The sequence below is a fragment of the Macaca mulatta genome, chromosome 1, assembly GCF_049350105.2.
Source record: "Macaca mulatta isolate MMU2019108-1 chromosome 1, T2T-MMU8v2.0, whole genome shotgun sequence".
In the NCBI taxonomy this organism is placed as follows: Eukaryota; Metazoa; Chordata; class Mammalia; order Primates; family Cercopithecidae; genus Macaca; species Macaca mulatta.
The window spans coordinates 236,733,894-236,805,447 of record NC_133406.1 but is presented as its reverse complement, the minus strand read 5'-3'; the positions used below and the strand labels follow the sequence as shown (position 1 = coordinate 236,805,447).

General features: G+C 51.5%; 1 long non-coding RNA gene across 1 annotated transcript; it reads left to right on the top strand.

The window, feature by feature from the left end:
- Positions 1 to 19,300: 19,300 nt before the first annotated feature.
- Positions 19,301 to 60,311, top strand: LOC144336820 (uncharacterized). Its single transcript, XR_013409143.1, has 4 exons — positions 19,301 to 19,411; positions 20,099 to 20,370; positions 57,264 to 57,416; positions 58,408 to 60,311. It is a non-coding gene; the product is annotated as an uncharacterized LOC144336820 (long non-coding RNA).
- Positions 60,312 to 71,554: the final 11,243 nt, after the last annotated feature.

Below are 71,554 nucleotides of genomic sequence, written 5' to 3'. Positions count from 1 at the left end.
ACTAAATGTGAGTGAATGGGTGGATGTTCACGGTCTTGGGCTGCGTGGTGGAAAGGATAGGCCTGTCTGGGAATGAAGTGTAGTTGCAGCAGAGGTCACAGGCTCTTGGGACTGCTCTCCCAGCCTGAGTGCCAGGGTCCTGTGTGAGTGCGGCAGAGGCTGTGGGCTCTTGGGACTGCTCTACCAGCCTGAGTGCCAGGGTCCTGTGTGAGTGCGGCAGAGCCCACGGACTCTTGGGACTGCTCTACCAGCCTGAGTGCCAGGGTCGTATGTGAGTGCGGCAGAGCCCACGGACTCTTGGGACTGCTCTCCCAGCCTGAGTGCCAGGGTCCTGTGTGAGTGCGGCAGAGCCCACGGACTCTTGGGACTGCTCTACCAGCCTGAGTGCCAGGGTCTTGTGTGAGTGCGGCAGAGCCCACGGACTCTTGGGACTGCTCTACCAGCCTGAGTGCCAGGGTCCTGTGTGAGTGCGGCAGAGCCCACGGACTCTTGGGACTGCTCTACCAGCCTGAGTGCCAGGGTCCTGTGTGAGTGCGGCAGAGCCCACGGACTCTTGGGACTGCTCTACCAGCCTGAGTGCCAGGGTCCTGTGTGAGTGCGGCATAGGCTGTGGGCTCTTGGGACTGCTCTACCGGCCTGAGTGCCAGGGTCACACTACCTGGAGTCCAATCAGGCCCTGGCTGTCAGAAAAGCTCTCAGCGAAATCCCAGCTGGAGGGGCTTAGTGGGGCTGAGGAGGAACTTCCTGGTAAGGAAGATCAGAGCTGGGAGTGAGGAATTGGGGAATCCCCTCCTCCAAGGATAACTTCAGGAACTCAAAGGGGACTGGGAGAGAGGTTTAGGGCACATGACATTGAGCTCCTGGCCTCAGTTTGCCCATCTGGAAATCGGTGGTATGACGTTTAAAGGAGGATCTTTCTCCTCACTGACTGCTTCTGGGTCCAGTGTGGCTTGGAAGGGTGTCCCTGGCCACCTCGCTGTTTGTCCTAGTCAGAGTCTGCAGGGTTCCTCGTTTCATTTTCTCCCAATATAACAAAGTAGGGGGCCTGGGACCTTGGACCAGCATGATACAGACTCATTGGATTCTGGAATCCTTGCTCCCTCCATCCCAGGATCTCTGCTCTATCTCCCATGCTGTAGGCATCCATGCTCTGTCCTGCAACGTGGTTTGTATTCAACTTTCCCTGCCTCTTCTCCCCTGACTTGGTCACTTTTGGAGGGCAGGGGCTGTGTGTGAGCTAGGCTCACAATGGCTCAAGACAGAGCCTTGTATTCAGTAGGTGCTCAGTATGCGTGCAGTAGATTCTGTTTGATCAAAACCGCATGTTCAGTCTGTAAGCCAGAACAGTGAGAAGTGGGTCGTGTGCAGGCAGGACGCGCTTATACTGTCAGTAGTGGTTGACCGGGCAGGAGTCTGTGGGGGTGTTTATTGCATCTGAGCTCCTTCTTTCTCCTTAGTTCTTTAGGGGTATAATTTGATACCCAGACACTTAGCAGACACCTCCTGTGGTCACCCTCGCAGTGTGGGGTGTGGAGGGGCTGAAAGGACTCAGCCACGATAATCCATATTCTGTCATCCCCAGCCTCGAGGGGCAGATGCATTACCCACAGTTTGCAGATGAGGAATTGGAGGCTCAGAAAAGCTTTAGAAACTGGCCCAGAGTCACATGGCTAGTGTGTGTTTGGAGCAAGGTTTGAACTCTTCAAGTCCCTGTGCCTGCTTGTGTGTGTGTGCGTTCATGGGTGTGCACCCACACGGACGTGTGTACACGCATGCACGAGCATGAACATGTGTGCCTGCATGTGTGTACCTGGATGTGTCTCTAAACCACACTGCCTGCCACGGTATGTCCCTCCCTGAGTGCCCGGCCTGGCTCTGTGGGCACCAGCGTGGATTAGGATATCCCAGGAAGCCCCTGGATCCAGGGCCATGAGGAAACTCTGGAGGAAATTCTTTCAGACAGGAAGCCCTCGGAGCAGAAGGAGCTTGGCAGGAAGAGGTTGTGCCCTCCTTGCACGTTGAGCCTCCTTTTCCCCCACTGCCCCAGGCCCTGGCATGTGTAAAGTCCCCCTCCCCAGCCCCTAAGTGACCTACAGCTACCGCTGAGCCTCTGACCTGGTGTCCCAGTTCACCACCTCTCAGGAGGCCTAGGTCCTCCCAGTGCCACTCCAGGCATGGAGGCGGTGCAGCCTGGGGTCTGCAGGGGCTCTCTAGGGGTCTCCTCTACCTGGACACCATCCTAACCAAGCCCTTCCTTCCACCCTGTGCTGTTTGTTATTTTGTGTCCTTCAACATGGGACTAAGCTGGCTGAGGAGGACAGAGGTTGGGGGTCACCAATTCCAAGCCCTGAGAAGCTGGCTGGGTGGAAGCAGGTGGCCACCGGCGTGTATCTCACAACACCTCCCTCCCCAGCCCCAGGGTGACCTGATTATTTAGATTTCGGCCCCTCCCACACCCCACACTGTGAGGGTGACCACAGGAGGTGTCTGCTAAGTGTCTGGGTATCAAATTATACCCCTAAAGGACCAAGGAGAAAGAAGGAGCTCAGATGCAATAAAGACCGCCACAGACTCCTGCCCAGTCAACCACTACTGACAGTATAAGTGCATCCTAATAATACAGGGCCTTGTATTATTTGGGTCCAGAACATTCATCCACCCAACCGCTGGGGGCTGAATCCCAGCCTGGAGCCTCCGCTTCTCCAAACTTGGGGGAGAAAGCCTGGTCTTCTCTCTATCCTTTCCCCACCAACCAAACATCTTAAATCACCCTTGTTTATTTGGCTAATTGAGGAGGAGGAACGATAGCAATGAGTCGCGCAGGTTGGTGAGTTCCTCTGAGACGTTAATATTCTGATTCTGAGAGGGATCTGTCTGAATTCCTCAGTTACAGATAATACAATTATATTTCTAAATTCTTCCCCTAAATTAGTACAGATGGTTAAAAATACTCTCGCTTTTTAATTAATCATTGGAACAATAGTCTTATGAATACAAATGACTCATTGTCCCCTTCCACAGATGGCAGGGGAGGGGCGGGGGAAGGGCAGCCGTGGATTTGCCCGTGGTCCTGTCCCTGAAGGTGGAAGGTTGTGGGGCCTCAGCGGGATGGCAGGGCTGGGCCTCAGAGAGATTTGGGAGTTGTAGCCCCCGGGGGTAGAAACAGGGGCCCCCCAGCCCATTCTTTTTAGTCCTGCCTCTCTTTGTTTTTTGAGACGGGGTCTCTGTCACCTAGGCTGGAGTGCAGTGGTGCTATCTCGGCTCACTGCCACCTCTGCCTCCTGGGTTCAAGCGATTCTCGTGCCTCAGCCTCCCAAGTAGCTGGGACCACAGGCACACCCCACCCCACCAGGCTGATTTTTGTATTTTTAGTAGAGATGGGGTTTTACCATGTTGGCCAGGCTGGTCGCGACCTCCTGACCTCAGGTGAATTGCTGAACTCCTGAAGTCTGCCTTGGCCTCTCAAAGTGCTGGGATCACAGGCATGAGCCACCACGTCCCGCCGGTCCTGCCTCTTAAATCCTGTTAGCTTTGGGTTGTGACTTTTGTTTTCCAGGCGGGACTGAGAGAGCTGCCCTTTGCCTGAGGAGCCCTGGGCTGCCCCAGGAGCCCTTTCAGTTGAGGAGAGGAAAGATCTTAGTCTTTCAAGCAGGATGCCATGTCTCTGTCCTCTCCTTCCGGATCTGGTTAGGAACCCCTCGTCCTCCTTCCAGGCTCAGCCCCAGTGTTCCCTCTGTTATGAAGCTGGCGTGACCTCTCAGGCAGCTTTCCTCGCATTTTCCTCTGTGTGTGTGCATGGGTGCGCATGTGCCTGTGTGTGTGGCTGTGCGCTTTCTGGAGGGTGTGTTAGGTGCTGTTACTGAGATGTGACCGTTGTTGTTGTGAGTCAGTCCATCCCACAGGCAGCTCCGCATCTTCTTTTGTGTCCCTAGATTCCAGCGCAGGGCTGGCCTTGGATGAGGCCAAGCACCATTGAAATCACTGTGCTTTAAAATTCAAAGCCAAATTCAATCCTGAACTTCATACAAATTAAAAACTTTTGTGCATCAATGAATACTACCAACAGAATGAAAAGCAGCCCATGGACTGGGAGAAAACACTGGCAAATCATATATCTAATAAAGAGCTAATATCCAGAATATTTAAAGACCTATAGTTCAACAACAAAAACATACAGGCCAATTCAAAAACGAACAAAGGACTTCAACAGACATTTCTTCAAAGAATATATACAAATGGCCAAGAAGCACATGCAAAATGCTCAACATTGCTAGTCATTAGCAAAATGCAAATCAAAACCACAATGTGATACCACTTCACACCCATTAGGATGACTATTTAAAAACAACAAACAGACTGAGCCCTGTGGCTCAGGCCTGTAATCCCAGAACTTGGGAGGCCAAGCTGGGAGGATCACCTGAGGTCAGGAGTTTGAGACCAGCCTGGCCAACATAGTGAAACCCTGTCTCTATTAAAAGTACAAAAATTAGCCGGGCCTGGTGGCAGCACCTGTAGTCCCAGCTACTCAGGAGGCTGAGGAGGAGAATCGCTTGAACCCAGGAGGCAGAGGTTGCAGTGAGTTGAGATCACGCCATTGCACTCCAGCCTGGGCAACAGGGTGAGACTTGGTCTCAAAAATCAACAAATAAAAAATTAAAATACTAAAAACAACAAACAGAAAATAACAAGTGTTGTCAAAGATGTGAAGAAATCAGTACCCTTGTGCGTTGCTGCTGGGAAAGAAAAATGGTTCAGCCGCTGTGGAAGACAGTATGGCAGCTGCTCAAAAATTAAAAACAGAATTACCCTGTTATCCAGCAGTGGCACTTCTGGGTACATGCCTCAAAAGAGCTAAAAGCAGGGGCTGAAATGGGTATCTGCACCCCCATGTTCATAGCAGCCTTGTTCACAAGAGCCAAAAGGTAGGCAACCCATGTGTCCATTGATGGGTGAATGGGTAAACAAAACGTGGTCTACCCACACAGTGGAACGTTACTCAGTCTTAAAAAGGAAGGAGATCCTGACACAAGGGTCAACACAGATGAACCTTGAAGACAATATATCTGCACAATGTAAGCCAGTCACAACAGAACAAATACTGTACAATCCCACTTATATGAGGTCCGTAGAGTCATCAAATTCGGAGAGACAGAAAGCCTCGTGGTGGGTGCCAGGGGCTGAGGGAGGGGGAATGGGGAGTGAGTGTTGGATGGGGAACAACGTTCATCTTGGGAAGAGGAAGGAAGTTCTGCAGATGGGTGGTGGTGTTGGTTGCGTGACTCTGTGAAAGTGCTTAATGCCACTGAAGTGGGCACTTAAAAATGGTTCAGATGGTGTAGGGGAGAAAAAATTCCTCCTCTGCTCTTTTAGGGTCTTTATTTGGGCCTAAGAATTAAACTGACTTAAGACAGATTAACAGCAGAAAAGAAAACAAATTTTATATGTACATGGAAATCCTCAAAAGAAAATGAAGAGGCCGGGCGCGGTGACTCACGCCTGAATCCCAACACTTTGGGAGGCCGAGGCGGGCAGATCACTTGAGGTCAGTTGTTAGAGACCAGCCTGGCCAACATGAAGAAACCCCATATCTACTAAAAATACAACAACTAGCCGGGTGTGGGGGTGGTGCTTGTAATCCCGGCTACTCAGGAGGCTGAGGCAGGAGAATTGCTTGAACCTGGGAGGTGGAGTTTGCAGTGAGTTGAGATTGTGCCACTGCACTCCAGCCTCAGTGACAGAGCGAGACTCCATGTCAAAAAAAAAAAAAAAAAAAAAAAGAGAGAAAGAAGAAAAAGACAATGAAGACCTGAAGTGACCAGAACAGAGAGCTTATCCACCTTTTAGACAAAGAAGTTTGTGAGAAAATGATCCGGCAAAAGAGGTTTGGGCTCGGGGCAGTAAAGTGGGGAAGTGAGAGGAGCTGGGCTGCAGGGGGCTCTGGAAAATAGGGGTTATTTTGGTTTGTAGGTTCATTTCAGCACCGAGCCCCAGTCTCTGGTGATGGGGACGCTCTTCTCTTCCTGGTAACAGGGAGGGCACCTTTCTCAGGGAGACGTTGTGACCTGCTTTTAGGTAGAAAAGGGGAGTCCAGAGAGGCCTTCTTGCACCTGCCGTTTCCCAAGTGTCTTCAGCTCAAAATAACCCATGTGCCAAAGCGGCATATTTTGGGGTGGCGTGTCCTGACCTCTTTCAATGGTAAGTTTTGTGTTTTGCATATTTTACCATAATTTTTTTTAAAAAGCCAAGTTCTCTTGGCCAGATAGCCTAACGCTGGACGTCGGTAAGGTTGGCATCCCCCAGCCTGGAACTCGCTCAGTGGAGGGCGAGAGTAGAGGCTGTCAAAGAAAATGGGAGTCATTAAAGTGCTAAAATAACATTTTTTTTTTTTTGAGACAGAGTCAGGCTGGAGCAGGGGTGCAATCTTGGCTCACTGCAACCTCGGCTCACTGCAACCTCCGCCTCCCGGGTTCAAGGGATTCTCCTGCCTCAGCCTCCTGAACAGCTGTGACTACAGATGCACGCCACCACACCCAGCTAATTTTTGTATTTTTAGTAGCGACGGGGTTTCACCATATTGGTAGGCTGGTCTTGAACTCCTGACCTCGTGATCCACCCACCTCGGCCTCAAAAGTGCTGCGATTACAGACTTGAGCCTCCGTGCCCGGCCTAAAATCGGATTTATTTGGGACCGTTACAATGGGAGAAAGGGAATTTTCGTGTAGAACTGAGCTCTATTTTTTTTTCTTGAGACAGTCTCACTCTGTCGCCTGGGCTGGAGTGCAGTGATGCAATCTCAGCTCATTGTCACCTTTGCCTCCTGGGTTCAAGTGATCTCTATTCTCAGCCTCACGAGTAGCTGGGATTACAGGTGCACCCCACTGCTTGGCTAATTGTTTTTTGTTGTTGTTGTTGTTGTTGTTTTTTTTTGGTATTTTTAGGAGAGATGGGGTTTCACCATGTTGGCCAGGCTGATCTCAAACTCCTGACCTCAGGTGATCTGCCCACGTCAGCCTCCCAAAGTGCTGGGATTACATGTGTGAGCCACTGCGTCTGGCCCCGAGCTTGATTTTGAACACAGGACAGGCAAGTGAGGATTTACAGCTAAGGAGAAGGGTGGGGTCTGTGGATGGAAAATGACTAAGAGGAAACCTCGGGAACCGGGGGGATTCTGGCTCAACCCACCTAATAGGATTCTTGCTGAAGTTAGGCCAGGTGATCAGACTTCGCCTGGGGGATGTGGAGGATGAAGAACCCGATCAGATGTAGACGGTGGGAGCAGTTTCGCTCACCTGGCTTAACAGAGTTTTTGCTGAAACTGGGTGAGCCGATGTAAAGGTGACGGACCGATGTAAAGGTCAGGCCTAGAGGGCTGAGAGGAGCCAGAGCAGAGTCAGGTCCAGGAGAGGACTTGTCAAGGACCAGGAGCTTGAAAACAGGCTTTCCTGCTGCAGCCCAGGTCAACCTAAATGCGCCTACCCGGGAGGAGGTCCCACTGATGCGTTCAGGCTCACAGCTGACACCGCCGTTACTGCCACTTCCCCTTGGTAATTGGTCCCATAAACAAATTCCTCTGGTAAGGCCTGAGTCTTTAGCTGGGGCTCTCAGAGCCTCACGCCCGGCAGTGCCTAGTCCGGCTGTTGTCTGCTCTTCAGGGCCTGTGTGGCCAAGGCCAGCCATGGCTGCATTTTATAGGCCCAGGGCTGAGCTTTGGCCACATGCAGTGAAAGCGTTGGAAAGGTTGAGGATCCAGAAGGTTGAGATTGGCCTCAGCTGGGAGACAGTGCTGTGCTGGTGATGCTCAACAACTGGCTCTCTGATAAAATGCACAGATGTTATTACTGATAGAAAGGATATAAAGCAGCTGGGCGTGGTGGATCACGGCACTTTGGGAGGCCGAGGCGGGCAGATCACGAGGTCAGGAGATCGAGGCCATCCTGGCTCACATGGTGAAACCCCGTCTCCACTAAAAATTCAAAAAATTAGCCGGGTGTGGTGGCGGGTGCCTGTAGTCCCAGCTTCTTGGGAGGCTGAGGCAGGACAATGGCGTGAACCTGGGGGGCGGAGCTTGCAGTGAGCCGAGATCGGGCCACTGCACTCCAGCCTGGGCAACAGAACGAGACCCCATCTCAAAAAAAAAAAAAAAAAAAAAAAAAAAAGGATATAAAGCACACAGTTGACATTAACATCTACAATACTGTGTATTTTAAATTCCATATGATGGATTCTCGAAGGTAGCTTTTGTTGATTTTTTTGTCAAACTCTTGTATCTGTTGTAGTCAAAGCTTGCAACTGATGAACAAGTATAGTTCTGACATGAATGTCAGTTTGTATTTTTGTTTATGTTAATGAATAAGACAGAAATGAAACAACAGAGACATATGTCTAAACATCATTTTGTCAATTATGTGAGTGGTTCTTTGCTGAATTGGATGATAATTTTCAAATACTCAAAGAATATTTCCTCATTTTTTTGTGCTCATCACAGTGCAATGAATGGCCAGAAACACAGCAATGTACTTTAAAGTTTCGTCCTCATTATTAGCAATTTCTCTCTTTTCTAAGACTAGGCGATCTATGGAACAGTAAATCTAACCTTGATTGACAGTGTTTGCCTACTTCCGTGGTGTAAACACTGCAACTATGGCTGATTTGAGCCCAGGACTGTGCCATCACCGAAGGAGGGCTGAGAAGGGACTGGTGGTACCACCACACACTCCCCACCGTGCAGCTGCTGCAGACATGAGCCATCTGGCGTACACGGTATGCAGTCAGATGCAGTCAAATGACGGGGAAGTGATGAATTGTGAGTACTTAATATGTTCATTTTTATAATTTACTTAATTGAAAGTTTATATAGTTTAATTTTTAATAATGGCTGTGTTTAACTACTGGCTCCTAAAATTCCTGAAAATTTAACATGAGCGCTTGCCAGGTGGAGGGCCATGCACACTGCAGAAGGCTGGTGGCCTCTGTAGTGCCCAGGAGATGCATGTACAGCCGGGCCCTGAGATGTGCACAGGCACAGCCCTCCTCTGCTGGGTCCTGAGCTCACCAGGAAGAGCGGCCTGGCCCTGGGCTCCTCAGGCTGAGGGGCTCGGTTCCCAGGTCTGCTCAAAACCACATGTGGTTTCAGGGCCCTGGGCAGCGGAATTACTTTTGCCCAATCCTGCTGCCATCTTTAAACAAGGAATGGGGGAAGGATACTTTCGTACAGATCACATTCTGAATATTTGGGAAACTTGGGTTGGATGCAGCGGCTCATGCCTGTAATCCCAGCACTTTGGGGAGGCGAAGTGGGTCAATCAGTTGAGGCCAAGAGTTCAAGACTAGCCTGGCCAACATGGTGAAACGCTGTGTCTACCAAAAAAGACAAAAATTGGCCAGGTGTCATGGTGCAGGCCTATAATCCCAGCTACTGAGGAGGCTGAGGCAGGAGAATTGCTTGAACCCAGGAGGCAGAGGTTGCAGTGAGCCAAGACCAAGCCACTGCACTCCAGCCTGGGTGACAGAGTGAGATCCTGTCTCAAAAAAAAAAAAAAAAAAGTTGGGAAACTTAACAGACTGTTAATCTGCCTGGGTGGTCTCAGCATGCAACAACCAGCTCTGGGGTTCACAGGGTCCCCCATGAGCACGTCCTAGGCAGTGTCCCTCACTGTCCCTCAGAGCAGGGTGATTTGGGGGAAGTTACTGAAGCTTCCTGGGCCTCAGGCATCAGTGATATTGAGGTAGGAGGTGGGACTCAACTCTGGAGGTGGGGCTTGGACACTGGACCAAATGGAGGACTAGATAAAACAGGGCCGGGGCTGAAGCAGGTTTCCATAAGACATGCCCACCAGTGTGCCATGCCAGTTTACCATTGCCATGGCAACGCCTGGACGTTACTGCCTCTTTCCACAGCAACGACAACCGGGAAGTTGCCAGACTTTTCCTAGAAATTTCTGTATAAACTGCCCCTTAATTTGCATGTAATTAAAAGCCAGTATAAATGTGAGTACAGAAGTGGTTCTGGGCGGCTACCCTGGGCACACTGCCTATGGGGTAGCCCTGGTTCTCAAGGAGCCGTACCTCTGCTGCTGCTGTGCACTGCAACTTCAATAATAGTTGCTGTCTAACACCACTGGCTCACGCTTGAATTCTCTCCTGGGTGAAGCCAAGAACCTTCCTGGGCTAAGCTCCAATTTTGGGGCTTGCCTGTCCTGCATCAATATGGTGTGATAATAACGGGAGGGATGAAGATTGCACTGTGAGCCTATTGTGTCCCCAGTGTCCAGCACGAGGCCTGGCCCGTGGTGCTCCCAAGCTGCCGCAAATGAATAGATGACTGAGGCCATGGCTGCAGTTGGTGCAGGGAAGGGTTCCAGGCAGCCAGCTGGTGCCAGTGTGGCTCCTGCAAAGGGGTTTGAGTGGCCAGTGCTATGGCCCTGGGCTTGGAGTAGTGTCCTGGGGCTGTGGTAGCAAAGCACCGCAGACTGCTGTGGGGGCTCATCACAGCAAGAGCTGGTCCCTGCACCACTCTGCAGGCTGGGAGCCTGGGACCGAGGTGTCTGCATGGCTGCACTCTCTCTGAAGTCTGTAGGGAGGATCCTTCCTGCCTCCTCTGGCTTCTGGTTGATGCCAGGAGGCCTTGGCGTTCCTCAGCTTGCAGGTGCATCCTCCCATGGCTGTCTTTTTCCTGTGCCTCTGTCTTCCCATGGCCGTCTTCTCAGACGGACCCCAGCCATATTGGATTAGGGCCCACCCTACTCCAGCATGAGCTTTTCTGAAGTAATAACATCTGCAATGGCCTTATTTCCAAATAGGGTCACATTCTGAAGTATTCGGGGTTAGGTCTTCAACATATCTTTTTTAGGAGAACGCAGTTCATCCCATACCAGAGTGACAGTGGAGATCCGTCATTCATTCATTCATTTAGTGCATTGACTGAGCACCTTCCTGCTCCTTTGTCTTTGGTGCTGATGTCTGGTGATGCTTGAGACAGGTGCAGTTCCTGCCTGCATGGAGCTCTGGGTCTAACAGACAGGATGGCAGCAAACACCTCATCAGGTGGCCAACTGGTTGTGCCCTGTCGTCAGAGGTATGACAGGGAAAGAACAAGTGGAGGCCTCTCCCATGTGGCCCCTTGCCCGGTGGGCCTTGCCCAGGTGTGGCCACATGGCTCCTGGATACCCACAGTCACCTGTATGTGTGCGGAGTGCCTCGGTGGGACTGGAAAGGAGACATGAGGTCATAGAGGTCACAAGGAGCTACTTCAGGAGGGGTCTTATGAGCCAAAGTAAACTGAGGCAACCTAAGAACTTTATACCCCCAGAAAGTGGGAATGATCAATAGTTATTATGATTTAAATCATGGACAATTAAAGCCAATGCAATGGATAAAAACTGGATATCTCTGGAATCATTCACATATCCATGTCTGGCTCAACCACAGAGTGGGCCACCCAAGGGCTCCTGCCTTTCCTCTACACTGGGCAGAATCTCACACATTGTGAGTGCCCCCTGGCTAAGGTACAAAGCAAAAACATTACCCAATGTTCATGGATGTCCCACTTGCAGTGCCTGAGGCAAGGGCTGCAGCACAGGGAGCTTAACTGAGAGCAGATTCCCAGGAAGCCGGAGAGTAGACTGATGGTAGTGGGACAGGAGGGGAGGGAAGAATCAATCAAGGATCCATTGTTAAGCCAGTTACCACTGTGGACAGCTAGTTCTTAATTCTGCTGGAGACCCTATGAGGAATTTTTGCACTTTAGAATTACTTTCTGAAGGATGCAAGGCAGGAGTATTTATCCACCAACTCCCAATTTCATTTGAAGGTTGTCTCTGTGTGTGGGACATTCTGCAGCTTTGGAGAAAGCCCTGGTGTAGAAAAGCAGGGAGTCAAGGTAGCCCAGGTTTGAACCAAGACCCTGTCAAAATGCACAGAACTGTCCACGATAGCAGTGCTAAAATCGGGCGGGCCAGGGGGAGCCTGCTACAGTCCGCCCCTTAACTGTTAATCTGCACCTGCCTCACCTTGTGTTCCCTCTATCACTGAATCTCAACGTGGTGGCCAGTTGAACTCCCTAATGGAAGGCTTAAGCCAGAGGGATCTGTCAAACACAGCTAGTATTGCTGCTGTAGCAGGCCCTGAGAAGTCATAACTGAAATTCAGCATCTCTTTCCTTCACCACTCATCCTAGATTTCTCACAGCCTGCTTGGGATATGCTGATCACTGACACTAGTTACTGGTCTGGAGGTAATGAGGAGAGGAAGAGGGAACCCGAGGACAAGCATCGCCTTATGGAGCATCATCAGATGAAGGCTTGCCTTTTCATAGTCACCAATTAAGAGGGTTTTCCTCTCTAGAAAGGGGGAGAAAATTCTCTCTTTCAATTTGGAGAGGTCAGTGGATAAGGTCCCAAATTCTCAGGTGCATTCTTCCACATGTCTCCATCCCTGGACTTGGAGTCCCACTCTTTCTGTATTGATCCCTGACATTAGCCTTGGAGACCTGTCAAAGCTACACATTCAGTCTCTTTTATGGTTTTTCCACCCTTAGATTTAATTACAGTCCTGATTTTCAGCACCATCTGCCCTCTGGCTGCAAGAGATGAGGGTCACTGTAAATGATGCTTTGGAGGCGTTCTGGCTTTGACAACATAGCCTGAGCTGATAATTGGCTGACCTGAGCTTGTCATTCTCTTTCATCAAATCTAAGGCAGTTAACAAAACCCAGCAAACTCTCCCATCATTATAACCACTACTGCTTTCATACACTTCAAGTGCTAGTTAGTGTATAAGCCAATGCTTTCCTTATGCCTGAATCTCATCCCAACACATGACAGGCAAATATTTTATAGTTTAGAGGGATTGTTGTCACACTTAACATCACCTAGGGATTTATCCATCAGCTCCCAATCTTCATCATTTGAGGATTGTCCCTGTGTGGGGGACATTCTGCAGTTTTGGAGAAAGCCTTGGGGCAGAAAAGTGGAGAGTCAAGGCAGCACAGACTTGAAGCAAGATCCCATCAGTGTGCATTGAACTGCCCATGAGACAGTGCTTAACATGTTAACTTAAGCGATTAACATCACTGAAGACCCCGTCATGAAGTCTTTGTTGCTGTCTTTCCAGGTAGCAGTCCAGTCCATGATTCCATCCTGAGGATTGTTTTCTTTGTTAAGTTTGGATTCCCTAGAAACAGAGTCTGAGACAAGGTCTTGGATGCAGCTACTTTCATGGGGCAGTGATCCCAGGGTGTAGAAGCAGGGGTAGTGGGGGTGGAATAGGGCAGGAGGAGAGTTCAATGAAAGCGTTTTCTATTGAGATGATTACAGCTGTGTTCAACTGAGCTCTAGTTCTACTGGGCACTCTGGGCACTGTGTAGAATGCCTCTCATTATTGTGCTTGTCAAGGAAGTGAGGCTGGGCCATTTGTCCATCAACTCCCATCCCCTATTCTTTCAGGTTACTTCTGGGAGTGTCCCCTCCCCATGCCTCTGGGCTGTGCCAATGAAAGGCAGAGCAGCCTCTATTGCATCAGAGAAAGCTCTGACTCCACACAGCAGGGAGATGCAGGGTTCCTGAGGTGGGGGACTTGTTCTCACTAATAGCACTGAGGTCAAGTGGGCTGAGGCACTAAGGTGTGAAATATCACTAGCGTCTGCTACTCCCAGCAGGCAGATTTGGATCCAGAATGCTTCCACAATATTCGAGCATGTCAGCTGCTGAAACCTGGCCTGTCATAGACCATGCTTTTGTTCCACAAACCTCATTTCCATTCCCTGTGGTCCTGGCACTTCAACCCAACCTCCAAAGTCCCTATGGGTTTGCATGAATGGGGGCACACGGCATCTGTATCAGGAGAGCAGAGGGCAGTACACCAGCTGGGCACCTGCTTATAACTTGTTTGTCAACTCCTGTTTATGCAGGAAAAAGCAGACGCCAGCTGTCGCACTGTGCATGGATAAGACGTCACATCAACTCCTGTTTTTGTATTTTGGTTGAGTAGTCTGCTGGAGCCCCAGGGGGTGTCGGCCAAAACACTGCAATCCCTGGCTGGGATAAATAGTGCCTACTCCGTTTTTCTCAGTTTGGGATCCTGGAGGCAAATGTCAACTGTTTCATCAAAAACAAAATGCTCCCTGTGGGACGATTTCAGCAGCTCACCTACGAAGGGTATTACTTTTTCTCCACTTCTGAAAAGTCTGTCCTAGTTTTCTCTTCTGCCTGCACCAACCTTCGTGCTCCCACTTCATGAATGAGGGACCTGGGAGTGCTTGCTGAGGGTGGCATGTGGCTCTCTGAAAAATATACTATGGCCTTGACCTTGCTAACTGCAGAAGCCCCATCAGAATGGGACTGGACAGCCCAGGTGTGGAAAGATCTGGAGACCAGGTGGGCAAAGGGGACGTTAGAGAGCCGGTGGCTCCTGGATTCCTGAACACTTCCTGAACACTTTGCTTCCTGAACACTTCAGCAAATGCAGGGGCAACCCATGGTGCCTCCTCTACTTTGGGGCCCCCCGGGACGCCAGTAAGAAAAAATGGAGGACAGAAGATTTGGGGATGTAAACAATTCCCAAATTGTCTTTGAATTTTCGGAGAGCCCAGGACCAAAGGCTATTTCCTGGGGGCAGTGGGAAGAGCGTGTGTGCGGAGTGGACCTTGATGTGACTCTCACTTCCCATTTGTCTTGTATAACCTTGAGCAAGTGACAGAGTCTCTCTGAGGCCTAGCTCCTTCGTTTCCAACAAGGGCATAACATTTTTCACCCCATAGGGTTGTCATGGGATTAATGAGGTGACACAGGCAACTCACTGGCCCTGCATGAAGCTTAACAACAGCTAGCTTCTTTTCCTTGTCCTGGTGTGTAGGGAAAAAAGATCAAGCCCTGTGGTTCATTGCCTGGAGAGCACGCGGGTTTGGATATGGTGAGCCACACTGTCGTCCTGCCAACCTTCAGGCAGTCTGAAGCCTGATTAAAAGAATCGCTTCAGATGTTGGGAGCACCAGGAGCTACCTCCCTCTTTGATCTGCTTGCTTAAAAAAATTCTGTCCTTACCATAGCCTCACTTTAGGCTTTTCAGTTCTGCAGGATTTCCTAATCCTCCTTTAAATAAAGATCAAAAGGGAACCAGCACTTAGCAGCTGCTTCTTTTTCCTGCTGGTCATTACTCTGTAGAGGCTTGGGTTGAAAGTCCTAGTGAGTGACTCATGAGGATGGAGAATACTAGACCTGAGACTCCAAACTAGTTGGCAAATGTGATCACCTGGTACCTGATCCAACACCTGATCTGTTTCATTCTAGGTTTCTAAAAGAATAGCTGCAAGTCTGTCATTGTGCTAAGCACAGAGAAGCTTTATAGGTGTTAACTCATTGGCTCCTAACAACACCCTAGAAGGTAGATGTGTTAGTCTATTTGTGTTGCCATAAAGGAATCCCTGAGGCACGGTAACGTATTAAAAAAAGAGGTTTATTTTGGCTCATGGTTCTGCAGGCTGCACAGGGAGGTTACGGCCATGGCAGAAGGCGAAGAGGGGGCTGGCATATCACATGGTGGGAGAAGGATCAAGAGAGACAGGAGGGGCCGGGTGCAGTGGCTCAAGCCTGTAATCCCAGCACTTTGGGAGGCCGAGGCGGGCGGATCACAAGGTCAGGAGATCGAGACCACAGTGAAACCCCGTCTCTACTAAAAATACAAAAAAAAATTAGCCGGGCACGGTGGCGGGCGCCTGTAGTCCCAGCTACTCAGGAGGCTGAGGCAGGAGAATGGCGGGAACCCGGGAGGCGGAGCTTGCAGTGAGCCGAGATCGCGCCACTGCACTCCAGCCTGGGCAACAGCGTGAGACTCCGTCTCAAAAAAAAAAAAAAAAGAGAGACAGGAGGGAGGGGCCAGGCTCTTTTTAAACAACCAGGTCTCACATGAACTCACAGAAAGAGGACTCACTTCTTACTGTGAGGACAGCAGCCAGCATTCATGAGGGATCCGTCGTCATGACCCATGCACCTCCCACCAGGCCCATCTCCAACACTAGAGGCCACATTTCAACATGGGATTTGTAGGGGACACACGTCCAAACTATATCAGTGGCGCTCATTATTGTCACCCATTTTACAGATTGGGAAGGTGAGGAACAGAGGGGTGGAGAGACTTACCTACGGTCACACAGAGTAAGTGGGAGAGCTGGGGTTTTGGCCGCAGTATTTTAGATCCAGAGTTTGTGTAGATGACCACTCTGCTGTACTACCAAGAATTCAACTAATGGTAAATTCTCTATTCTTTTAAAAATTATTGATTGATTGATTGATTGATTGAGACAGGGTCTCACTATGTTGTCCTAGCTGGCCTCAAGCTCCTGGGCTCAAGTGATCCTCCCTCATTGGCCTCCCAAAGTCCTGAGATCACAGGCATGCAGCACTGTGCCCTGTCAAGTTCTCTACTCTTACTAGATGTCTAGATGTCCAGAACAATTCCTTGTGCAAAGAGTGTGTCTTCCACTCCAGCTCAGGGGCTCCTGTGCACAGGGCTGACTGGACATTTGGGACTCCAGCACAATTGGGTACCATGTTCCCTACAGTGTTTAGGGGGACTCAGGCACAGTTGGGGACCATATTCCCCACAATGTCTAGGGGGACTCCAGCATGGTCGGGGACCATATTCCCCACAGTGTCTATGGGGACTCCAGCATGGTTGGGGACCATATTCCCCACAGTGTTTAGGGGGACTCCAGCACAGTTGGGGACCATATTCCCCACAGTTTCTGGGAGGACTCCAGCACGGTCAGGGACCATATTCCCCACGGTGTCTAGAAGGACTTGGGGAGTGAATACGGAGCAGCCCATAACGTTTGACATCCTGGGAGATCGGTGGCTGTGGGGCCTGATCACCCATCTTGACTGTACTCAAATAAGGCAGAAAATACCTACTAATTTAGTTCCAGGGCTAGCTATAGGTGAAACATAGAACTGAGAAGCAATTTTTCTCCTTTTGACCTTAAAACAAGGGTGAAAAGGCAGACCGAGCTGAGCTTTGCTGCCCAGAAGCTGCCAGTCCCAGTTGTTTCTGTCTGAAGGGAGTTTGGGAATGGGGGCTCTGGCCTCCATGTGCAGAGAGCAGATGGGGCAAGTGGGTGGTGTGAGTGGGGGAGGGGCACCATCAGTTGTGAGCTCAGCAGACATTTATCTTCAGAAAGAGAAAGTCTCAAAGCCGGGCACAGTGGCTCAAGCCTGTAATCCCAGCACTTTGGGAGGCTGAGACAGGTAGATCATCACTTGAGGTCAGGAGTTTGACACCAGACTGACCAACATGGCAAAACCCCATCTCTACTAAAAACACAAAAATTAGCCGGGCATGGTGGCACATACCTGTGATCCCAGAGAATTGCTTGAACCCAGGAGGTAGATGCGGCAGTGAGCCAAGATCGTGCCACTGCACTCCAGCCTGGGTGATGGAGCAAGGCCCTGCCTCACAAAAAAAAAAAAAAAAAAAAAAGAAAGAAAACAGAGTGAGACCCCGTCTCTACTAAAAATACAAAAAACTAGCCGGGCGAGGTGGCGGGCGCCTGTAGTCCCAGCTACTCCGGAGGCTGAGGCAGGAGAATGGCGTGAACCCGGGAGGCGGAGCTTGCAGTGAGCTGAGACCCGGCCACTGCACTCCAGCCTGGGCGACAGAGCGAGACTCCGTCTCAAAAAAAAAAAAAAAAAAAAAAAAAAAAAGAAAACAGAGTGAGAAAGCCTCAAGGAAAGGGAATTGTCCCCTGGACGAGAACTGTGTGCTGAGCAGGCAACAGGTCCTGCCTCAGGTGTGTGGTCAGAGCAGGCAGCGGGTGGGCACTGCCCTTCACTCTCATTGCCGCAGTGGAAGGTGACTTCCAGATCTGTTTCAGGACAGGGACACCCAGGACCCCCTTCTCCCCTCAGGGTGTGAGATGCCCTGAGGACAGTATGAGTTTGGGAGTAAGCTGCCTTCCAGCAGCCCCCCACACTCTCACATGTGCACACACACGTGCACACATCACACACACCCAGGGCACACATGCACAATCACACACACATAAGCATGCACAATCACACACACATAAGCATGCACTCACCCAGGGCATACATGTACACACACATGCGCCACCACACACATGCTTATATGTGCATGTGCACACATGCATAAGCAGGCACACACTGATGGAGGGCACACATGTACACACATGCATAACCACATGCACAGACATACATTCATGCACACATAAGCACACATGCACTTATATGGGGCACACATGTATGCACACATGTACACACATGCACATGCATGTGCACACACAATAAGCATACACAGGGCACACAGGTACACACATGCACATACATGCCTGCTCACACACATAAGCATGCACATGCTTATATAGTGCACACATATATGCACATATGCACAGATGTACAGGCACACACTCACACAGGGCACACATATACACACACATGCACACATGTACAACTATATACATGCACATACATGAATGGGCACACACACAGGCATGCTCACACACACACTCCCCCAGACCCAGACTCCCAGGGCAGGAATAGTTCTAGGGCTCTCCTTTAAGGCTTGGCATCCTTGCTGGGGTACTGACAGACACTCCAGGGTTTACCCTGGGGGCTCAGTGCTAGATGCCTTTGGTAGCCGGGGCCGCTCCCAGGAATATGAGGGGAAGTCCGCCAGAAGAGAAGAGCTGGTTAAGGCAGATGACCCGCAGCACCTGGAGAGATGGCTGCCCTGGGGACGGGAGGGATGCTGCCGCTGTGCTTTTAGCATGAGTCTTCATTTAGGTGTTAATTATTCACTCAAAAAGATTTACTGAGCACTTACTGGGTGCCAGGCACGGCTGTCTAGGGTGCCATGGTCAGCAAAACAGACAAAGCCCTGCCCTCGTGGAGCTGGCATGCCAGTGGAGGCAACAATAGTATTTTAAAAAGTAAAACATGTTTCTGTTTGAGGCTGAGTACTGTGGAGAAGGCGTAAGGGAGGAGGCAAACGGAGAGGAGAGCCGCGTTTGGAAGCAGGTGACCAGGGAAGTCCTCCCGAGAGGGCGAGGAACAGGTGCAGACCTGGAGGAGGGGAGGGAGGAGCCCTGCAGACAGCGGAGAAAGAGCATTCCAGCCAGAAGCACAGCAAGTGCAAGTGTCCTGAGGCACTGAGAGGGTGCGGCTGCGTCCCCACCGGAATCTCATCTCCCTTGTAATCCCCAGCATCCCCGCGGGTGGAGGGAGGGAGTGGTGGAAGGTGATTGGACCACAGCGGCGGTTTCCCCCATGCTGTTCTCGTGATAATGAGTGAGTTCTCGCGAGATCTCATGGTTTTATAAATGGCGGTTTCCCCAGAGCTTTTCACTTTTTCCTGCTGCCTTGTGAGGAAGGTGCCTGCTGCTTGTTTGCCTTCTGCCATGATTGTAAGTTTCCTGAGGCCGCCTCAGCCTTGCAGAACTGTCAATTAAGCATCTTTCTTTTATAAATTACCAGTCTCGGGTGGTATCTTTATCGCAGTGTGAGAATAAATGAATATGAGCAGAAACACATGGCCAGGCTCCAGGAGCAGACAGGAGGCCAGAAGGCCGGAGTGGGCTTGGGGAGAGGACAGCAAGGGATGCTGAAGCCACATCCTGAGGGCCTGGAGGGCGGCTCTGGTGACCTTGGCTCTTGCTCTGTGTGAGTCAGATGCCATGTGAGGGTTTCGAGCAGAGGAGTAACATGACTTGATTTCGTTGTTTTGGGCTGGAGGGACTGGAAGATGGAGTCGCGGCTGAGCTGAGAGATGGCTGGGGGCAGCTCTGGGGAATGTGGATTTGGACATGGTAATATGCAATGCTTATTGGACATCCCAGTGGCGCTACTGGGGAATCTCTAGGAAAAGTGGACCTGACATTTGGAGGAAAGATCACAGACAGAGAACATGCGTTCAGGAGATTTGAGTGTAGGGCTGAGGCTGGATGTGCTCACCAGCGGGTGAGTGGGCAGAGAGAGGGAGAGATCCCAGAATGAAAACCTGGGCCCCACTGTTAGGAGGCAGGGGAGGAGTGGAATCCACAAAGGCAAAGCAGCCACGTCCCCTGACTACAGGATCACCATTCACCTCATAGGTCATGTGAATCGCACCCCTGGAACTGTGCAGGACCCACCTGTGTGGCCACACAGTGTTCCTGAGCAAAGGAGTGACCAGAGAAGTGCATGGCGAAGCAGAAGGGTGTGACATCCTGGAGGACGGGACGAAAGCACGCCCAGCAGGCAGGAGCCATCACGCGGCTGCGGGCTGCTGCTGAGAACCTGGCGTGGGCCACCGTGGTCAGCAGCGCGGAGGTAACTGATGACCTTGGCCAAGAAGTTGGGTGGCAGCATGGAGGTCATGCTCAGAGTGAGCGGACTCAAGAGACAGTGGCGGGAGAGGGAGTGGAGATCATGGGTGTGGATGGCTCTTATGAGGCGTTTCTCTGTGGAGGGGAGTGGGGGAAGCCAGGAGGGAGCTGTGCCTTGTGCATTATGTTCTGTGTGCTTGTTGGTTAAGGGGAAATACAGCGGTAGGTGAGTTTCATGTGTTGTTGGGGATGGCATGGCAGAGGGACTATCCCAGGAGGGAGCAGACGGAAGCAGGCTTGCTGGGGTGATGGCCTGGGCAGGGGCGAGGGGGTGAACTTAGTGCACAGGGGGAGGGCTGGCGCTGGAGAGGGGCCTGGACTGGCCCCTGGGGTGACAAGGGAGAAGGTGGAGGGCACCGGCACCGAGGTGGGTTGTGGAAACTCCTGGAAGCTCCCATTTGAGGCAGTGACGTGATGCCACCACTCAGGAGACCAGTGTGTGGAGGGGCTGGGGGCCGGGCCAGCAGGGAGGGTGAGGGGCCCCCTTGAGATTCGTGGGCTGAGTGTAAAGCGAGGCCGATGGCATGAGCTGTTCCTCATCCTCGTTGAGCCGAAGGATGCGGGTGCTGCGAGTTGGGGGACGGCGGCTGTCCCTGGGACGGGGGCTTTGCAGGATGCCAAAACGACAGGACATGAGGGTCTTGCAAGGAAGCCTCTAAAGATGAAGCAAAGGCGAGGGGGGCCCAGAAGCTATTGGAGGGGTGGGAGTCGGCGGCAAGAGTGCAGGGAGGGCCTACGGGGGTTACAGGGAAGGGCTGCTGCAGTTGGTGTGGCCCAGGGAGGGGTTGGGAGGATGGTAGCTGCAGTTGTGAGGGTGTCTGACATCACATGGCCATGAGGGAGGAGCTCAGCCAATGCTCGGTGAGGGCCGAAAGGAGTCAGACTCCCCATGACTGGGTGGGAGTGGGGTGGGGACAGAGCGTGAGCAACAGAAGCTGAGCCTTCCAGGAACCAGGGCTGGAGGGGGACTTGGCAAAGGGGATGGGGCCACCACGCCCACTGACGTAGGACTTAGAGAGGAGGCTTTGACTGTGGAGGGGGGGAACGGGGTCTGCACATAGACTGTTGGCAAAAATGGCCCCAGTAGTCTCCCATCCTGTGTCTCTGCTCTTGGTGGGTGGGGTCTTGGTGAGTGGGGCCCTGCACAGACTCTGGACTTGGCCGCATACCTCGCTTTGACCAGTGGGACATAGAGTCGAAGGCTGAAAAGCCCATGTTCACCGGGGCTTGTCCTTTTGCTGGACCTGGGGTTGCAAGGCTGCCACGGGCACAGGCCCAAGCCAGCCTGCTAGAAGGTGAGATGCTGCTTGGGGGAGAACTGGGAGCCCTGGCCGATGGTCTGCTGGTGCACAACGGGTGAGGAAGCCCAGCGAGATTATCCAGCCGCTAACCCACCAGCTTGGGGAGCATGTCACGTGACAGAGCTCAGCTGGGACCAGCAGGGACCAGAAAATTCACCCAGACAGCCCACAGATTTGTGGGAAGGAACCGCTGTGGCTGTGGTGTGTAGCTTTAGTGCCGCTGTTTTTTGGTCATTTGTTAGACAGTAAGCGGAAGCTCACCAGTGTAGCCTGAAAGCCACGGTGAAAAGCAGAAGGCCACCCACCCAGCTTCAGCTCCGTGGGCCAAGGCCGTGGGAGGGAAAACGGCCCCCAGCTAAGACGCAGCAGGGGAGGCATGCACCATGGGGGAGAGAGCCAGGGCCCTGCTGGAGCCACTGGGTGAAGGGACACTCTAGAGGAGTGCTTGGAGGTACAGGGGATTTTGCTGATGACTGACTGTGGGCTCTGAAGGTCAAAGTGGAGGGGTTTTGAGAGCCAGAGTGGGTGGGTAATGAGGTCAGAAAGGGTGAGCGCTGTAAACAGGCTTGTAGGGCTTGCTAAGACAGCTGCTTCAATCCAGTTCAATAAACATGTCGTGAGGTCCCGCCGGGGCACAGCCCAGGGCCAAGCTGCTGCAGGACATGTGTCTGCTGTCCACTGGGTGTGCAGAGCTGCCCCCAGCCCTGGGAGCACACATGGCGCTGCTCACTCACCTTGCTGAAGAAGGGGTCAGTCCTTAGCCCTTCCCGCTAACCGTCAGTGGGGTTTTTCTTCTCTATGGGAACATGTCCTTGTTTTTAATTATGAATGTCATAGGAAAATCAGATTCACCTAGCAGAAATGTCATTTGTTATCCATGTGTCTGTTTTGTGGGGTGAAGGCTACCTAGCGGGGTGACAAAACAAGAGACAAGAGCTCCCCTGCCGTGAGCCCCAGGCCCTCTCGGTGCTCTGCTTGGTCATGGAAAGACCTTGAACTTGCTGCTTGGAGGGCTTGTTAGCATATAAACCAGCTATTATTAGATTTCCAAACCCATATTTATGTTTTATTAATCTGTGTAATGAAGTTCCGTTTCTCCCAAGCACCATCGGGGAGGCATTTGCCCAGGAAGGCTCTGCCTGTGGCAGAGACTCACGGCCCCGGCCTGTAACAAGGGCTGTGTGCATCTTGCAGCCTGGTGGAGGCCATGCCAGGAGCACCATCTTGCAGTTCTGGGTACCCTGACAACTGAAGGTAGCCTCCACCACCTCTCCCGGAAGGGCCCCGTCACCCAGAACCAACCTTCAGCTCAGTTGCTTCCCACTCTGGAGGGATGCTGGGGAGCCCCATCTAGAACCCCAGCCCACCCTGAGTCCAGCAGCTATTTCTTTCTTGTGTTTCAAGGATTTGCAGCCAGAAGTCCCATTCCTTGGAGTCTCAGAGTGATCAGCTTTTCTGAGCTGTTGGCTTTGGAAAATATTGCCGCCTTTAACTTGGCCACAAAACCATTGGATTTTATAGGCCAGCCAGCCACCTTGGAACATGCTATGAAGCCCTCTTGAGAAATGGGCACAGACAGGACCAGCAATTTGCCAAAGTCTGGTCTGCTCTGTGTGAAAGTTTGCTGGTGCCTTCCTCTCTGTGTGAGACAGTCTTCATGGTTTAGATAGATTTTTCTGCCTTGCTGCTCCAAATTAAACAATCACTACATTTTATTTAAACAAGTTTGTGTTTGAAGGGCACTGCGGTACACGAGGAAGATCCCTGGGCATTTATTAATTCATCTGTGTTAGTCTCTTCTCATGCTGCTAATAAAGACATGCCTGAGACTGAGTACTTTATAAAGGAAAGAGGTTTAATTGACTCACAGTTCAGCATGGCTGTGGAGCCCTCAGGAAACTTACAATCATAGTGGAAGGGGAAGCAAAAAAGTGTCCTTCACGTGGCAGCAGCAAGAAAAAGTGCTGAGTCAAAAGGGGAAAAGCCTCTTATAAAACCATCAGATCTCATGAGAGCTCACTATCATGAGAATAGCATGAAGGTAACTTCCCCTATGATTCAATTACCTCCCACTGGGTCCCTCCCATGACATGTGGGGATTATGGGAACTACAATTCAAGATGAGATTTGGGTGGGGATACAGCCAAACCATCCATATCATCCATCCATCCATCCATCCATCCATCCATCCATCCATCCATCCATCCATCATCTGTCCATCCTTGTCTCATCCATCCATCATCTACCATCTATCCATCCATCCATCCATCCATCATCTATCCATCCTTCTCTCATCCATCCATCATCTACCTACCATCCTTCCATCCATCCATCCATCCATCCGTCCATCCATCCATCCATCCATCCATCATCCATCCATCCTTCTCTCATCCATCCATCATCTACCTACCATCCTTCCATCCATCCATCCATCCATCCGTCCATCCATCCATCCATCCATCCAACCATCATCTGTCCATCCTTCTCTCATCCATCCTACATCCATCCATCCATCCATCATTTGCCCATCTTTCTGTCATCCACCCTACATGCATGCATGCATGCATGCATCCATCCATCCATCCATCCATCCATCCATCTATCTGGAGTGGTGAGAGAGATGAAGGGTTGCCCACCTCACAGAGCGTGCAGGGTCGTGGGGAGGGTGATGGTGGATATTTTAGCTGGGGTTGTCAGGGTGCATTTCTCCAATCAAGTGTTTTGATCTGAGACCCGAAGAATGATAAGGCATCAGTCACTCAGAAAACAGAACCAACCCTGTGGCTTCTTCTTGCTCCATACCCCAGAAGACCATTTTGAAGTGTCGGACTCTTTTCCCTCCTTGCTGTTGGTGTCAACTTTATGTCCTGGCTGTCCTGTCTCCCTTCTTCTTTGCTGTCCCTAAATCTTTGTGCCAAGATGTTCAGAGGAAAGTGGTGCAGAGCTGAGACACAACCCAGGCCTCTTCCCTTGTCCTGCCTTCCATAGCAGGTGCCTTTCATCTTCTAGTCTGCAGAACGGCTGCACTGCTTCCGGGTGCTGCATACACATCCCAGGCAGGAAGAAGGCAGAGGCGATGGAGAAGCCACCTCACTTAGATTCTCATCCCAAGGCCTGCAAGGTGGATCTACAGGGAAGGCTCTGAGCTGAAGGGAGTTCTCAGCAGGGCTGTAAGTGGCAGGTGTCTGGGAATCACAGAGCCTGGACATCCAGTCCCTTCAAATCAGGCTCATGATTCACCAGTGTTCCAGCTGCCTCTAACAAGACTCACTGCTCAGGGGACAAGCTGAAGAGCCCCCTGGAAATGGCACATTCCCAGCAAAAGCAGCTCAAAACGATTAGGAAGGAGAGGCAGCATGCATTCCAATCCTGTTGGGCTTCTGGTCCAAGGCCTGCATGTGTTTACAAGCCCGGCTCACACCTTTGTGATCTGGTGCTCATTGGGGCCAATGTGTCTTGGGAGTCACTGACTCTGTGAGGGACCGCGTTTCCACAGCATGGTCCTCGAGCTGCTGGCTTTGAGCTGTTGGCTTTGGAAGGGTTGGCTGGGCCCGAGCGTTCACAGCCTGGTAACTGCACGTGAAGAGAAATGGAGCTTTGATCACAAGATGTGAAATTTGTCCTCTCTTTCCCCACGTGGACATTCACATGAGCCTCTCCCTCCCTGATTCTTTGATAACATTTATTTTAGCCAGTCACTTGTGTCATTTTTCTTGATTCACTTCACCTTGTGCACTTTCATTATTTTCCTCACAAAATCAAGGCTCAGATTTAATTTCCCTCTCCCATTCGATGGCCTGGCGGAGTGGCCGGGACAGGGAGGAGGACGTGCGGAGGCACGAGGTGAGGGGCTCTGGGGGCCTCTGGCAGGGAGGGCTGCAGCTTCCAAGGGGTGTGCAGGCCGGAGGGAAACACTGCGCCTGGGAGAGTGGGAACCCTCGCAGGTGGGGTGCTCCTTCCTTGTGGGCGGGTGGGGGGACTTTCCAAGTCCTTGTCCTGGGGTCGCTCCTGGGAAATCTTTTCCCAGAGTCCAGGCAGGCTCTATCTGGCTCTGTCTGGCCAGGGTGCTTGCTGGGGATTCTGCTGAGGCCCCAGAGGGGAGGTGTCCATGCCACGGTCTGCCTGGGTGCCCAGACCCTGTGGCCATTTGGAGAGCACTGGGCCGAGTGCCAGGAGACCAGGCTGCAGTCCTATCAGGTGGAACTCTGTGACCTTGGGCAAGTGGTTCTCTGCACTTTCAGGAAGTGAGGGAGCCGGGCTGGGTGGCCGCGGCTCTGTGCAGCTTTGCAAGTCAGCATCGCTGATGCGTCCAGGTGCTCTATCCCTGAAATGGGATCACGGATTCAGCAGGCATGCGGGGACCTGGGGACCTGGGGACCTGGCGGTATTCCCTTGCACTGTTGAAGCCACATGCCTAGATTTCCCCACAGGGTGGTGAATGAGGCCAGCCCGATGTAAGCCAGTGGCCAAGTTCCTCCTCTGTCTGGAGTCTTGTGGGGCTTCGGGAGGCCACAGCATCCCATGTGGATCCTCCTTTCCTTTCAGGTCTAGGCGATGGCTCTCAGGGAGCGGGTGGTGTTGTGTCCCCTCCTCCAGGAGACATTTGGCAATGTTTGGAGCTATTTTCAGTTGTGGCAATAGAGGGGTGTGTGTATGTGTGTGTGTGTGTGTGTCCAAAATGTCAATACAGTCCCCTACCCAATTTGTATGTTGAAATCCTAATCATCAGGACGTCAGAGTGTGACTGTATTTATAGTTTTTTCAGAATTAAGTTAAAATGGGATCATTAGGGTGGGCCCTAATCCATTGACTTGCGTCATTATAAGAAGATGGGAGGGAGACACAGACACACACAGAGGGACGACCCCGTGGGTACAGAGAGGAGATGGTGTCCATAAGCCAAGGAGAGAGGCCTCAGGAGAAACCAGCCTGCCTGTGCCTCCATCTCACTTCCAGCCTGCAGGACTGTGGGGAGTAAGTGTCCGTGTTTAAGCCGCTGGGCTGTGGTGCTTTGTCATGGCAGCCCCTGTAAAACCTAGCCAGTGATGGATTCCAGGAGTAAAGCCAGGATGGCTGGCAGAGCAGACTTTGGACAGAAAATGACTCCTGTTGAGGGGAGTGGCTCTTCCCACTGCCTGACTTCTCTTCCCTTTCTTGTTTCCCTTATTTTTAAAATTCCTGTTTTAAGATTGTTTGTCAGCTCCACGGGTTGGAGCACTGGTACGGGGAAGAGTCGGGCTTGTGCGGTTTTGATTCCATCTTCCTCTCTGCCTCCGCTCTGGGTGGCTCTCGGACCCCGAGGCTTGGGATTTCTGAGCTGGGGGAGCTATCTGGGTGAGGCAGTTCCTGCCAATGTGGTTGAGGCTCCAGGAACTTGAACTCCTAGCATCCCTTCTTATGGCAACCACGGGCAGTGGCTCACTGAATGGCAGCAGCTTCTGAGGTCCCAGCAGGAGGGGACATGGGGAAGAGAACAATCTGCAGTTTCCCAACAACGAGAGGGTGACGAGCAAGAGGGAGGAGGAAGAAGAGGAGACCCTGGGGGATAAAACCACCTGGATCATGGAAAAAAGAAGACCAGGAACAAAAGAGTATATATAGTGTTCAGTCCCGTTTTTATTAAAAAAAAACAACTATAGAGAATATTGAAAGAATTGACTCTCAGACATCATCATGATTATTACAGGGGTATTACGGCTGGACGGTGGCAAGGTGTATGAGCCGAAGGAGTTTTTACATCGCTTTTACTTATTTAATTTCATTTTTGAGATGGAGCCTCGCTTTGTTGCCCAGGCTGGAGTGCAGTAGCGAGATCTCGGCTCACTACAACCTCTGCCTCTGGGTTCAAGCGATCCTCCCGCCTCAGCCTCCTGAGTCGCTGGGATTACTGGTGTGCACCACCACTCCTGGCTAATTTTTGCATTTTTAGTAGAGACAGGGTTTCACCACATTGCCCAGGCTGGTCTCGATCTCCTGACATGAAGTGATCCACACCCCCCTTGGCCTCCCAAAGTGCTACGATTACAGGCATGAGCCACCGTGCTTGGCTATGTCTCTTTAAAAAATGATCAAAAACATACTATTTTTGTACTAAGGATAATATAATAATAAAAAAGCTTGCTTCTCTCCAGGGAAGAAAGGGACAAGGGCTGCCCCTTTGGCAGCACTCCTGTCCCCTTGTAAAGCCGTGGGGACTTGGAGAGGCCACACCAGCTACCCAAGCCTGTTTCTTTGGCTGTGAAATGAAGAAAGAAAGAGCTCTTTATCCTGGGGTTTAAAGTAAGGATTCCAATTAAGTCATATCCGTGAAGTACCGGGCACGATCTGCCCTCAGTAAATGTTAGCTGTTTTTGTTGTTATGACTATTTTCCGGCCAGAACTGTCCCTCGAGAAGAGGAAGTCTTGCTGAATATCCTCTCAATGAAACTGGAGTGGTCAGCTCTACTCTTCTTTTGTTAGTGAGTCTTCCCTTCTTGTTTGGAAATGAGTTTTGGGGAGCTGTCTGCAAGACAGAGACACCCCAGCCCCTCTTCCGGCTTGTCTGGATGAAGCTGTTTGACTACAGCTCCGAGAGCTGGCCCTGCAATGGGCTCCTGGCCAAGTGTCAAGAGAAAGGACACCTTGGTCCCTCCCATCTAAACTGCCGGAGGGACTGCATTTGTGTTTTTTGGGGGCTACCCACCAGGACAGAGTCATGAGCTTGAGGCTGGGGACACACCCATGAGCTGGCACATTGCTGTGATCAGGGGATCTGAGGCCCCTGTATGATCCAGGAACACCAGTTCTAGAGACTTCCAGAAGAGAGGAAGGTTCCACGTTGCTGACCTTTAACTTTTGCTCCCACTTCTGCCATGGAGGCTCATTGTTACATTTTCCTGGCTGAGCGGCGTTCAGCTTCCCACACCCCGGTGGCTTCGCCTGTGCCCACTCCCAGCGCCCGCACATTTGGCCTAAAGCAGTTAAACCTCTGAGCTGCCAAAAGACCTTGTAAGAACGAGAAACCACTCCATGGTTTATTAAAAAACAAACAAAAAACCTCCACAAAACAACAGCAATTAAAAAAAAACATGTAAAATGACATTCTTTCCTTCATAGGATGTGAGCTCACATTTAAACCATATATTGCTCCATCAGGGTCACAGGTAGAGGTCAGGTCCCTGCCCCAGCCTCTTCCCATTCCTGGTCGGCGCCTGGCGGCCCTACTTTTACTTTTACTGTATCTTCTGGAGCTTTGCAGAGTGGTCCCATAAAACAGGACAGACAAAGCGCCCAGTGGAACCACAACTGTAACAATAGTGAACAGTCTAGCTGGGTGTGGTGGTGCCTGTAGTCCCAGCACTTTGGGAGGCTGAGGTAGGAGGATTGCTTGGGCCCAGGAGTTTGAGGCTGCAGTGAGCTATGATGGCGCCACGGCACTCCAGCCTAGGTGACACAGCGAAACCCTCTCTGTAGAAAATACATATATATATATATATATATATAGGCCAGGAGAGGTGGCTCACGCCTGTAATCCCAACCTGGGTAACATGGTGAGACCCTGACTCTATCAAAAATACAAACAACAACAAAAAAAAGCCGGATGCGGTGGTGCACGCCTGTGATCTCAGCTATTTGGGAGGCTGAGGTGGGAGGATTATTTAAGCCTGAGAGGTGGAGGTTGCAGTGAGCCGAGATGGTGCCACTGCACTCCAGCCTGGGCAACAGAGTGAGACCCTGTATCTCTCTCTCTCTTTATATATATGTGTATATATATGTATATCTATATCTATATATCTATGTATCTATATATTTAAAAACAGAGCAAACACTCTAGCTCTTTCACAGGGGCTGTTCAGCTGCATTAATCACTGCACTATTTGAACTTCAGGGCCTGAAATCACTGCAGCTCTGAGCTTTAAAGCAGTTTGTGGTAGAAGGACTCCTGTAAATTACCCACGCTGTGTCGGAGGGGGCAGTGCAGTCTTCTGATGTATCTTTGGATAGAATGTTGGTTTAAATCACCTTCCAGAAACTTCTGGTGCCACTCCAGGTGGAGAAATGCAATGGCAGAAAGCGTCCCCGAGCCGGGTACCTGGAGTCTCCGTGACTTCCCCCACCACGATGGGTAGAAGCAAAGTGTCCCTATGATGGAAGGTGCACTCACCCACCCCAAGACTGTTTTTCATTCAGACCCTAAAGCTGACTTCTTGTTTGAGGTTTGGAGGTGATGAACACATTTTACGTAGCAAAAGTTGACATCCTGAGTGAAAGCACAGGTCACGTTTTTAAAGGATGCCTTTGCGATATTGTGCTTTACCTTTTTTTTTTTTTTTTTTTTTTTTGAGACGGAGTCTCGCTCTGTCGCCCAGGCTGGAGTGCAGTGGCCGGATCTCAGCTCACTGCAAGCTCCGCCTCCCGGGTTCACGCCATTCTCCTGCCTCAGCCTCCCGAGTAGCTGGGAATACAGGCGCCCACCACCTCGCCTGGCTATTTTTTTGTATTTTTTTAGTAGAGACGGGGTTTCACCGTGTTAGCCAGGATGGTCTCGATCTCCTGACCTCGTGATCCACCTGTCTCGGCCTCCCAAAGTGCTGGGATTACAGGCTTGAGCCACCGCGCCCGGCCATCATGCTGTATCTTGATAAAAATTCACTCTCCTTGGCTCCTGGGATGGGGTGCAGGCTCAGGCACCTCTGCATTGGCTGTCTATGCCTGGGGCAAATACCACCCATTCGTAGTCTACGTCACTGTCACCCCTGTGGATGCTCCCCGGGCATGGTGGGTTAGGAGTCTGGGTTGGGGGGGGGTCCTCAGGTGGCCATGTGGGTGCTGGCCGGGCCTGTGCTCCTCTCTGGAGTTCGGGGTTTTCTTCCAGCCTTGTTCAGGTTGTTGGCAGAATGCAGTTCCTCGGGGCTGTAGTGCTAAGGTCCCACTTTCTTGCTGGCTGTTGGATGGGGCTGCCGTCCACCCTGGAGACTGCCTGTGCGTCCTTGCAACGAGGCCGCCATGCCGTCCACCCTGGAGACTGCCCGTGTGTCCTTGCAACGAGGCCACCATGGACAGCTCACAGTGGGGTTTTTCTTTCTTCTAGGCCAGCAGGGTGCGTCTCTCTGACTTCTGTCTCAAACCTCTAGACTCCCTTTTAAGAGTTTTCCTGCCTGATTAGTGCAGGCCCAAGCAGGACACTCTCCCTTTGAAGCACTCCATTGTTAGGGACCTGATGACATCCTGAGTCATTGCTGTGGCTGTGTGATGTGACATAATCCCGGGTGATGCCCCCTCGCTTCCCGGGTCTCCCTGCACTTGAGAGGGCCACCATACGAGGGTGTGGGGCTTGGGGAATGGCCTTAGAATTCTTCCCACCACAATCCCTGGGGTCCCTCGTGTGGGGGCAAGGGAGGGGTTCCCCTGTACATGGAGGTGAGGGAAGGAGGGGCTGTGCCTTGTGTGGGGAGCATGGTCAAGTCCCCATGTCAGCCTCTCTCATGCAACCTGAACTGCGGGTTGCCCTGGCCTCTGGACCCATGTGTCCTGGTCCTCCTTCATGAGGGATCAGCGCACACTTCTGGACTCTGCTATGCGTCTGCCTCCCAGTAGAGGAGGTGGCTGGGGTTTGGGTTTGGACTCTAAGTGGGCTGGAAGTTACTGGGGAGGCTCAGAGGAAGGTTTCCTGCAATGTGTGGCTTGATCCTGTCTGCAGGGATGGGTGGTGTCTGTCAGTGAGAGAGGTGGGGACAGGTGCCCTAGGCTCAGAAACAAGTGGCCCAGGCCTGGGGACAGGTGATCCAGGCTTGGGGACAGGAGCACCAGGCTTGGGGACAGGTGACCCAGGCTCAGAAACAGGTGGCTCAGGCTTGGGGACAGGTGACCCAGGCTCAGAAACAGGTGTCCCAGCCTTGGGGACAAGTGGCCGAGGCTCAGAAACAGGTGTCCCAGGCTTGGGGACAGGCCACTCAGGCTCAGAAACAGGTGGCTCAGGCTCAGAAATAGGTGGCCCAGGCTTGGGGACAGGTGATCCAGGCTTGGGGACAGGAGCACCAGGCTTGAGGACAGGTGACCCAGGCTTGAGGACAAGTGGCCCAGGCTCAGAAACAACTGGCCCAGTCTTGGACACAGGTGATCCAGGCTTGGGGACAGCAACACCAGGCTTGGGGACAGGCAACCCAGGCTCAGAAACAGGTGGCCCAGGCTCAGAAACACGTGTCCCAGGCTTGGGGACAGGCCACCCAGGCTCAGAAACAGGTGTCCCAGCCTTGGGGACAAGTGGCCCAGGCTCAGAAATAGGTGGCCCAGGCTTGGGGATGGGCTGAGGAAAGGCGGGGCTGCCTCCTGGGCGCAGGTTCCCTCTCTGGGAGCTCGGAGGCTCAGGGAGAGATGAAGCGTATTATGTAGATGCACTTGCATGTTTGCAAATCTCTTCCCAACGAGGGATTTGATTCTTCGAGTGCCTGATGAGATGTTTGAGCAAACGCCGCTATTGTCCTGATCATCACTGTGATGTTGCAGTTGGCATTGCGTGGGCGTAAAGAAAGGGATCTATTTTCCTGGCTAATAAGGTTTATTTTTACTCTAGCTGAATAATACATGATCAGTGTCAAAATAAATTACAATCCTTCCATTATAAGCCACTCTCCTGCCCTACATACATGCCGAAGCTGCCTTCCCGTTCCTCCAGGCTGCCGTCCCTTCCCCGGCTCCCAGGAAGGCACCCTTCCCTCCCCGCCACCGCCTGCCATTCATCCTCTCCAAGTTAGAATGGAATATAAATTGGGCGCCTCGGGGACCTGCAAAACTTGAGAGTACGTTATGTTAGGCTCCGATCCCAAATTATGTAACAGCTCCGATCCCAAACCAAGCTGGTATTTTCACTATGGTGTAAATAAAAACGTTAAATGGTTTTTCTAAGTGTTTGATTTTTCATCTGTGGTTTATTCACCTACTAAATTTCTGTAAAGGCCCATTTATTCAGCTTGGGGGAAAATACATTAAGCAGTTGTCCACTTGGCAGCGACGGTGTGAAGCCTCCCAGACAGGGAGGGCCTCCCAGGTCGCCTCTGCAGGCTGAGAGCTGGCCGCGCTTCTAAGCCTCTCAGCCTCGGTTTCCCCACCTATAGAATGGAAAGCAAAATTGCCCTTTTCCAAAGGGCTGCTTTCCAAGTTGAAAACAAGGAAACAGGAGCAGCAGAGGAATCGCCTGTTGTTTAGGAAGAGTCAGTACAGGTAACAATGATGCCTTCTGGACCACAGCACCAGGAAGTCACATAACTCCAGTTAGAATATGGTACCGACAAATATGTTAAGTGCCAACCAAAAAGAAAAGCACTGCATTTGGTAGCACAAAGGTGGTTTTCTTTAACACCCAGAGAGAGTACCTTGCCCAGAAACTCCTTTGTCCGACACTCAAGGCCTCCAGGAGTCCTGACACCCACCTGGCATCCCACCAGCTACGCATCTTCCAAGTGTCCGCAGCCAACCTCCAGCCTAAATGCACCCCAGCACAGCACGCTCCTGCCAGCTCCTGCCTGCTCAAAGCTGAGGTTGAAGGCAGATAGGTCTGGGTCCAGGTCTGGGCGCTGAAACTTATGGTTTTCCAGCTCTCCACTCTGTTTCATTGCGAGGAAAGGGAGCAAAGAAAGGTCCTGGTTCTGGGGCTGCGGCAGGACTCAGTGCAGTATTCCCCACCACCACCCCAGGTCCCACCTTCCCGGGGAGGCCCGAGCACCTACCCGGCCCTACCCTCAGTCCCTCTGGAGTTGCTGTAGCTGGGACTGGGCACAGCCTGCGGGCAAGCCCTGCTGAGGCAAGAGCCCACCTTCCCCTCCTGGAGTCACCTGCCACAGCTCAGTATTCCACAACCATGAGGTGTTCAGTGGCCGCACACAGGTGTCGCCACTATCCTGCCTCCACCAATGACATATCCTCCACCAACAACATCACCTCCCCAACAACTTCACCTCCCCAGTGGCTTACCTTACCCCCAATGGCTTACCCCCGTGACATCATCTCCCTAATAACATTACTTCCTTATGGCATCACCACTGCCACAACATTGTTTTCCCCATGGCATCACTTCCCCATCACATCATCTCTGCATGACATCACCTCCCAGTAGCATCACCTCTCCCATGATATCACCTCTCCCATGACATCACCTCCCAATGACATCCCCTTCCCATGACATCCCCTCCCCCTGTTATCACCTCACCATGACATCACCTCCCTGTAACATCACCTCCCCATGACATCGCTTCCCCATCACATCCCCTCCCCATGGCATCACCTTCCCATGACATCACCACCCCATCACTTCAACTCCCCATTGCATCACTTACCTATGACATCCTCCATGACATCACCTCTCCATGACATCACCTCCCCATGGTGTCACCTCCCAATGACATCTTCCCATGATGTCACCTCCCTGTGATATCACCCTGTGATGTCACCTTCCCGTGGTGTTACCTGCCCATGTCGTCACCTCCCCCATGACGTCACATCCCCATGATATCACCTCCCCCATGGCATCACCTCCTCATGGCATCACCTCCCCATGAAATCCCCACCCCATGACATCACCTCCCCATAGCCTCACCTCTCCCATTACATCACTTCCCTGTGACATCACCTCCCCATGACATCACTTCCCCATGGCATCACCTTCCCCTGGCATCCTCTTTCCATGACATTACCTCCCCATGGCATCACCTCCCCATGACATCACTTCTCCCATGATCTCACTTCTGCATAACATCACTGCCCCATGACATCACCTCTCTGTGGCATCACCTTCCCATGACATCACCTCTCCATGACATCACTTCTCCATCAAATCCCCTCATCATGGCATAATGTCCCCATGACATCACCTTGCTGTGACATCACCACTCCCATTATATCACTTCCCCCTCACATCCCCTCCCCATGACATCACCTCCCCATTACATCACCTCTCCGTGACATCACTTCCCCATCACATCCCCTCCTCATGACATCACCTCCCCATGACATCACTTCCCCAGCACATCTGCTCACCATTGCATCCCCTCCCCATCACATCACCTCTCCATGACATCACCTCTCTGTGACATCACCTCTCCCATGACATCACCTCTCCATGGCATCACCTCCCCATGACATCACCTCTCCATAACATCACCTCTCTATGACATCACTTTCCCATGGCATCACCTCTCCCATGACATCACCTTTCCATGATATCATCTCTCCCATGACATCGCCTCCCCTGTGATGTCACCCTGTGATGTCACCTTCCCATGGTGTCACCTCCTCATGGCATCACCTCCCCCATGACGTCACATCCCTATGATATCATCTCTCCCATGACATCACCTCTCCATGACATCACTTGTCCATGACATCACTTCCCCCTCACATCCCCTCCCCATGATATCACCTCCCCATTACATCACCTCTCCATGACATCACTTCCCCATCACATCCCCTTCTCATGACATCACCTCCTAATGACATCACTTCCCCAGCGCATCCCATCCCCATCACATCACCTCCCCATGACATCACCTCTCCATAAAATCACTTCTCCATTGCATCACCTCTCCCATGATATCACCTCCCCCATGACATCACCTCTCCCCAAATCATCACTGCCAGACACCAGCCTCTTCAGGAAACAAAATGAAGGTAAGCTTTGTTAAGAATCCTTATTTTTCGGCTGGGCACAGTGGCTTACACCTGTAATCCTAGCACTTTGGGAGGCCAAGGTAGGCAGATCACCTGAGGCCAGGAGTTCAAGACCAACCAGGCCAGCATGCCAAAACCCCATCTCAAGTAAAAATACAAAAAAAATACCTAGGTATGGTGACACATGCCTATAACCCCAACTACTCAGGAGGCTGAGGCTAGAGAATCACTTGAACCTTGGAGGCAGAGGTTGCAGTGAGCCAAGATCGCACCACTGCACTCCAGCCTCGGTTTTTGAGAGAGTGAGACGCTCTCTCTCAAAAAAAAAAAAAAAAAAAAGGAAAGAAAGAAAGAATTCTTGTTTTTCAACAGTCAAGCCGAGAACCAAATCAGGAGTGCAATCTTACTCACAATTGCCACAAAAAGAATAAGATATCTAGGAATACAGCTAAGGAGGTGGAAGATCTCTACAAGGAGAGCTACAAACCACTGCTTAGAGAAATCAGAGATGACACAAACAAATGTAAAAATACTCCATGTTCATGGATAGGAAGGATCAATCTCATTAAAGCAATTTATAAATTCAACAGTATTCCTGTCAAACTACCAATGACATTCTTCACAAAACTAAGAAAAAATGATTTTAAAATTCATATAGACCCAAAAGGAGCCCAAATAGCCAAGGCAATCCTAAGCAAAAAGAACAAGGCATCACACTATCTGACTTTATATTGCAGGACTACAGTAACCAAAACAGCACGATACTGGTAGAAAAACAGACACATAGATCAATGGAATGGAATAGAGAGCCCAGAAATAAGGCCGCACACCTATAACCATCTGATCTTTGACAAAGCTGACAAAAACAAGCAATGGGGAAAGGACTCCCCATTCAATAAATGGTGCTTGGATAACTGCCTAGCCATATGCAGAAGACTGAAACTAGACCCCTTTCTTATACCGCATGTAAAAAATCAACTCAAGATGGATTAAGGACTTAAATGTAAGATATAAAACTATAAAAACTATGGAAGACAACCTAGGCAATACCATTCTGGACATAGGAATGGGCAAATATTTTGTGACGAAGATGCCAAAAGCAATTGCAGCAAAAGCAAAAATTGACAGATGGGGTCTAATTAAACTAAAGGGCTTCTGCACAGCAAAAGAAACTATCAACAGAGTAAACAGACAACCTACAGAGTGGGAGAACATTTCTGTGAACTGCATCTGACAAAGGTTTAATATCCAGCATTTAAAAGGAACTTAAACAGATTTACAAGGAAAAAACAACCTTATTGAAAAGTTGGCAAAGAACAGACACTTTTCAAAAGAAGACATACACGTGGCCAATAAACATATGAAAAAAAGCTCAACATCACTGATCATTAGGGAAATGCAAATCAAAACTGAAATGAGATACCATCTCACACCGGTCAGAATGGCTGTTATGAAAAAGTCAAAATATAACATATGCTGGTGAGGTTGCAGGGAAAAAGGAATGCTTACACGTTGTTGGTGGGAGTGTAAATCAGTTCAACCATTGTGGAAAGCAGTGTGGTGATTCCTCAAAGAGCTAAAAACAGAACTACCATTTGACCCAGCAATACCATTACTAGGTGTATTAGTCTGTTTTCACACTGCTAATAAAGACATACCCAAGGCTGGGTAATTTGTAATGGAAAGAGGTTTAATTGACTCACAGTTCAGCATGGCTGGGGAAGTCTCAGGAAACTACAATCATGGCGGAAGGGGAAGCAAACATGTCCTTCTTCACATGGCGGCAGGAAGAAGAAGTGCTGAGCCAAAAGGGGAAAAGTCCCTTATAAAACCATCAGATCTCATGAGAACTAACTCACTATCACAAGAACAGGATGGGAGAAATTATCATGATTCAATTATCTACACCTGGTCCCTCTCGCGACACGTGAGGATTATGGGAGCTACAATTCATGATGAGATTTGGATGGGGACACCACCCAACCATATCACTGGGTATATACCCAAAGGAATATAAATCATTCTATTATAAAGACACATGCATGCATACGTTCATTGTAGCAGTATTCAGAATAGCAAAGACATGGAATCAACCCAAGTGCCCATCAGTGATGGACTGGATAAAGAAAATGCAGTAAATATACACCGTGGAATACTAGGCAGCCATAAAAAAAGAATGAAATCACGTCATTTGCAGGAACATGGATGGAGCTGGAGGCCATTATCCTTAGCAAATGTAAACAAGCTTTCTATAAGATGCATCATAATCAGGTTTTTTTACTGAATGGCAGCATATGACAGAGAAACCCCTGTATAGGAAACACTGAGAAAGTATCATTGAAGCATGCTTCTTCCTTTATGGACTCACAGCACACAGGTGTACAAACGCAGGTATAAAAGGTAAATGTAAGCATGCTTTTTAAATGATTTGTTGTAAGCTGTTTTCTTTCCATGAATTAAACTGTTTGACACACACACACACACAAAAGATGCTTGTTTTTGGCCAGGCGAGGTGGCTCACGCCTGTAATCCCAGCACTTTGGGAAGCTGAGTCAGGCAGATCCCAAGGTCAGGAGTTTGAGACCAGCCTGGCCAACATGGTGAAACCCCATCTCTATTAAAAATACAAAAATTAGCCAGATGTGATGGCGCATGCCTGTAATCCTAGCTACTCAGGAGGCTGAGGCAGGAGAATCACTTGAACCCGGGAGGTGGAGGTTGCAGTGATCTGAGATCACGCCACTGCACTCCAGCCTGGGCAACAAGAACAAAAGTCCATCTCAAAAGAAAAAAAAAAATGCTTGTTTTTGACAGTGTGTCAGTTTTTACATTTGTAGCCAACATCCTTCTGAGGTCTGTGCCATCCCCATCTTATGAGTGGGAAACCACACCTCACAGGAAGGGCATCACTGGGCCAAGGTTCCAGGCAAGTAGGAGAAGGTGCCAAGACTCTACATGCTCCAGGGTGGCACCTTCTCTCACCCCATCCCTGACTGCTTCTCCCAGGAGAGCTCAGGGCAAAAAGCAAGCTGAGCTCGGTACCACGGGGACCCTCCGCAGGGGCTTGATGGCTGCTGGATGGTGCTGAAGGCTGGACAGTCAGCATGATCCTACTGAATTTAATTTTTTTTTTGAAAAGTCTTTCTGGCTCATTCCTAAGTGCCTCTGGGAAACTCACCAGGAATCCAAGCAGAGGCTCCCTCTTTACAAGCTCACGGCCCTTTCACTACCACAGAACCCTGGACTGGGGCTTCTTTAACTCTTTCCACAAGTAGAGTAGCCTCCTGATTACTTTAAAAAATGAGTTATTAAAAGTATTTAGCGAAAGTGTTGGAGCCTGGCAGAGGGCACTCGTGGCCAGTATCTGGAATGTCACATGGTGTGCCATCCAACAGAGACTCCCCCACCAGGGTGACACTATGATAGTGATGCATCATGACCAGAGGAGAGACCACCCGAGCCAGGGGCCCTCCCGTCCACCCCAGGGAGGCTCTCTCATCCCGCCTCCCAAACCCCACATGCTCACCCCTCACAGCACCTTTATGGTGTGGGGTGGAGTGATGATGTGGGATGGAGTGATGATGTGGAATAGAGTGATGATGTGATATGTAGAGATGGTGTGGGATGGAGTGATGGTGTGGGATGGAGTGATGATGTGGGATGGAGTGATGATGTGGAATGGAGTGATGGTGTGATATGTAGAGATGGTGTGGAATGGAGTGATGGTGTGGGATGGAGACATGGTGCAGGATTGAAGGGTAGGGTGGGATAGAGTGATGGTGTGGGATGAAGACATGGTGCAGGATTGAAGGGTAGGGTGGGATAGAGTGATGGCGCAAGATGGAGTGATAGTACAGGACAAAAGGATGGTGCGGGATGGAGTGATGGTGCAGGATTGAATGATGATGTGGGATGGAGTGATAATGTGGGATGGAGCAATGGTGCAGGCTGGAGTGCTGGTGCAGGGACAGAAGGATGGTGTGGGATGGAGCAATGGTGTGGGACAGAGTGATGATGTGGGACGGAGTGATGGTGCAGCATGCAGTGATAGTGCGAGATGGAGTGATAGTGCGGAACAAAGCAATGGAGTGAGATAACGTGATGGTGCAGGACGGAGTGATGGAGCAAGACGGAGCAATGGTTCTGGATGGAGCGATGGTGCAAGAAGGAGTGATGGTTTGGGATGAAGCGATGTTGTGGCATGGAATGATGGTGCAGGACAGAGCGGTGGTGTGGATGGGGCAATGGTACAGGATGAGGCAATGGTGTGGAAAGAAGCGGTGGCATGGGATGTAGCGATGCTGCAGGATGGAGCGATGATGTGGGACAGAGTGACGATGTGGGAAAAAGCGAATGTGCGGGATGGAGTGGTGGTGCGGGATGGTATGATGGTGCAAGATGGAGCAGTGGTGCGGGACGGAGTGATGGTGCGGAATGCAGTGAGAATGCGGGATGGAGCAATGGTGCAAGATGAAGAGATGGTGCGGGGCAAAGTGATGGTGTGGGATGAAGCAATGGTGCAGGTCAGAGCGATGATGTGGGACACAGTGACTGCATGATGGAGTGATGGTGCAGGATGGAGTGATGGGACGGGATGGAGTGATGCAAGGTTGAGTGATGGTGGAAGATTGAATGATGGTGTGGGATGGAGTGATGGTGCAGGATTGAAGAATGGTGTGGCATGAAGTGATGGTGTGGGATGGAGTGATCGTGTGAGATGGAGTGATGATGCGGGATGGAGTGATCGTGTGAAATGGAGTGATGGTGCGGGATGGAGGGATGGTGCAGGATGGAGTGATGGTGCAGGATTGAAGGATGGTTTGGGATGGAGTGAAGGTGTGGGATGGAACGGTGGTGCATGCTGGAGTGATGGTGGAGGACAGAAGGATGGTGCGAGATGGAGCGATGGTGCGGGATGCAGCGATGATGTGGGATGCAGCGATGGTGTGAGACAAAGCCATTGTGCAGGACAGAGCAATGGCATGGAAAGGAGCAATGGCGCAGGATGGAACAATGGTGCGGGACTCAGTGATGGAGTGGGACAAAGCGATGGTGCAGGAGAGAGCGATGGAGCAGGATAGAGTGATGGTGCAGGATGGAGTGATGGTGCGGGACTGAAGGATGGTATGGGATTCAGTGTTGGTGCAAGATGGAGTGACGGTGTAGGCTGGAGTGATGGTGTGGGTCAGAAGGATGTTGCAGGATGGACTGATGATGTGGGACAAAATGATGGTGTGGGACGGAGCGATGATGTGGGATGGAACGATGGTGAGGGACAAAGTGATGGTGCGGGATGAAGCAATGGTGGGGTACGGAGCGATTGTGTGGGACACAACGATGGTGTGGGATGCAGCGATGTAGCAGGATGGAGCGATGGTGCATGATGGAGCGATGGTGCGGGATGCAGCGATTGTGTAAAATGCAGTGATGGGGTGGGATGGTGCAGTGGTGCGGGATGGAGCGATGTTGCAAGACAAAGCGATGTTGCAGGGTGGAGCAATGTTGCATTTCTGAGCGATGGTGCAGGACAGAGCTATGGTGCGGGACAAAGCGATGGTGTGGGAAGGAGCGATAGTGTGGGATGGAGCGATGGTGCAGGATGGAGCGATGGTGCAGGATGGAGCGATGGTATGGGATGGAGCCATTGTGTGAGATGAAGTGATGGTTTGCAGTGGAGTGATTGGGCGGAATGCAGTGATGGTGCAGGATGGACCAATGGTGCGGTACAAAGCGATGGTGTGGGAAGGAGCGATAGTGTGGGATGGAGCGATGGTGCAGGATGGAGCGATGGTACGGGATGGAGTGATGGTGTGGGATGGAGCCATTGTGTGAGATGAAGTGATGGTTTGCAGTGGAGAGATTGTGCGGGATGCAGTGATGGTGCAGGATGGACTGACCGATGGTGTGGGATGGAGCAATGTTGCGGGATTGAAGGATGGTGTGGGATGGAGTCATATTGTAGGATGCAGTGATTGTGTAAGATAGAGTGATAGTGTGAGGTTGAAGGATAAGGTGGGATGGAGTGATGGTGCGGGATGAAATGATGGTGTGGTCTGGAGTGACGGTGTGGGGTGGAAGGATAGTGTGGGACGGAGCAGTGGTGCGGGATGCAGTGATGGTGCAGAATAAAACGATAGTGCGTGAAGGAGCAATGGTACGGGATGGAGCGATGGCGTGGGGAGGAGGTGGGAATATCGTGGGGTTGCGTGGGAGGAGGGATTGAAGGATTGTGCGGGATGGTGTGGTGGTGCAAAACGGAGCAATGGTGCAAGAGGCAGCGATGGTGTGTGACGGAGCGATGGTGCAGGATGCAGCGATGGTGCGCAATGCAGTGATGGGGCAGAATGGAGCGAAGGTGGGGGACAAAGCAATGGTGTGGGACAAAGCAATGGTGTGGGACAGCTATGGCGTGGGACAAAGCGATGGTGCAAGATGGAGCGATGGTGCTGGACTGAGTGATGGTGTGGGAAAGAGTGATGATGCAGGATGGAGTGATGGTGCGGGATATAGTGAGGGTGCAGGATGGAGTGATGGTGTGGGATGGAGTGATGATGTGGGATGGAGTGATGCTGCTGGTGTGATGGTGTGGGATGGAGTGATTGTGTGGGATAGAGTAATGGTGCAGGATTGAAGGATAGTGTGAGATGGAGTGATGGTGCACGATTGAAGGATGGTGTGGAATGGAGTGATGGTGTGTGACGGAGGGATGGTGTGAGATGGAGTGATGGTGTGGGATGGAACAATGGTGCGGGATGGAGTGATGATATGGGATTGAAGGATAGTGTGAAATGGAGATGCAGGGTGGAGTGATGGCAGTGATGGTGTAGGACAAAAGGATGGTGCATGCTGGAGTGATGGTGTGAGACAAAGTGATGGTGCTGGACAAAGTGATTATGTGGGATGAAGCGATGGTGTGGGGTGCAGCGATGGTGCGGGATGCAGGGATGGTGCGGGATGCTGCGATGGAGTGGGTGAAAGCAATGGTGCAGAACAGAGCAATGGAGCAAGACAGTGCGACAGTTCGGGATGGAGCAATGGAGCAGGATGAATCAATGGTGTGAGATGGAGCGATGTTGTGGAATGGAGCATTTCTGCGGCATGTAGCGATGGTGCGGGATAGAGCAATGGTGCCAGATGGAGCAATGGTGCGGGATGGAGAGATGGTGCAAGATGGAGTGATGGTGCGGGATGGAGTGATGGTGCAGGATTGAAGGATGGTGTGGGATGAAGCATTGGTGCAGGACAGAGCAATGGTGCAGGATGGAGCGATGTTGTGGGACAAGGCAGTGGTGCAGGACAGAGCGATGGAACGGGACGCAGTGACGGTGCAGGACGGAGCAATGGAGTGAGATGGAGCAATGGTGCGGGACAGAACCATGGTGCGGGACAAAGCGATGTTGCAGGATGGAGTGATGCTGCGGCATGGAGTGATGGTGCAAGATGGAGCCATGGTGAGGGACGGAGTGATGGTATGGGACAGAGTGATGGCATGGGACTGAGTGATGGTGTGGGTCGGAGCGATGGTGTGGGACGCAGTGACGGTGCAGGATAAAGGGATAGTGTAGGACACAGAGATTGTATGGGATGCAGCAATGGAGCAAAATGCAGCAATGGAGCAGGACAGAGAAATGGTGCGGGATGGAGCGATGGTGCACGACAGTGCGATGTTGTGGGATGAAGCGATGTTGCGGCATGGAGCGATGGTACAGGATGGAGCCATGGTGTGGAATGGAGTGATGGTGTGGAATGGAGCGATGGTGCAGAATGGAGCGATGGTTCAGGATGGAGCGATGGTGCGAGATGGAGTGATACTGCGGGATGGAGTGATGGTGCAAGATTGAAGGATGGTGTGGGATGGAGTGATGGTGTGGGGTGGAGTGATGGTGTGGGATGGAGTGATGGTGTGGGGTGGAGTGATGGTGTGGGGTGGAGTGACGGTGTGGGACGGAGTGATGGTGTGGGGTGGAGTGGCGGTGTGGGACGGAGTGATGGTGTGAGGTGGAGTGATGGTGTGGGACGGAGTGATGGTGTGGGGTGGAGTGATGGTGTGGGATGGAGTGATGGTTCGGGATTGAAGGATGGTGCAGGCTGGAGTGGTGGTGCAGAATGGAAGGATGGTGTCAGACGAAGCAATGGTGCAGGACAGAGTGATGTTGCAGGATGGGGCGAAAGTGTCAGATGGAGTGATGGTGTGGGATTGAGTGATTGTGCATGATGGATTGATGGTGCAGGATGGAGTGATGGTGCAGGGGCTGGAGTGATGGTGCAAAACGGAAAGATGGTGTGAGACAAAGTGATGGTGCAGGGCGGAGCAATGTTGCGGGATAGAGTGATAGTGTCAGATGGAGTGATGGTGCGGGATTGAGTGTGCATGATGAAGTGTTTGTGTGGGATGGAGTGGTGGTGCGGGATGGAGTGGTGGTGCGAGATGGAGTGGTGGTGCGGGATAGTGTGATGGTGTGGGTGGAGTGATGGTGCGGGATTGAGTGTGCATGATGAAGTGTTTGTGTGGGATGGAGTTGTGGTGCGGGATGGAGTGGTGGTGCGGGATGCAGTGATGGTGCGGGATGGAGTGGTGGTGCGGGATGGTGTGATGGTGCGGGGTGGAGTGATGGTGCGGGATGGAGTGGTGGTGCGGGATGGAGTGGTGGTGCGGGATGGTGTGGTGGTGCGGGATGGAGTGGTGGTGCGGGATGGTGTGATGGTGTGGGTGGAGTGATGGTGCGGGATTGATTGTGCATGATGAAGTGTTTGTGCGGGATGGAGTGGTGGTGCGGGATGGAGTGATGGTGTGGGTGGAGTGATGGTGCGGGATGGAGTGGTGGTGCGGGATGGAGTGGTGGTGCGGGATGGAGTGGTGGTGCGGGATGGAGTGGTGGTGCGGGATGGAGTGGTGGTGCGGGATGGTGTGGTGGTGCGGGATGGAGTGGTGGTGCGGGATGGTGTGATGGTGTGGGTGGAGTGATGGTGCGGGATTGATTGTGCATGATGAAGTGTTTGTGCGGGATGGAGTGGTGGTGCGGGATGGAGTGGTGGTGCGGGATGGAGTGGTGGTGCGGGATGGTGTGGTGGTGCGGGATGGAGTGGTGGTGCGGGATGGTGTGATGGTGTGGGTGGAGTGATGGTGCGGGATTGATTGTGCATGATGAAGTGTTTGTGCGGGATGGAGTGGTGGTGCGGGATGGAGTGGTGGTGCGGGATGGAGTGGTGGTGCGGGATGGAGTGGTGGTGCGGGATGGTGTGGTGCGGGATGGAGTGGTGGTGCGGGATGGAGTGGTGGTGCGGGATAGTGTGATGGTGTGGGTGGAGTGATGGTGCGGGATTGAGTGTGCATGATGAAGTGTTTGTGCGGGATGTAGTGGTGGTGCGGGATGGAGTGATGGTGCGGGATGGAGTGATGCAATGGATAGTGTGATGGTGTGGGTGGAGTGATGGAGCGGAATGGAGTGATGGTGCAGGATGGAGTGATGGTGCGGTATGGAGTGGTTGTGTGGGATTGAAGGATGGTGTGGGATGGAGTGGTGATCCTACGGAAAGATGCTATGGGATGGAGTGTATGTGTGGCCAGCACTCACATCTGTGTGCCCCAGGCATCAATGGGCTTTAAGAGTGTCACTTCCTTAGTTCTTAGCACAGCCCTGAGGGGGAGGCTCTGCTATGTTCACACCTCAGTTCACAGATGAGGCACCCAGGAGGCAACGGGAAGTGCCAAGGCCACTGAGTCATAGTGGAGCTGGGACTACGTTGGCTCTGGAGTCAGCGTAGGATTGAGAAGGAAGCAGGGCGTGAGTTGAGTCACTTTGTCGTGACTACCAGGGAGAGGGATGCTTTGAGGCGGGTTGGAGGCTTTGCGTGTAAAAACACAATGGCCTATTATCTGTATATATGTTTTTTATTTAAAAAATTAGAGAGGGTCTTGCTATGTTGCCCAGGCTGGCCTCAAACTCCTAGGTTTGTGGTTTCCTCCAGCCTCAGCCTGTTTAGGATGCAGTTTTTATTTATTTATTTTATTTTTGTGAGACAGGGTCTCGCTCTGTCGCCCAGGCCGCGGTGCAGTAATGTGATCACAGCTCACTGCAGCCTCGACTTCCTGGTCTCAAGCAATCCTCCCACTTCAACCTCCCTAGTAGGGACAACAGGCATTTGCTACCACATGGTTAATTTTTTATTTTTTGTAGAGTTGGGGTCTTGCTATGCTGCCCAGGCTGATGTCACACTCCTGGGCTTAAGCAATGCTGTTGTCTCCACCCCACAGAGCGCTAGGAGTGAGCCACCATGCCTGGCCCAGTTTTTAATGCTTGGACATCTCCAAAATCAGGACGTATCTTGTAATAGAAGACGTCTCACCATCGCGGTCAGCCATGTAGCCACTGGGCCTGTCTGTGCCTGGACAAGACACTGGCCTGCCTTTGCCTGAACAAGACAGCCTCAGTCCCAAAGCTTGCAGATGGGTGTGGGCCTGGAAGAAAATTCTCAGGACAACGGTGGAGCACGCTTGCCCCTAGGAGACCAAGTGGCCAGGGATGTGGAGAATCAGCCTTTCTCAGAAGTCCCCTAAGCAGGAGGCAGCAGGCTGACTCCATCAACCCCAGGCAGGCTTCTGGGTCCCACCGCTACGGCTCTTCATCCTTTCACGTGTTCTTCGAGCATCAGCTGCACCCTGGATGCTTCTGACAGCTCAGAGGACAGGAGCGTGAGGACAAGCACAGGGCTCGATGGCTTGGAGGGAAATGGAGTTGGAAGATTTGGACTTAATAATGTGCACAAATTTTAGAAATATCTTAACAAATTTTATTTTGCTGATATCTTTCTTTTATGTGTGTGCCAAAGTGATGGCCAGTACAAATCCATGTCTAATTAAGTCCAGAAGAGCTCCTTCATAAGTGTAAAATGAAAGTTATGAGTGATAAGAAAGCGTCATGTCAGTTTAATTGGCAGCATTTTCTCTTTCTTAGTGGTTCATAAAATAGCCCAGTGCTTTGCTATCGACGGTGTCTTAAATTCGGTGAATATTCAAAGTTAAATCTAATGCTGAACAGCGGCTGTGTGCCAGGCGGGTGACGTGTGTGCTGTGTGTGTTCGCTCATCTAATGCTCATGACACCTTGTCAGCTGTGAGGGAGGAGAGGGGACTGGGGAGCCCCAGGGATGGGAGTGCAGGGTGCAGTTTGGAAAGTGGGGAGTGGTCAGGGGTCGCCCCTGGGAGAGGTTTGAGCCAAGACTGCAGGTGGCAAGGGGGTCATGCCTGAGCCTGGGAGGTAGGGGGGTCCCAGGTCCCAGCAGTTCTGTTTATTTTTTATTTTATTTTTAAAATTTTTGAGACAGAGACTCACTCTGTCACTCAGGCTGGAGTGCAGTGGCACCATCGGCCCACTGTAGCCTCCGCCTCCCGGGTTCAAGTGATTCTCCTGCCTGAACCTCCCAGGAGCTGGGATTACAGGCACGCACCATCATGCCTGGCTAATTTTTGTATTTTCAGTAGAGACAGCGTTTTACCATGTTGGCCAGGCTGGTCTCGAACTCCTGACCTCAGGTGATCCGCCTGCCTCGGCCTCCCAAAGTGCTGGGATTATAGATGTGAGCCACCGCGCCCGACCCCCAGCAGTTCTCGGGAGGCTTCTGGGCACAGGGCCCTGGGTTGCTGAGGCACAGCGGTGTCTGTGACCACCATGAATCAACCAGGTGCTCTTGAATCTGCCTTGCCTTGTGGTCCTGGGTGAAGCCAGAGCTGCCCAGAAGGACACATCACAGAGAGGAGTGGGGCCACACTGCCGACGGGGCGGGCCTGGAGTTGCCCACAGGCAGGGGCTTTGATCTTCAGGCCTGAAGACGTTTGCGGTTTTGAGATGAAAGGGAAGGAAGGGCTCGGATCCGCGTTTTCTTTGTGATCCCTTCTTTCACCCATGGCCCTCTGGTCTCCTCTGGGGAGCAGTGTGTACGGGCTCTGCCTCTGCTGGCTCCGGCTGCTCTGAGACCAGGGTGCCCCCGGCCAGGTTCTGGTGAGGACCCTTTCTGGTGCAGCCTTCTTGCTGCGTCCTCACTTGGTGGAAAGAGGGAGAGGCCGCACTCCGGGGATCCCCTTTATAAGGGCCCTAATCCCGTTCGTCAGGCTCCACCCTCATGACCTATGACCTCCCAAAGTTCACACTTCCTGTTACCATCGCTTTAGAGGTTAGGATTTCAACATACTCATTTGAGGGGCCACAAACAGTCCCAAACGGCTTCTCCCCTGCTCAGCAGCCCGCAGCGCCCTCCCTGCCGGCCACAGCCTTCCCGGCAAATGCACAGGTCTCCCTAACTGAGTCCCAGCCTCCCTCTTCCCATGTCTTGGAGTGCTGAGGTAGGTTGAGAGCTGGCCTCAGGGCCGGCTCTGTGGGGCAGGGTCCTGAAACAGCCAGAGCCCCGCTTAGATGTTTCCTGTGTGGAGGGGCCAGACCCTCTGCAGGCTGCTCTGGGGGTGAACAGACCAAGGCCACCTCCAGGATCATTGAGTGCCGGGCCCAGGCACGGGTGCTCTAGGGCCCCTGATTCTAATCCTTTTCCCTCGGTCACTAACTGCTTTCCAAGAGCAGGTGGCAGAGGCGTAGGAGACTCACACCCTCGGGCCATGAGGTTCTCTGGCTCTGCCAGGGCTCGAACATATCGGGGGTAAGCGCTCAGTCACTTACAGCTCAGGGTTTGTTGTGCATTTTCACGTCTTGCCCTCCCCAAGGACAGTCACATAGGGACTGCTGAGCACGCACTGGGCACAGAAGAGGGCTGGACACACAGGAGACGCCCCGTGGCCTTCAGTGATGGAGGCCGTGTGAAGGGCTGTTCACTGGGGCAGTTTCTTCATTGGTGTAGTTGGTGGATTCCGTGGGTCCTGGAGGTGCCTAGGGGATTTGGTCAAATCAGCACAAGCCCCAGTTGCCCCAGGCAGCAGTGGCTGCAGACTCCACACACCCTCATGACTGGCTTGAAGACCTCCAGCTGCTGGCCGGGGAGGCAGCACCTTCCGAGAGTCACGTGTCAGGAGTGACAGAGCATTGCTGTGTGGCTCAGGGTGGCAGTGAACAGAGAAAGCTTTCGATATCCATGAGCTGAGTGCGGAGGAAGGAGACCCAGGATGGGGGTGGGAATGCAGGGGGCTCGTCGGACTGTCACTGGCAGAGCACCTCCCCTGGGCCTCCACTGGCATCGTTCCCAGTGTCTCCATGGCCTAGATAACAAAATGTTACTATGTGGAGCGTCGAATAGACAAAATCCATCCGTTCCCTGATGCTTTCCTCCCACCTGGGCCCTAAAGTTTTCCAGGATGATGTGCAAAGCTCAGCCTTTGAGCGCGGATTCCAGGACGGCTGGCGCAGAGGCTGCTTCACCTGGAGCGTGGGCAAAGCATCGTTCCAAAAGTGTCTATAGGTTTTTATGTAACACTTTGGTGAACGTGGGCTTTTGTGTTCAAGCGCTTTTGCAGTATAGCTGCCCTGGAGGTCCGGCCTGTGTGCTTCTCGGGGCGTTCACGTTGGAAGGGAGAGGGAAGCTGTGGCAGCACCACTTGGGGTCTGGGCTGGTGGCAGAGAGGCTGTTTGGATGGGTGGTGGGGGGCAGCCAGGCTGAGTGAGATGAGGCTTTGAGGGACCAGGAGGGGCTGGAAAAGGGAGAGGGGACATGTGATGTCCTGGGACAATTTGCTTTTTATATCACAAGCAACAGTGACACCTGCCCAGGGCACCCTAAATGCTGCCATGGGGTTGACATACGAGGCTGTGGGAAAGAGCTGTTGTGCTGGGCATTCATGGAGATGCCCACATGTCCCAGTGCCAGCAGTGTACCTGCCCAGGCCCAGGTCTCTGTCTCTGTCTTCTCTCCTGGGCTCTGCTGGCACCAGCAGTTCCCACACCCCAGGGCATGGACGGGATGGCTCTGCTGGAGCAGAGCTGCAGCCCCCATGGATGAGCTTCCGCTAGAAGCCCATGTTTCAGAACGAATTGGAGGTGCTTGCTCTTCCCCCTCTGTAGGACTCTGTGAAAAATCTCACTTCTGAGCCTCGGCAGCAGCAGTGCTCTGGGTGATGGAAGCAGCGCCCCTCCTTGCTCGTCCCAGAGCCAAAACTGCACAGAAGCCAGCTGCTTTCAGATCCACCACTCCTCCAGCCTGGCTGCTGCCCTCCGGCTGCTGGGAGAAACCAGCCTCCCCACTGTGGCTTTGCCTGTGGCTGGCCCTGGCCTGTGGGCATTGAGAACCCTGGAGCCAGTGGGCACTCTGATGGGTACAGTGCCTCTACCAGGGCTGCCAGTGGGCACTCTGATGGGTACAGCACCTCTGCCAGGCCCACACAGCACACTGGGGGCAGAGCAGCTTGTTCTCCTGGCAGCCTGAGTCTGCTTATTAGCCACATGGCCGTGGGTAAACTATTTACTATCTCCCCCACCCCCACAGTTCAACTCAGCTGTAAGGTGGGCATGGGAGTTTCCCGTCTCAGCTGGGATGAGCATGATTGGATTTTCTAACTTTGGCACTCAGGGAACACTCAGGTACTGACCCAGAAGTAGGTGGATTTTCTTGAGGATAAGGAGGATACGGCAGGTTAGACAATGGGTGTGCCACTGTCAAGAAAATACAGGGAGTAGTCTCCATATTTCATCCTGAATCCCATGGTGGAGAATGTCCCACTCCTTTCTGCTCCTCACTCTAATCCTCAGGGCTGTCATGGGTGCCCAGGTGGAGCACTGCACAACTTTGGGGGCACCATCCATGTAGATGACACCGAAAGCAGCAGCCCTAGAGTTACACAGGACATGACTCACTCACCAGAAAGCTGGTCCTCAGCCATGTCACGTACGCAGCCCCCAGGATGTGTGCCCGGGGGATGTCGGGGCCTCCTTGTGCAGTAGATAGTTCCAGGTTGTGCTGCGTGAGGAAGGGGTGCCCTTGGGGGCAGGGTGGGGAAAGATGACGCCTGAGAGGCAACTGCTCTGTGGCCTCGAGCTCGCTGCTGGATGTGGGGGGTCGGCCGTGAGGACCAGTGCCTCCAGACTTCAGGCCAGGCCATGGGCACTGGGGCACAGCTTCCTTTTCCACAACAGGGACCAGTTCCCTTGGAGCACGGCCAGCCCTGGCCTCTCTGACTGTGCCACCGCTCATCGGATCCAGCAGGGTCACTCTGTGATCACTGTGGTAGGTGCAAGGGGACTCAGCTGAAACCAGAAACTCCTCCTAGGCCAAGACGTTTGTTACTGTGGTGGGCAGGGTAATGGCCCCCAAAGTTGTCTGCATCCCACTCCCCAGAGCCAGTGGATATGTCACCTGGCAGGGCAGAGGGGGACTAAGGTTGCAGATGGAATTTAGGTTGCTCGTGAGCTGACCTGAAAATGGGGAGGTGGCCCTGGATTAACTGTGCGGCCCAGAGTCATCACAAAAGTCCTCACATGGGGAAGAGGAGGCAGGAGAAGAGGTGAGAGAAATGCTGTGCCGGCCTGACTGAGGGATGAGAGCGGCTGCTGGAAGCTGCAAACGGCAAGGAACATATCCCCCCAGAACCCGCAGAAGGAGCACAGCTGCTTATAGGCAAGGGGGCCCTGTTTCAGACTTCTGACCTCCAGAGCTACAAGGCAATACTTTCATGTTGTTTTAAGATGCTAAATTTCCAGTCATTTGTTGCAACAGCAATCGGAAACTATATTAGAGCTTTCCTTTGTGTCTCAGCCAGGCACAGTGGCTCATGCCTGTAATCCCAGCACTTTGGGAGCCTCAGGTGGGTGGATCACTTGAGACCAGGAGTTCGAGACCAGCCTGACCAATAGGGTGAAACCACGTCTCTATCAAAAATACAAAAATAGGCTGGGCATGGTGGCACATGTCGGTAGTCCCAGCTACTTGGGAGGCTGAGGCAGGAGAAATGCTTGAACCTGGGAGGCAGAGGTTGCAGTGAGCTGAGATCACGCCACTGCACTCCAACCTGGGTGACAGAGCAAGACTCTGTCTGAAAACAAAAACAAAAACAAAAAAAGAGTTCCTTTGTGTTTCGAAGTTGCCACATTAAGGAACGAAACAACACTGAGGTTTGTTATGGTCCAAAAAAAAAATCTGGCAGGCATGGTGGCTTACGCCTGCAATCCCAGCACTTTGGGAGGCCGAGGCAGGAGGATGGCTTGAGCCCAGGAGTTTGAGACCAGCCTGGGTAACGGAGTGAGACCCTCTCTCTACAAGAAAAAGTCTTTGGGAGGCTGAGGTGGGCGGATCACTCGAGGCCAGGAGTTCAAGGCTAGCCTGCCCAGCATGGCAAAACTCCATCCCTACTAAAAGTACAAAAAATGTAGCCAGGCATGGTGGCTCACACCCCTGTAATCCCAGCTACTCAGGAGGCTGAGGCATGAGAATTGTTTAAATCTCAGAGGGTGAAGCTGCAGCGAGCCGAGATGGCTCCACTGCACTCCACACTCCAGCCTGGGTGACACAGCAAGACTCCATCTCAAAAAAAAAAAAAAGTCTTAAGAAGTTTATAATTACAAACATCTGCTATTCTATTGCTCCTTCCATCAGCAGGTAACAGCAACTGTGTTGATGGCAGGCCAGGCCAGGAGACTGGAGCCAGGCTGCGGAATTGCCTTGCACCTGGGCTGAGCCTGGGTGTGGGTTGTTCCCCTCGCCGGGCCTCAGTTTCCTCATCTGTGCAAAGCTGGGAGTGAGGCTGGTCTATCTCCGCTTCAGTCCCTCAGGAGACTGTCATCTGAAGTCACTGGGACTCCACGCTCTGAGTGTCTCAGGGGACACGGAATCACGGCAGGCTCCTGAGGGCGGGCAGCAGAGGCTCCGAGCCCTCGGATGAGCAGCCAAGCACCTTGTGCATTGGTCCCACACAGACTTTGCTGTTTAACCTCATGCTCCTCCCAAATGAAATCCTCGCTCCAATGGGGCCTGCCTGCTCCGTGTGCCTGGAATGTTCCACGTCCCTCCCTGCCCCCTCTGCCTTAGGTCTTATCTGCCCCGTGCCTGCCCCGTCTTCTGTGCCAGCTCACTTCCCTCGTCTTCCACAGTGCTAGCCACTGAGTTCTGCTTTCCTGAACCCCACACTCTCTGGCTGCCCCATATCCAGCTACTAATCAAGATAGGGAGGTAGCAAGGCAGTACACGATGTTCCAGAATCTTCCACTTCTTACCTTCAAAAGGAAAAGGGAGGCGAGGGGGTCTCCTCAGAAGGAGGAGGAGGCTTTCCCAGCAAAGCCTGAAGAACAAGGGTGTGTTGGGGCTGAAGATGGGGTGTAGGTGGGATGGGCTGCTCCTATGCCCTGAATGTCTGGGGCCAAGGGGCCAGTGTCTGGGGCTCGTGCTCTGCCCTGAAGCCACCAGAGGCAGAGCCCAGGCTACATGACCTTGTGTCTTGGGAGCCTGTGCACTGCCGACCCCTCAGGGAAATAGGAACGGCACCGGGGTTCCTGTCTTGGGCCACTGGCACTGCAGAGGTTGGGAGCGGTGGGCTCATAGTAGGCACTGGGTGCTGGCTCACTTGTTCACTTTGGAGCATTCACAGTGGGCTCTGCCACTGAACACACAGCAGTCTGCAGGAGCTAGAGCAGCAGCCTCCTTCCTTTCCAAGGGACAGAAACCCAGGCGCAGAGGTACTGAATCAGCCGCTCCAAGTCCCACAGCTAACAAGTGCCAGAGTGGAGACTAGAACCTCAGTTGCTGCCCACGCTCCTGTCCTTAGTTTCCGCCGGGCATCCTTCTCTGTTTTGCACACAAGGCACTCTGTGTGTGGTGCAAGGTGGGTCGGGAGCAACACAGGTTCCTCCCTGTGTGTCTGCAGGGTAGACAGACTCATCCCCTGCCAGCCAGGACCCCAGGAGACAGGTCCCAGAAGAGCTTCCATACAGCACGATGGAGGAGAGAGGGGAGCACGTTTCCCTCTGCAATGTATTTGTAGAATCAAACATTTGAATAGGCGTGAATGATTCACATTACAGAGAGACCTGATGCACACGAAGAGGCAGGGTGACTGCTGAGTGGCAGTCCTTTTCAATAGGGTTTGGGTTACATCAGCAGGAGACCATTTCAGAGGAAGAGCAAGAGGGGTTCAGGCTGGGCATGAGGGAGGGGGATGCAGAAGGCAGGGCGGAGGCCTCACCTGCCCAGCCCAGATGGGGCTGTTTGCATCCCCCGGAGGGGGCAATGCAGGGGTGAGGGCCACGCCCATAGCCGGGAGCTGTGTATCCTGTGCTGTGGCCACGTGGACCATGTGGAAATGCAACAGAAAGTCCCAGGCATCCCATCATTTTTTCCCACCTTGTTGGAGCAGCTCCTCTGAAGGGAGAGCCCTGGAGCCCTGTGCTGATGGGTCACCTGCTGCCATCTGCAGTTGTTTTTTTTTTTTCTTTTTGAGACGGAGTCTCGCTCTGTCGCCCAGGCTGGAGTGCAGTGGTGCGATGTCTGCTCACTGCAAGCTCTGCCACCTGGGTTCATGCCATTCTCCTGCCTCAGCCTCCTGAGTAGCTGGGACTACAGGTGCCCGCCACCACCCCCAGCTATTTTTTTTTTTTTTGTATTTTTAGTAGAGACGGGGTTTCATCGTGTTAGCCAGGATGGTCTCGATCTTCTGACCTCGTGATCTGCCCGCCTCGGCCTCCCAAAGTGCTGGGATTACAGGCATGAGCCCCTGCACCCGGCCTGCCAACTGCAATTTCTCCTGTTTTCTGCAGTGGCGGGAGGCTGGAGGCAGGGCCCCCCTAGAGCCCACAACACCACAGCCCCTGGGCCAGGAGCTCACAGGAAAGTCTGTACTTCCTCCAGCTCCTGCTGGGGTCAAAGAGAGGGTCTTGGGCTACAGGGCTGCCCCATCTGTGCCGACTCTGGGGCCACCTCTGGTCCCTGGGCAGGGTGTGGGTCCTGGGGAGAGCTTCACAGACCCAGTGATTCAGCCAGGGCTTGCCCACTTGCAAGACACCCACTTCGAAATGGAATTGGAAAGGAGGGTGTAATTAATTAGTGCCCCTGGGAGTTCCTGAAGGGCTCTGGGGGTGGCCCTCCAGGCGGAGCTGGACTCATGGGTCCAGGCGATGGCCTCAGGACTCTCTCTCCTGGACAGTCCCTCTCCTGGCTCTGTGGGCCTTTGCCTGACCTCTCTTGCTGTGGCCTGATGCTTCCCTGCAGCTTCCTCGTCATCCTCAAGAAGGGCCCTGCCTGGCTCCGCCTGGGTCCCTGATGCTCTCATTATCTACGGCTGTTCACAAGTTACCCAGTTTAGAGCAACAGACATTGATGGTCTCTCATGGTTTCTGAGCGTTTAGAATCTAGGAGGGACTTAGCTGGGGGTTCTGCCTCAGCGTTTCTCACGAGGTTGCCATCAAGCTGTCAGCCAAGGCTGCTTCGTCTGAAGATTCGACTGGGGCCAGAGGGGCTGCTTCCAGGCCCACTCACTTGCTGCTGGCTGGGTCCAGGATGCAGCTCCTCGCCTGATGGCCTCTCTGGAAGGCTGCTTCACAGCATGGCTGCTTTCTGTCCCCATAATTTGAGAGTGAGGAGAGAAAGGGGTGGGGGGAGAGAGACAGGAAAAGGGTTGAGAGACAGGAAAAGGGTAGTGAGACAGACAGAGACAGAGACAGAGACAGAGACAGAGAGACAGAAAGAGACAGGCAGAGAGACAGAAGAAGGGAAGTGAAAGAGACAGAGACAGAGACAGAGAAAGACAGAAAAAGGGAAGACAGAGAGACAGAGACAGAGAGAGAAAAAAGGGAAGTAGAGAGAGACAGAGACAGAAAAAAAGGAAGTGAGAGACAGAGACAAAGAAAAAGGGAAGTGAGAGAGACAGAGGAGACAGACAGAGAGAGAGAGAGACAGAAAAAAAAGCAAGAGATAGACAGAGACAGATACAGAGACAGAGAGAAAAGGGAAGTGAGAGAGACAGAGAGAAAAAGAGAGAAAAAGGAAGAGAAAGAGAGAGAAGAGGGAGAGACAGAAATAGGGAGGTAAGAGGGAGACAGAGACATAAAAAGAGGATGAGACAGAGAGAGACAGAGAGAAAAGGAAGAGGAGAGTGACAGAGATAGATACAAAGAAGGAAACACAGTCTTTTTATAACCTGATCTCAGAGGTGACGTCATTCTTTTGTCAGATGGTCACACAGACCAGTCCCAATGCCATGGGGAGGGAACTGTGCAAAGGTGTGAATACCAGGAGGTGGGGTCACTGGGCAGCTGGCCACCCACATGCCCAAGCTGGACCTGTCCCTGTTTCCAGCTCCAGTGACTCCCTTGTGCCTGCAAAGTGGAGGTCACATGACTAGTACCCCTTACCCTGGATGACATGAAGAGAGGCCTGGCAGTTCTCCCCAGCGTGTGACTGCCCTGCCAGAGCGGGGGGCAAGTGATGGCGTGAGAGCCTCTTATCCAATTGCTGTCAGTGTGTGACTGGGGGGAACATTCTCTATCCCTGTTTCTGTTTGCTAAGATATTGTTGCCCATGTGTTCTCTCTGTTGTTAGTGTTGAGTTTCTCAGGCTTAGCTTGGAAACTGTAGCCCTGTCTAACTTCTGGTGAAGGATGCCGACACATCTCCCCTAACGCTGCAATAAAGAAAGCTGTGCTTGGAAACGTCACCTCTAATGAAGCCATCTTCCAAGATCCTGGACTCTAGAAAGTGTCTTGTGTCTGGAAAAGGTCACTTGCATCTTAAAAGTGAGCTGTAATTCTGATAAGGTGTCTTCATAATGTGTTGAAGTGGCAATAATATTTGAACCAACATCTTTGTTTTCTTTCTTTCTTTTTTTTTTTTGAGATGGAGTCTTGCTCTGTTGCCCAGGCTGGAGTGCAGTGGCCGGATCTCAGCTCACTGCAAGCTCCGCCTCCCGGGTTCACGCCATTCTCCTGCCTCAGCCTCCCAAGTAGCTGGGACTACAGGCGCCCGCCACCTCGCCCGGCTAGTTTTTTGTATTTTTTAGTAGAGACGGGGTTTCACCGGGTTAGCCAGGATGGTTTCGATCTCCTGACCTCGTGATCTGCCCATCTCGGCCTCCCAAAGTGCTGGGATTACAGGCTTGAGCCACCTCGCCTGGCCTTGTTTTCTTAAAAGTATAATATTTGTTATTTTTATTTATTAAGCCAGAATAAAATCATTAGCACATTTTACTTCTTTCCCGAGAATAGAGGAGTAAAAAAGAGAGAAAATAATCCTTCTCTGATCCTGTTGGATTTTTAAAATTTAAGCAAAGTGAGAATCTAATGATTTTTAAATGAACAGCAATAACTCTATGAGGAAAGTTGATTTATTCAATTGTAGGAAGTTCATTTCTAAGCTGTTATATCTGAAGGGTGCATGGGGACTCCCTGTGGCGAAAATCAGACGGACCAGGTGGCGCCAGGTGCTTCTCCATGGCTGTAGTTGGCAAATGGCGTTTCCATGCCCGGGAATTCTGGCCAAGCTCTGCTGTGTAGAATTTGAGGGATGTGATCAGACAATTGTTTATCTTTTGAAGTGGAGCCCAAACTACCCCTGTTCATAAACAGTTGGTTTCCTGTAGTGTCTCTCTGGAGGTATGGAGACATTTAATCCCAGCAGGAATTTTGATTAAATTCCTTGCCTGTACCCCCGGTTGTCAACCTCAGCAACAACACCCATGCATCACCAGCCACCGTGGTGTCTCTGCTCTCTGGCTTCTACCAAAAGCCCAATGATTGCTTTTGAAAGACATGATTATTTGCAGGATACGCAGTCCGTCCATGTCTCTGGGTACCCTGAAGTCTACCTCTGGAGGAAGAAGTCCGCATATCTAGACCATAGGACCATGCATGTGCAAAGAGGGCTCCTCACTGAGGCAGTTTCCTGCTGTGCCACTGACTTCTGCTGAGGCCTTTGTGAAAAACAGCTGCGTGCAGGGTGTCCTCCTGCCGTATTTCTCCATGAAAACGGTATTGAGAATTATATTCCCATTTTATCACACAGCATTCCCGGGTCAACTGCTACAGAATTTTCTTTTCAGGAACACATGTGTTGCCTTCTTTCTGATAGGGAGACCCACCCACCCGTTCATCTGTCTCCATGTGGTCTGCCAGCGGGCTTGGAACCACGTCTGAAGCCTCACCTCTAGGAGCCAGTTTTGTCTCCTCCTCGTCCCTGCTTCTTATCACTCGTGGCACTTTTCTCTTGGGTCCTGACCCTCCCTTTCAGTTGGTGTTTTTCATCTTTGGGAAACACCCAGGCATGGGGGCAGAAGCTTGGGTTTTAGATTTGGCTGGGCCGGGTTCAAATCTCAACTGTGTGGCCTCAAACAAGTGACTTGGACTTCTCTGAGCCTAACCATTGCCGATTTTTCATCTCTTATATGAAGTGAGCCCTGTTTTGCAGGTCAGGGAGCTGGGGCCTAGCTAGGATCCAAAAGATTATTGCAGTTTCTCATAAAACAAGTGCATAGTAGTTAATATTTGCCATAGGGTGTACAAAAAGATTCATTGATTGCCTTCCTGTTTTTAATCTTCAGAGAAAGATGGATGGGATTTCAGTAGCTCAGGGTTGAGAATGTTGCCTCTGTGTATTTTTGGAGACGAACCTTCCGAAGCAATGGGAGCTCATGCTGCCTGCAAACCAGGGCATCAGCCAGCGTTCACTCTCAGACTTACCGGACAATAGAACCCTCTCCCATGGAAGGCACATCGGGACCCACTTCAGACAATGCTGCTGTGTGTTATGGGCCAGAACTTTAAACAAGAAGTAGGGGTGGCCTCGTTCCCTGGGGCTGTTGTGTGCGGATGACCTGGAGGAGGCTGTGGTGGGGCCAGGCAGGGCCAGTGGACTGAGCCATGCATCAGAGTGACCGGCCACACTTTAGAATGGAGATTCCTGGGCCTCTCCCTGGCTGCTGTGGTTCAGCAGGGGCGGCGGGGACGAAGGAGCTCCCAGGTGATCTGACTCCTGGGAGCAGGGTTTGGGTAGGCCCTGGGCCTATTGAGGTCAGGGTCTGGTGACCCTAATTCCTTCCAACCCTGGATACGGGTCTAGTCCACAACCTGCCAGGGAGGGTTTGCCAAATCTGTTACTCTTCTGCCAAGTAAACCACCAGAAACGAGACCCTGTTTTAGAAATTGTTACTTACATCCCCTTTGGCTTATTTTTTTTTCTTTCAAAAGTGACTGGATGGCAGAGGTGATAAAGCTGGGAAGAGAGGCATCCTGGAACGGCCCGTGTTATGAAAACCCAGAGTTTCACTTAGATGGACAGCCGCGAGGGGGCCGGTGCTCCCGGCAGTGATTGAGTTACCCTCAGCAGCAGGGTCCTGAGGTCACAATCCCTGCTGGAGGAGTGACTGATGCCAGACTCCAGGGCCCACCTTGGGTGACCCTGGGATGTCAATGAGTGATCGCTGGCCACTTGGTTCTGGGCCACCCACATGCCCAGAGACCTCAAGGCGGGCTGATGTCCAACCAGCAAAGCAGAGCAATCCTTCTGGAAGCCTCTCTCCACAGGGAGCTGGCTGCTCCTTCATCACTCCCATCTGAGGGCTCTGGCTGCAGCCGTCTGTCACGCTGAGCAGCTCTGTGGTGGATTTTATGCTGCTTGCTGTGTGTCTCTTTTGTCGAGATCTCCACTCTCTCTGGATTCTCTCCTCTGGCTTGGGCCATGCTCACTCATCCAGCTTTGGAAGGACATTTGTCCTCTAGCTTCCTCCAGGAGGGGGATTTGTCTTAGAGAGTGGCACTTTCTCTTCCCTCCCCAGCCCTTGTGCACCTTCTGCAGCGAGGGGAGTCCCCTGGTGCTGAGAGGAGAGGGAGGAGAGCCAGGCAGGGCCTGCGGGACCCCAGCAGGGGTGCCCTGGCCACCTCGAGTGTCTGAGACTCACGGTCTATTAAAAATGGAAAAGCAGACTGGGCACCATGGCTCATACCTGTAATCCCAGCACTTTGGGAGGCTGAGGCAGGTGGATCACTTGAGGTCAGGAGTTCAAGACCAGCCTGGCCAACGTGGTGAAACCTCATCTCTACTAACAATACAAACGTTAGCTGGGCATGGTGGTGCATGCCTGTAATCCCAGCTACTTGGGAGGCTGAGGCAGGAGAATCACTGGAACCTGGGAGGCGGAGGTTGCAGTAAGCAGAGATTGTGCCGCTGCACTCCAGCCTGGGTGACAGAGCAAGACTCTGTCTCAAAAAAAAAAAAAAAAAAAGGGAAAACAACAAAGTTAGCGCTGAGCAGAGTTTCAGGATTCTAGACCTGGTTTAAAATGCATTACATGGAATAACATGTTTAATCTGCAAGTTAACTCTCTGATATAGCGAGTCAGATTATCACAATTTTGACAAGATAAAGGCACAAAACAGGATACAAGATTTTTTTAAAAAAAGGACAGAAACCCATTAATTCTAAATAATTAAAGATCAATTCATTAAATACACCTATCGTTGAACCTTGAACGACATGGGTTTGAACTGGCTGGGTCCATTTATACGTGGATTTTCCTCTGCCTCTGCCACTCCTGAGACAGCAAGACCAACCCCTTCTCTTCCTCTTCCTCCTCCTCAGGTTCCTCAATGTGAAGACCACAACGATGAAGATCTTTCTGGCTGAGTTCAGTTTCAGTGGCTCACACCTGTAATCTTAGCACTTTGGGAGGCCAAGGTGGGTGAATTGCTTGAGCCCAAGAGTTTGAGATCAGCTTTAGCAATGCAGTGAAACTCCATCTCTACAAAAAATTAGCAGGGTGTGTGCCTGTAGTCCCAGTTACCCGGGAGGCTGAGGTGGGAGGACCTGAGCCCAGGGAGGTTGAGGCTGCAGTGAGCCCTGATTGCGCCACTGCACTCCAGCCTGGGAGTGTAGTCTCAAAGAAAACCCAGTCTCAAAAAATGAAACAAAACACCCAAAAAAGATCTTAAGATGATCCACTTCTGCTTAATGATAAGTGAATATTTTTTCCTTATGATTTTCTTAATAACATTTTCTTTTCTCTAGCTTACTTTATTGTAAGAATATAGTATATAATTATATAACATATAAAATACGTGTTAACTGACTGTTTATGGTATTGGTAAGACTTCTGGTCAACAGTAGGCTGTTAGTAATTAAGTTTTGGGGGAGTCAAAAGTGTAAAGCAATACACTTTATGGGGGCAGAGCTCCTAACCCCAATGCTGTTCGAGGGTCAATCTAATTGAACAGCTTCAAAAAATATCAAGCAATACTTACAAATTCAGGGAGAAAAACATACATCAACAATTGTAGTTGGAGCTTTTAATGATCAAACAGAGAAAAGAAAACACACACTGATGTCTTGATCAATACAGTGAGTAAGCTAGAGATATGAGATACGCAGAGAACTTACCACTCATCAGACGGAGGCTATGCCTTTCCCTCATGCACGCACACACCATTTACCACAATAGGCCAGACACAGAGCCATGAAGGAAGTCTCAGTGAAGTTCTAATAGTTAATACAAAATAAACTGCATTCTCTAACCACACATCAATGACATTAAATATAACAAAAGAATTTTTTTAACAACTCCAGTATTTTGGAAAGTAATTAATATATTTATGGATAGCCCTTGGAAATGATTGAGGAAATTAAGAAGTGCATAGAGGAGTTCTCTATTTATGTGAGCACTTCCTCTGTGTGTACCCAATGTGACATGCCCAAGTCAGTGACATGCCTTCAGGCGAAGCCAAGGCAGGTCTTAAAGGGAAATTGAAAGCTTCAAATGCTTTCGTTAGGAAACAACAAATGGGGAAAACAAACCAGCCAGGTATTTAACACAAGCAGCTGGAAAAAGAGCAAGAGAGCAACACCTATCCAACTCCATTCCCAGAAAACATAAGAAAGGAGAAGAAAAATATAAGGGTAGAAGCAAATACAATGAATAAAACCCATAGAGGATGAACAAAATCAAAATCTGGCTTAAAACATTTAATATGCTAGACAGACTTCTGGAAAGACCAATAAAAGTGGGATCTGGTGAGGGTCTTCTTGCTGCATTGTCCCATGGCAGAAGGCAGGAGGGCAAGAGGGGGAATAAATAAGATAATAAATTGGTATTATGAAGAGGCATATTTTAACAAATTTGATACTTAGATGACATGGATGAATTCTTTTTTTTTTTTGAGGTACAGTTTCACTCTTGTTGCCCAGGCTGGAATGCAAAATGGCATGATCTCTGCTCACTGCAGCCTCTGCCTCCCGGGTTTGAGTGATTCTCCTGCCTCAGCCTCTTGAGTAGCTGGGATTACAGGCATGCACCACCACGCCCGGCTAATTTTGTATTTTTAGTAGAGACAAGGTTTTACCATGTTGATCAGGCTGGTCTCAAACTCCCAACCTCAGGTGATCTGCCCACCTTGCCCTCCCAAAGTGCTGGGATTACAGGTGTAAGCTACCATGCCCAGCCAGATGAATACTTATAAAAAGTATAAAATGCCAAACTTGTGAAGGACAAGACAGATAACTTGAGTAGATGAATGCATGTTAAAGAGGTTAAATGGTAGTCAAAGGCACCAAAAAAATCCAAGTCTGGATAATCGTTTTTGGAGATTTCTATAATATTTTCTAGGAATGGTTAATTTCTATTTTATACAAGATATTTGGAAAATTGGGAAATGAGTGGAAGCTGTCTGGCTCATTTTGTGAGGCTCATGTAATCTGGATTTCAAAACCAAATAGAGACAGCAGGGATTAAAAAAATATATAGACCCATTTATTTATAAATGGAGTTTTAAAAATCCTAAGTAAAATATTAGTTAATAGAATCTAAAAGTATATTCAGAAAAATAAGTGATGAAGTAGAGTTCATCCAGGAATATCTAACAATCTCTCAATACAATTCACTATTGTAAGAGATTAAAGAAATATATTTTATCTCAATCAATGCAGAATAAGCATTTGATAAAGCTCAGTATTAATCTTCATCTGTTTTGTGCTTGTCAACAGAGTACTTGAGATTAGGTAATTTATGATAAACACAAATGTATTTTCTCACAGTTCTGGAGGCTGGAAAGTCTAAGGTCAAGGTGCTGCCATCTGGTGAGGGCCTTCTTGCTACATTGTCCCATGGCAGAAGGCAGGAGGGCGAGGGGGACGAACTTGTTCTTTTATAAAAGCACCAATCCCACCCAAGAGGGAGGAGCCCTCATGGCCTAATCACCTCCAAAGTTCCCAGACCCCCCTGTTAAAAAAATTTTATTGTTAAGATGGGGTCTCGCTCTGTCACCCAGGCTGGAGTGCAGTGACACAGTCTCAGATCACTGTAACCTCTGCCTCCTGGGTTCAAGTGATCCTCCCACCTCAGCCTCTGGAGTAGCGGGGACCACATGTGTGTTCTACCACACCCAGCTAATTTTTTGTTGTTTTGATGGAGATGGGGTTTCACCGTGTTGTCCAGGCTGGTCTCAAACTCCTGATCTCAGGTGATCTGCCCAACTTGGTTTTCCCAAAGTGCTAGGATTACAGGTGTGAGCCACCATGTCTAGCCTGGTCCCAGGTCTTAGTACAGTGTCCATGACAATTAAATTCCTTCCTTCCTTCCTTTTATTTTTCCTTTTTTTGACAGAATCTTGCTCTGTTGCCCAGGCTGGAGTGCAGTGGCATGGTCTTAGCTCACTGCAACCTCTGCCTCCCAGGTTCAAGTGATTTTCCTGCCTCAGCCTCCTGAGTAGCTGGGACTACAGGCATGTGCCACCATGCCCGGCCCATTTTTGTGCTTTTACTAGAGACAGTTTCTCCATGTTGGCCAGGTTGGTCTCAAATTCCTGACCTCAGATGATCCGCCTGCCTCGGCCTCCCAGAGTGCTGGGATTATAGGTGTGAGCTACCATGCCCGGCCTGAATTCCAGTGAGTTTTGAAGTGGATAATCATTCAAACCATAGCAGTACTCATCTCTGATAAAACATTTTTTAAAAACCCTGAATTCTACCTAACACCATAAACATAGCTGGATTCTAGGTAAAGTCCTAGTAGAAAAAGCAAAAGTTAAAAGAATATACAGGAGAAAAACCTTTGTTACTTATAAGCAGGAATGTCTTAAATAAAAATTCAAAAGCACAAGCCATAGGGCAACACATTGACACATTTCATTATGTCAGAGTTAGAGAGTTTTGTTAAATGAAAGACAAGATGGACAAAGTTAATGCACAGCTGAACAAATGAGAAAAGATATTTGCAATGTTAATAGTTGATGAGGGATTAACAAGGGACTCCTGCCAATCAAAAAGACAAGGAGAGCAACCGCAGCAGAAGAATGGGCAAGGGATATGGACAGATGACACAAAGAAAAATCCCAAAGCTATTATGCATGTAAAGAGAAGCTCAAGGTCATTAGTAATCACACACATGAGAACTAGAACACAAGGCCACTTTCCAGCTGTTGTACTGGCAAACAGTTGAAAAGCTGGTGAAGCCAAATGTTGGCCTGGATGGGTTCTGCAGGCAAGTTCATGGTGGCTGATGGAGTGTGGATGCTTCAGCCTTTCTGGAAGGATCTGGGGCTCCTGATGCTATGACCCAGTGGTTACGCTACTGAGTATACCAGCCAGAGGCATTCCATGGGATCCACCGCGGTCCACGGGTTTGAGGCTGTTCAGTGTGAAGTAGGTACGTGGGAGAGCATTGGAGGCAGCCGGGTGCCAGTCATCAGAGAAAGAATGCGCAGGTGAAACGTGGCTGATCGTGCTGGAGCCACATGCAGCCATGGAACCTGGATTAAATGTGCCCCTTCCACACAGGTGAGACTTCAGAACCTAGTGGAGTTTTAGAAAAAAAAGTCAGAAGAATGAGATATATAATGCAATACCATTTATGCAAATAAAATGTACACCCAAATAAGACTGTAATGCCTATTTTGTAAGAACATGAAATGCAGAAGCAGCTACTTGGCAATCAGAGCAAAACTGTTGCCTCCAAGGGGAGGGGAGGAGGTGAGAGACAGGGGAGGGGAGCAGGTGAGAGACAGGGGAGGGGAGAAATGGAAAGGAATGTGTAGACAACAGAACGACCTGGGAACCTTGCAAATATCCGTGGTGAAAATACGCTACAATAGGATAAATATGTGATTAACTCCACCCCCTTCATCTGGGGTCTCAAAAACAAGCAAACAAGCAGATAGAAAACGAAAGCAAAAAGAAAAGCTCTGAAGCAGATATCAAAATGGTGGTAGGTTTAATATATTTACATCGAGCAAATATAAGTTTTTAACAAAAAAGATAATTTGATGTAATTTCCACATTTCATGTTCCATATTTCCATAGCAATTTATAAGCTAGTTAAAGGATTTATTTAAAAATAGTAATTCTGAGAGCACTATCAGGGTGTGGCCTGAGAGAGGGCCACAGAGTTTGAATCTTCTCTAAATTCTGACAAAATATCTCTGTGACTATAAATATTCGGAGGCAACATCAACACTTTAACTTTAGAGACCTTTGTCAATGGGAGGCGGGGACCCAGTGGCGCCCTCTGCCCCTGCCTCATCCCCCTCCCAGATCCTGTGTCCCCACTTAGGCTGAGACCATGATGTGGTAACCTGGTCCAGGTGGCTTTGAGTCCCTCTCTGTGGAGGTGTGGGAGGTTTGGGCCAGGTCATGGCAGTCACCACCCCATAGATGTCACAGGTCCTGAAACGCTGCTCTTTGTAGCTTCTGGATGGGGCCTGGGGACCTGGGAAAACCAGGGGCAGCGACACAGGACTGGGCGAGTTCTGAGATGGACCGAATACTCTGCCAAGCCTTGAGCCTTAACACAGTCCCATGAGGTCAGTACTATGATGGTTATCATCTTTACTGCACAACTAAGGAAAGGGAAGAAAGGTTAGAAATTTGTCCAGGGACATACGGCAAAGATAGGGACTCAGCAGCATGGTGGCAGTGGCCACACGGGTAGCCGCGGCGGGTGCTATGGTGCCTTTCACAGGGGAGAACCATGGCCAAGTTTTAGTTTCCAAACTGGAAGATGGAGGCATTTAGCAACCTCCTTTGAGGCTTGCACATTGAAGCTTTGTGCTTCCCTTTGCAAAAGATCTTGGCTAAAATTCATGTATCCCTGCCTGCACCACCACTTGGGCACATATCTGCACACACACACACACACACACACACAAACACACATGCACATACACGCACACACGCACACACACACATTCACACACGCACATCACTCAGCTTGGGGATGGTGTTGAGCACGATTCAGGGATCTTGCTTTTTTATTTTTTTGTACTAAGATGCCATAACCTTGACAAATTATTTTATTAAGTTCGGTATCTTTGATCAAGCACAACCAAACCCAAGAAGATGAATTATTAAAATGGAGGTTTACCTTCTATCATTTAGGGCTATTGTTCCACAGTCAGAGTGCATCCAAGTCAGGGCTCTGCCAGGAATGAAGCACGGAGGAGCCACCAGTTAGTGTTTTTCTTGCAAAGGATACCAGTTCTTCACCATCCCTGCGGCAATCTCTCTCATCTCAGCTTCCTGCCAAGGTTTCAGATCTCAGGGAGACACAGGCTCCTTGGCACGCGCCGATGATCACAGAGCCAACTTTGGAAGTCATGGATTTCTGAGCTGGTCTTGCGTAGGGCAGGCGCTTGCCTTTGGCTGAGCGGCATGAAAGATGTTGGCGGGTGAGCAGTGGGCCGAGCGCCGTGTGTGTGAACATACCGCGTCCACATTCTTCCTCGCTGCACGCTCCACCTCTGGCTAGAGGATCAGGTTTGCCCTGAGTCAGCAGGAGCCGGAGCGTGACACCCACATGTTTCAGGGATGGCCAACAGCATCTGTTCCAGTGGGTTCATGGCGTCTCTTTGAGCTGAGAAGACCAGGGGCAGATTCACGTCCACATTCCCCATTGGATGTCAGGCCAAGGGCAGGATTGGGCAGATGGCACCATGCCTCTGTGTGCGAGTCACGAGTGCAGCCAGCAGGTGGTCACCATCCTGCCATGTCCTGGGGTGCTCCCATTCCTTCCTGCTACAGTACATCCGTGCTTCTCACGAACCTCTGCCCGCCACTGTCCACCTGGCAAGCCTTTCTGGGAGGGTTTCTGGAAGGGTCCTCTCCCCTCCTCACAGTGCAGTTCCTCCCACAAACCGGCCTCATCACCCCCGCTGCCCATCGCCCACGCCCCTCCCAGCCGCCTCTTTGAGCTCCTGGCACCCATCATGAGCCTTCTGTTCACACGCCCTCCTTCCCTTTCCTCTCCCGCCCCATCTCACACTCCCACTCCTCCCCTTGCTCGCTCAGCCTAAATCTACTCAGCCCTCATGCATCGCAGTCCGTCCGTGAGTGAGTCTATGTTTTCTAAATGATCTGCTTGTGAAAGTCCTGGTTTCCTGGTTTTCCAGCCCTGATCTCTTCATCTCAGGGCTTTACACCTGTCTTAGTGCTGAGGAATCCCACCGGGATTCCTGGTCCTTGATGCGATACCTCTCCTTGGAGAGCCCGATTTCTGGGTGGAGGTGCCTGCCTTGCCCCTCCACTGGGCATCTCATAGGAACCCCAGACTCCACAGGACTCAACCTGCCTTTGGTCCCTTCAATCTGTCCCTCCCCCAGCCTTCCAGTATCTGTAAATGGCACCTTGTCCTACTCCTCTGCTGGCGTCCATGTTAGGACACGCCCTCAGCTCCTCTCTGTCTCTCCCCAACACGTCAAGCCCCCTCTCTGCGACCTTCACACTATGTCTGTGGTCTACAGCTTAGTTCTAGAGGGTGGGGTCTGCTTGTTCCCTGTCCTGTCCCTGTTGCCCTGGTGTTGCCTCAACCAGGTAGACCATGTACCTGTGTCAGCTGAATGAGCGAGTCCAGCCTCTTGTCTCTGGCACCAGCCTCCCCTCCCTGCAGGAATCTCCTACGTAGTCACTGACAGTGGATCCAGAATCCCTGTCTCTGCCTAGTGTCCTTCCCTGGCTTCTTGTTGCTCAGCAGGTGAAATCCCCGCTGGTTACCTTGCCTGGGAGGCCCTATGAGGCCCAGCTGCGCCTTCTTCCCCGTACCTTGTGCCTGGTCTCTGTCCTTTAGTATGCCCCGTGCTCCCCCGCCTCAGAACTTTCCTGGGGGTCTCTCATCTGTTCATGGCTCTGTCTGTGGCTCTCTCCGTGGCGCTGTCTGTGGCCAGCTCCTTCCTCCCCAGGCTGAGTTCACCATCACCTGCTCAGGAGTCTCTCTGAGCTCTCTCTGGATGTGGTGCCTCCCTCCTTCTCCTCCACGGTCATTCTCCATCACCTCCCCACCAGTTCCCTTCACGAGCACTTAGGGCCTGACCTATCTGTGTAGTGGACAAGTGCCGTCTCCCTCACTGGACTGTAAGCCCCATCGAGTCAGAGACTGGACAGGGCAGCTTGCACACCCAGTGCACGGGGCCAGCAGACATCAGCTGGATGGGCGAGGTTGGGACTGGGCCTCTGGTTCCCTGTAAGGCACATGGTGGACATGCAGAGGATGACGGCCCCATGGCTAATGAGGCTCTGACTGAGATAGAAGCTGCTGCCCCTGCCCTGCCCTTGTGGACAGTGCCAGGGCGGAGAGTGAATTGTGGGTTGAGGGATTGTGCACTGAACCTGTGCACGTTCTGCTGCAGAAGGATCTTGCTCCTGGGGCTGAGCTCTCTGAGGCTAGTGACTCTGTTATCTTGGCCGTGGCCTCCCTGCCTGACACTGAGGGTATCTAGCCGATGTCTGCTGGGGGTGAGGGAGGCAGAGGACGGTGGACTCAGGTGTCATCTGGAGCCTGTGAGCAGAATCCCCCAAGATGTCAGACACTCTCTTTCCTGGCCTTGGCTGGACTCCAGCTTTAGAAGGCTGGGGAGGGCCGCTGTAGACACGGCCGGGGTCCTCACAGCAACCCTTGCAGCCCGGAAGCAGGGGGTCAAGGGAGGCAGGGGATGGAGTGAGAGTGAGGGCGGCAGATTTTCACCCTGACCTGGGGTCAGGAAGACTGATGAGAGAAAATGTATGGACAATGGTCATGCCTAGCCCCAGGCAGCCCATCGGGAGAGTTCTAGCGCAGATAGAGACTGGGAGAGGTAAGCTGCATGGGCAGACGGGGGCATGGGGGACCTGTGCAGGGTGGGGTCCGCACTTGGCCCCCCAATCTGCTCCTGCCTCTTCGCACTCAGCCTGGACCTGTCCCGAGATGCTTGCAGCTTTGATCTGAGCGGAGACAGATGCTGCCTATCAGGGACACAGACTCATCCCTGTTGTTTGTTAGTGCCATGCCAAGTTGAAACTGGCTTGCCCCCTTTCATTTCTCTCTTTCTTAACTCATGAATATGTATTTCAAGGGCTGCATCCCTACAAGGAAACCGGAAATGTGGAAGATGAGCAGTCTGTGTGTGTTTGCCAGCGAGTCCCTGGAGACCCAGCTGACCTCCCCAGGGTGGAGCCAGAGAGCCCGTGGGGGACCTTGCCTGGCCCACATCACAGAGTGGACCTAGCTCCACAGTGAGGAAATGGGTGGCAGGGGCTCAGGGTCGGCCTGCCTGTGTGCTAGCTCTCCCCCAGGCCCCAGAGGAGCAGTCTCCTTCTTGTTGTCTTGCCTGAGATGGAAGCTGTATGAGTCAGGCTTCTCTGGAGATGGAGAACCAATTGGATATAGATATGGAGAAAGACAGGGAGAGTGCCAAGGAGATGACAAGGAATTGGCTCATGTAATTGTGGGGCTGGCAAGTCCAAAATCTATGGGGAACTCAGCAGGCTGGAGACCCAGGGATGAATTGATGAGACTGCAGGGGGAACCCGTCCTCTTTGGGGGAACCGCCATCTTTACCACCAACTGATTAGACAAGGCCCACTCTCACTCCAGAGTCTGCAGGTTTAAATGTTAATCACATCTTGGCCAGGTTCAATGGCACATGATTCCAGCACTTTGGGAAGCTGAGGCAGGCACATTGCCTGAGACCAGGAGTTCAAGACCAGCCTGGGCAATGTGGCAAAACACTATCTCCAGAAACAAAGAAAGTTAATCACATCTGAAGAGTCCTTTCTTTTTTTTTTTTTTTTTTTTTTTTCTGAGACGGAGTCTCGCTTTGTCGCCCAGGCTGGAGTGCAGTGGCCAGATCTCAGCTCTCTGCAAGCTCCGCCTTCCGGGTTTACGCCATTCTCCTGCCTCAGCCTCCCGAGTAGCTGGGACTACAGGCGCCCACCACCTCGCCCGGCTAGTTTTTTGTATTTTTAGTAGAGACGGGGTTTCACCATATTAGCCAGGATGGTCTCGATCTCCTGACCTCGTGATCCGCCCGTCTCGGCCTCCCAAAGTGCTGGGATTACAGGCTTGAGCCACCGCGCCCGGCTGAAGAGTCCTTTCATAGCAGCATTGAGACTAGTGTTTAACCAAATGTCTGGGTTCCGTGGCTTAGCCAAGCTGACACAAATTAACCATCACAGGATCACACCCCACCGGGAACAAGACTGTGGGAGAATCCTGGGGCTCCCCTGGGGTGGCGGGAGATGCACTATCTTGTGTCCTGAGAGGAAGGCACCCTCCTCCCTTCCGGAGTCTCAGCCACACTCGGGGCTGGTTTGCTTTCACCATCACAGTGTCTGCTTCGAGGGTGCGTCTTCGAGGACAAGGATGAGTGTGGGCGCGGGGTAGTGAAGGTGCTGGGCTGCAGAGGCAGGGGGTGAGAAGACAGTGTGAAGTGTGAACCCCTGTGGGTCTGGCCCCTTCCTGGGCCTCAGTTTCCTTTCTTAAACAAAAGCATCATGGCACAGCTTTCTTTTGCATCTCGTAAGCAGGGCCAGGGGAGCTGCTGAACAGCCTGCGATGCCCAGGACAATGAAGAGGGTTTTGGCCCCCAACGTCAGTGGCGCTGAGCAGAGCAACCCTGATTTAGCGACTCCTTGCTGGGCCTGGTTCCCAGTGTGTTGGGGACATGATGCAGGTGACTCTGCTGTGGGCTCGCAGGCTCTGCTGGTTCCATGGACAGAAATAAAGTGGAACTTTGTGCTGCTGGAACTCGGGCGGTTGTGCTGCGGTGCACCCTCCTCCTGTGCGAGCGGCGACCTTGGAGTCTGGCTTGGGGCCGTCGTGAAGGCGATGGGAGCCTGGGGTGCTGAGGTGGAGCCCGGGGGAGCCTGCCAGAAGGAGGCAGAGGAGAATTTGGCCCTTAGGCTGCCGAGAGACTGAGGAGAAAATGGGAAGAAATGGAAAGGCACCCTCAGGACTCATCAGGGAAGCGGAGGAGAAGGAAAGTCACTTTGGAGAGGGCACATGGCGGGCGTTTGAACAGAAACTCGCGCTGTTGGAAACTTTCTCCAACAGCTCAGCCTGCACTGGTCCGGGGTCTCCATGAAACTCCTCTCCCCAGCTCCCTGGCCTCCGGGGTCCTGTGTGGGCCCCCGAGCCCACCTGCCACTGTGCCCTGCAGTTCCCGTGACCCAGGGGCTGGCACGGAGGAGCAGGTTGGCCCTCCTAGCACCTGCCACACACTGGCTCCGGCAGCTTGAAATATTAATACTCTATTGACCTGAGTTTCTTTTGGCATCTCAAATTAATTTCATTTTATTTGGACCATGATGGAGTTTAACATAAGATAACAGCAAACCTTTGCCAACCTCAGACAGTTTAATAACCAAAAACCTTTGATTAAAAATTTTAATAGTCTGGAAGGATGGAACGTGTAGGGTCGGGGCAAATCAAGCCTCTGCCATTCACATTGATGTACAGTTTTCTGACTGGAATGGGGAAATCTGTTTTCTTACTGCTTTTCCAAGGGAACCGGAAAAAAAAATTAAACTCTTTAAAACAAGGTTTTCTTACAAAATGAACCTCCATTCTGACAGCGTGGGTCTTCTTTATTTACTGGGAGTCACAGGTGTGCAGGGAGACGAGTCCTCAGCCTCCACCATCCCGCGGGGGATCTGTGTGTCGGTCTCCTGGGGCTGCTGTAACAGATGCCACAAACCGAGGGGCTTAAAGCAACGGGAATGTATTCTCTCACTGTTTCAGAAGGCAGAGGTCCAAAGTCCAGGCGTCCTCAGAGCCACGTTCCCTTGGAGGCTCCGGGGAGAGTCCTTCCTTGTCCCCTAGAGTTTTTGGTGGCTGTGACCACACTGCCCCAACCTCTGCCTCTGCCTTCATGGCCTTCTGCCCCCTGTGTGTCTCCTCTGTGTTTCCCGGAAGGACACTCATCCATGGACTTAGGGCCCACCTGGGCAATCCAGGATAACCTCATCTTGAGATCCTTCACTTAATTACTTCCACAAAATAAGGCCACATTTTCCAAATAAGGTCATAGCCACAAGTACCAGGGATTAAGACTTGGACATATCTTTTGGGGGCCACGATACTTCAACCCATTAAAAGCCTCATAT